This window comes from Sphaeramia orbicularis, chromosome 17 (assembly GCF_902148855.1).
Source record: "Sphaeramia orbicularis chromosome 17, fSphaOr1.1, whole genome shotgun sequence".
NCBI classification, from domain to species: domain Eukaryota; kingdom Metazoa; phylum Chordata; class Actinopteri; order Kurtiformes; family Apogonidae; genus Sphaeramia; species Sphaeramia orbicularis.
Genome location: NC_043973.1, coordinates 5,949,790 through 6,010,159, shown reverse-complemented (window position 1 = coordinate 6,010,159; position 60,370 = coordinate 5,949,790). Strand labels below are relative to the sequence as shown.

At 40.1% G+C, this 60,370-nt stretch overlaps 2 protein-coding genes across 6 annotated transcripts in view; one reads left to right on the top strand and one right to left on the bottom strand.

The window, feature by feature from the left end:
• LOC115437778 (nuclear receptor coactivator 2-like) overlaps positions 1-17,821 on the top strand; it is an 83,184-nt gene extending 65,363 nt beyond the window's left edge. For 2 of the 4 annotated variants that reach the window (XM_030161116.1, XM_030161115.1), the window contains exons 16-22: positions 1,970-2,293; positions 3,195-3,269; positions 5,227-5,650; positions 6,850-7,087; positions 7,309-7,474; positions 10,324-10,398; positions 10,831-17,821. In XM_030161116.1, coding sequence (XP_030016976.1) covers positions 1,970-2,293; positions 3,195-3,269; positions 5,227-5,650; positions 6,850-7,087; positions 7,309-7,474; positions 10,324-10,398; positions 10,831-10,842 — 1,314 coding nt within the window. In that variant the 3' untranslated portion in view covers positions 10,843-17,821. Of the gene's footprint in view, positions 1-1,969; positions 2,294-3,194; positions 3,270-5,226; positions 5,651-6,819; positions 7,088-7,308; positions 7,475-10,323; positions 10,399-10,830 lie in introns of all 4 variants that reach the window. The other 2 variants (XM_030161119.1, XM_030161117.1) reach the window with 2 other exon arrangements.
• Positions 17,822-41,464: 23,643 nt separating this feature from the next.
• Positions 41,465-60,093, bottom strand: LOC115437896 (tissue factor-like). Of its 2 annotated transcripts, none has more exons than XM_030161282.1 (7): positions 59,866-60,093; positions 59,271-59,385; positions 56,917-57,006; positions 55,763-55,884; positions 55,257-55,435; positions 52,009-52,174; positions 41,465-43,453 (listed from the first exon to the last, which is right to left on the bottom strand). In XM_030161282.1, exons 1-7 carry the CDS (start codon positions 59,930-59,932, stop codon positions 43,311-43,313), a joined length of 882 nt encoding a protein of 293 aa, XP_030017142.1. In that variant the 5' UTR covers positions 59,933-60,093; the 3' UTR covers positions 41,465-43,310. The 2 variants fall into 2 exon arrangements, with proteins under 2 accessions (XP_030017142.1, XP_030017143.1); XM_030161283.1 differs by having other exon boundaries at positions 55,763-55,869; positions 59,866-60,091.
• Between the last annotated feature and the right edge of the window lie 277 nt (positions 60,094-60,370).

The window sequence follows — 60,370 nt, the reverse complement described above, 5'->3', positions numbered from 1 at the left end:
GAGGGGACTGAGCGTTTTCTGTGGCAGCTCCAAAACTATGGAATGAACTGCCACTGCACATTAGACAGGCCTCCTCACTGTCTAATTTTAAAACTCTTCTTAAAACCCTCCTCTGTTCTTTGGCTTTTCACACCACATAGGCTGTTGATTTTATGTGCTCGGATATTGTATCTGGGGTGGTCAGTCAATTTACTTATTATGTTTTATTGTGTTTTTATCTTAGAATTTTATCTAATTATGTTTTTATTGTGTTTATTTTACTGTAAAGCACTTTTGAAACCTATGGGTTTATTTAAATTTGTGTTTTACAAATAAAAATGAATTGTGTTACATTGGATTGGATCGCATATCTGCCTGCCTATAGTCTAGACCAGGGGTGTTAAACACATGGTCTGTGGGGCAAACTGGCCCACCAAAGGGTCCAATCCAGCCTGTGGGATGAATTTGTGAAATGTAAAAATTACACTAAAGATATTCATAGTTAAAGGTGTCAAAATCATTTCTGTTCGGATCTCAACTGGGTTGGACCGGTAAAATATCATAAAGACCTAAAGTGACAACTTCAAATTTTTCCTCTTTGTTTTAGTGCAAAGGAGTAAAATTACATGAAAATATTTATATTTACAAACTATCCTTTCACAAAAAAATGTGAATAACCTGAACATACTAAAATGTCTTAAAAGTATAATTTAACAATATTATGACTGTTACTGTTACCTGTCAGCCCTGCAATGAACTGGCGACATGTCCAGGGTGTACCCCGCCTTCGCCCATAGGTAGCTGGGATAGGCTCCAAGCGACCCCCATGACCCTAGTGAGGACAAAGCAGGTTCAGAAAATGAATTAATGAATGACTTACTATATTTTGTGCATTTGTATATCTCCTGGGGTGTCCGTAGCTCAGGAGGTAGAGCAGGTCATCCAATAACCGAAGGGTTGGCAGTTTGAATCCCACTCTGTCCTAGTCATGTGCTGTTGTGCCCTTGGGCAAGATAGCGCTCCAGTGCTGCTACACACACTGGTGTATAAATGCGTGCAAATGTTTGGTGGTGGTCAGAAGCAGTTTGGCAGACATGCTTCCGTCAGTTTGCCCCAGGGCAGCTGTGGCTACAAACATACTTTACCACCATCAGAGTGTGAGAGTGAATGAATAATGGATCCATTGTAAGCACTTTGAGTATGCATTGATAGAAAAGTGCTATATAACTCTAATCCATTATTATACTGTGATCATAAGTTTTAATGCACATGTGTATTATGAGACATTTCTTAAGAAATTTCAGGTTGTTCATGGTTGGTCATGTTATTCACATTTTTTAAAGGATGGATTACAGATGTGACCACCTTTCATTGGTCACATCTGAAACAACAAACATCCTATTGTTAAAAATTGATATTCAGTGCTGAAGGATAACCTAGCAAACAATAACAAAATTCAAGGCAGAGCTACTGAATCAAACAAGACAATGCTGAAGTGAAAACCAATATTAGCACAAACATTGTATAACTGTTGAAGATGCTTAAAAACAGCATTGTGTGTGCAAGTGTCTTTGTAATCAGCTGTTTTTGTATGTATTTTCAATTGGTTTCTTCAACCAAGAGCTCAGGTAGTTTGTGATTGCATGAAACACCACGAAAAACTGGCACAAATATATTTTCCATCCCCTTAAGGTAATGATGAATTAAATTACAGGAGCTTGATAACTATTAATTGTAGTTTCAGTCTTAATCCTCACCTTTTCAGTCAAATGAGCTGTTAAATTGTCTTCAGCTCATTTGTGCTAGGTAGTGCAAACCTGCTGTTGGCAAACTAACTCCTAATATTTACATCACAGTAGGTGACTGAAGTGCACATAAATCCACATTTTCCTTTGTAAATTTTCAGAAAATTCTGCTAAAAATTACAATACATTTGGATGGAAATCCAAAACATTTCACTCATATGCCCCCTCATTCACCCACCTTGCAGGGTCAAATGTCTGAGCGGGACCAGTACCTTGGCTCCTCAGACCTATCACCAGGAATGAAGCCTCCTCTGTACAGCCAACACTACAGCAGCCAGCCAGGTTATGGCAGTCTACCTCCAGATGCAGCTTTCCACGGTCCATCTATGGCTGGCCATATGGGGCCACAGAGGATGCCACCCTCCTCTGGATACCCCTCAATGATGAGGATGCCTGGTGCAGGAGGGCCCAGACCAGCAGGGATGAGACCAGGTGGACCTAATCCAGTAGTGCCCCCACAGCCCAATAACCTGAGGCTCCAGCTGCAGCACAGACTTCAGGCCCAGCTAGTAGGTGGCATTAGATACTTCAACTAGCACACATTAAATTTTTCTCCTTCATATTTAAGTTGCCCAGTGTCAAAATGCTCTTCATCTTAAGGCTTTTATACTTGACTTTTGGAATGAAATAGTCAAAATGGCCCCTTCGAACTGTAAAAACCTTGTAATTTAAATGTACTTGGTCTGCCACCTGGTGGACATTTGAGAGAAGACAACTTTCACTGTACATCAACTAAAACTTCACTGATGATATTGTGTAGTGTTGAGAAAGGACTGACATGGCTCTAACATATTTTTGTACAAATAATTTACAGTAAAACATCTGGAAAAAAAACTAGATTCTGCCATGTGTAAATATATGATATTTAGAGAAGTTGTCCAATGTTGTGACATTTTTCAACTGAATAAATGGACCAATGCAGTGGGATTAAAAAAAGAAAAAAATTAAATTTTTAGAGAATACAAGAAAATAAATATATAATCGTGTTTAGAAAACATTTTGATGTAACAGGTGTATGTTTTGCGTAAACACTTTGTTACAGTTTTTAAATTATGTTTATCATAATCTGGTTTGGATGTTCCAAAAGATCAAGTATTTTGTTCATATAAAGTACAACTTCACAACACATTATGACATAATCATCAAAATATTGCATTTGCAAAGGTGTCAGTGTGCTTTTTTTTAAGTGAAATAAAGTTCCACTGGAAGGCAGTGAATATAAAAACATGTTCACAACTAATATATTACAACAAACAAAAACTTGATTAATCAAATTAAATTGTGTAATTGTTTTTTTACCCAGCCTTGCTTTTTTTCTAACTATAGGCATTTTGTTAGTAAGTACAGGCCTAGTGAAGATATTTAGTCAATATTCTTTGGAAGTGTAATGCAGTCCTCTGTTCATTGTAGAACCGTCAGCCAGTGAACCAGATGAGCGGAGTGTCCAGTATGAATCTACCTCTAAGGTCTAATCTACCAAACCAGGTCAGTCCTCAGTATCATGTCTCCTTTTCGTTGCATATATGCATGTCTCACACAGACTTGATAAGGGATGAATTACTGTCTGATCACACCTCTGTGTGGCAGCCATTCTTCTTTCATGCCAGCAGTCTGTCCATCCATGTTTGTTTCATTGTCACTTTGCCATCTCTTGGTCGCTACCAGGCAGTCTCTTTTACTCTCTGTGATCATTTTTTGTCTTCTCTTATTTGTCTCCCTTTCTGTATGTAATTCTGTAGCTGTACCCCCGCCCGTCCCAGAGGGTGTATAGAGGGTATATAGATATACCAGGAATTCTGTCTGAGATTTTTGTCCATTCCATCTCTTGGATACTATTCAACTGATTCTTTTAAATTTTCACACACATGCTCTTGACCCCTAGGAGAGGTCCAGTGCACAGTTTGATAGCTGAATTCCAATTTTGGCATTTTTTAATGCATTTTTAAAAATTTCAACTTATATAATTGTCCATCTGATTTCTCAGCCAGTTATTCTCCCCATTCTTTTCAAATTTTACACACATGCTCTTTGCATGTGCCTTTCTTAATTTTTGCAATTTTTAGATCGAGATTTTTTAGATTGAAAGTTAAGACTCAAAATTATTCCCCAGGTAAACAGGGTAACAGTGAGCAGGAGGGCCAAAGTGTTGTGCGAGCAGGCGGGGGTATTAGTAAGCTCTGCTTACTTTTTATCCTCAACCACACTGGCCACAGGGTATTGTCAACACTTGGTCATCCGTCCGTCTGTCTGTCTGTCCAGTATGTGCAAAAACTTTGGCATGCACCAGTGGTTCTCAACCGGGGCAGCAGATAGTCAACAACAATATAAAGTGAGGGGAGTTCACTTTCACTGTCTCACAGCTTTATGTGAGACAGGGTAAAAAAAAAATCAATCTTAGATCGATTTTATTTAAATTTTGTGTAATCGAGTAATAGTGGATGAGATTGATTTTTCAGAGCAGGACCACGAGTACCTGACACGGAGTCGTGGCCGGCTCCGTCTCACAAACCCCTGGGGGAGATGGGGGGTGTCAGTCTCGCTCGCCATGGTTCAGATGCGGGAGGGGCGCAGAAGGAAGCATGGGGAAAACCCCTCTGTGGGAGGTCCTCCTGGTCTCAAAGTCGAACCCACAGTGCGGAGGAACTGGAAGCCCAGAGGCTCTCCAAGGCAGGTCGCGGAAACTGGTCGTTCTGGGAATACATGGTATACATGTGGTATACATGATATCTACACTCAGCCATAGGTGATGCTATCAGTTACTGTGGAGTTAGAGGAGCAGTAAAGTGAAATTCCTGGATAGCTATGGCCCTGCTCCGATCGACAGTCACGCTTGCCCGCCTGATTTTGGTATGCATCAATAAAATTACATTTTTTGGTTGAAATTAATGTATAATTTACAATAATTCAATTATTTTTCCATCTTCTGCTAAAAAATCTATCTATACAAGCTATCTTTTACAAAACATCTTCATACCACAAACATCACAAAGGATCACAACAACACAAAAATGCAAGAAACACAGTAAAAACAAAAAGCATTGTTGCTGGCAGACTAAAGTGTGCACGCTGTGGGTCAGGTCATACTGGGCAGAGAAGACACAGAAATGTTTCCCTGGTGATGAAGCTGAGCACACAAGACACAAAGGGAACAGGTCATTTGTGAATCTACCACTTACATTGTTGTTTCAGCTGTGAAGGTGATGTTATCATTTGTTAAAGTCTATATTAATGCCCGCATACATATATACAAACGAGAGGTCTTTATAATCATCATTCTCGAAGGCATCAGTATTAAGTGACCAATATAATTTTTTAGACCAAAATGTAAAGGAAAATATTTGTGTTGTGCAATACACATGTTACTGTGTAGATAGTGTTTGCTGTTCTATGATTACTGTAGTATATGCAGCCTGGTTTCCTCACTGTTTGTTTGGTCTTTCAGGGACCTGTCAACACCCAGATGCTGGCCCAGCGTCAGCGGGAGTACCTCAGCAACCACCTCCGCCAACGCCAGCAACAGCAACAACACGTGCACCAGCAACGTACCATGATGTTACGGACTCAGGGGCTTAGCATGCCATCTAACATGCCTAGTGGGGGTGCTGCACCTATGCCGATGCCCATGGGCAGTACCAACCCTCGCCTCCCACAAGGCAACCCACAGCAGTTCCCCTACCCAGCCTCTAGCTACGGTACAAGCCTACTCTCTCCTTCTCCTCATCCTGGTTCCTCCAGTCCCTTCTTCTCCCCACTCTCTCCAACTCATCATATGGCTCGCCAGGGCATGATGGGAAATATAGGCAAGCAGTACAACAGGGTTTTTAGTCCGCCATCACAGCACACTGTCTTTCAGTTCAAAAGTTCAGGTATATGATCAGTGCACAGCATTGGTTCATGGGAGATCAGTCATTTTTTGTTTTGTATTTTGAGGTGTTTGAACATAATCATCTAAATTTAAATATCTGTTTTGTCTATAATCACTTGTTAGTCCTTCTTGTTTCTTGCACTTAAATATCTTATTTTTACACCATCTATATTATAAACTAGTCAGGCTACAGACAGACTGCTGCAGGAATGACTATTAAAACCCGGAAATGAGTTGGCATTTTATACTTTCTGTGCCATCATCTTGAGTCATTAGCCTTTTTCTAGTGTGAATAGCCACTTAATTCACGCCCTATCCTTTCTAAAACAGGGCTCATCTTCAGTCGAGAACTGACTGTATTAAAGCTTCATTTATCCAACATAAAGCTAAAAATTAAAGATAGAGAACAGTCTTTATTTTTTCTTTATCAAACTTAATAACACAATGTAATTACAGTCTATACAAAAAGATGTGCCTGGATGAAAGTAGACAGGTTTATGGGGTGATAATGATTTTTAGTGGGATTTTGATTTGGTTCCTGAAATTAGTTCTGTGGTTAAGCTTTTACCTTTGTGGTTAACAAATGCAACAGGTTTTTATGGTTTGTTCTATGACCTCATATATACCACATGTGAATTTTGACACATTTCCATATCTTACAGACATACAATCAGTTCATTATAGTCAGGTTAACATTGTAGTTTTGGGGGATGGCATTTCCTCTTCAAATTCATCCTAAGAGTGGTTTGCTTTTATGAGGATGATCTCGCCAAACACAATGTGCAAGCATCACAAACTTTTGTACTTTTGAACATATAGCCGTCAAAACTCTGTCGTCTCTGCGGCACTGTGTAAAACACAGTCATTTTCATTGAAATCCCTATATCACTGATGAATCTTCTCTTTCCCTTGATTCTATATATTATTCTCAGTTTGACATTTGGCATGCTTCTTCTAGAACTTTGTTGACAATTCTGAAAGTTTCTCAAGTGAAGGACAGAATATGATTCACTTTTTTATTGGAAAGACTAGTTTTGAGAGAAGGACACAATGGCTGCAGTGGGGGGTGATCATGCTGTTTTTGCAATTGGTTGGTGTTGGGATTCAATTCCTGCTCACCTGTTGAGCATTTGGAGTGGGAGTAGATACATGTACCAATGTGCACTTCAGGTGGTCATTCGAATCAATTACATCCTCTAGGAATGGGCCAGCAGCAACACCAGGATCCAATGTCAGGCTTCCCATGTGGAACAGTGACTCCGCAGAGTCCCCTGCTGTCTCCCAGGATGGGGCAAGGTCAGAGCCCTATACTTCAACAGAACCAAGGCCAAGCCCTTACACAAGGCCAGGGCCCAAATCAGGGAGGAGGCCCAGGCTATGAACCTAGCACAGACCTCAGTGGATGGCCCCAACCTGCCAACATCTCCACCAGCAGCAAGTACGAGTACACAAGTAGTCGCAGTTTTATTTTTTTATTTTAGGAAATGAGTTTTAATTGTTGTGGTTATAGATGCTTTTTGGAGTTTCAGCAAGGAATGTAAAAATACTGTTCATTATGGCATAATAGCGCAATGTTCAAAACAGCAAACGTTAAAAATGGAGCTGGACTTGGACCCTGCTCATGATGCACCCAGGCTGACTGAAGTTCCCTCTGTTCAGTGTTTATCCACAGCAGTCCCAATCCCAGTATTCCACACAACCCACTGCAGGAATGTACAATGGTAACAGCAACATGAACGTGGGCATACCAATGGCCAGTAACAGTGGTAACATGAACCACATGTCAGGACGGATGAGCTCCATGACATCCATGGGTCCAGATCAGGTGAGAGACGCAGTCTGCATGGATGCTGGCTCTAATTTTATTCTGTGCTTTGAAAGTATATACTGCATGCTAAAGGCAAGGGGTATTGTTTTTGGTTTGGTTTGTTTGTTTGATGGTTAACACTCTAGCAGCAAAACTATTGGTTGAATTCATACTAAATTTGGTTCATTGCTTGCCAGTGACACATAATATATCTGATTACATTTTGGGAAAAGTAGGTCAAACTTTCAATTTTTTATGAATTTTTTAAATTTTTTTTTTTTTCCATTTACTTATAATGGGCAAAATGTCACATGTCTGTAGCAGCAAAACTCTTGGTTGAATTCATACCAAATTGAATTAATAGATTACCAGTGACCCAGAGTAGACGTGATTACATTTTGGGAAAAGTAGGTCAAAGTTCAAATTTTTGGGGGAATTTTTAAAATCTGTTTTCTTCTCTCATTTAGTTATAATGGGTGAAATTTCAAATGTCTATAAAACATCAATTTTGTTTCAATTTACTTCAAACTTGGCACATATACAGAGGCAATTGATATGCTGACATCAGCACACACATAGACATGATAACAGCAGGTGGATCCATGCCAAAATAAGCTACAATATGTGCGAGGGGCGGGGTTTGTTGTGCCTGGCACCACTTGTTTATTATTACCTTTATTTTTAATAGGTTTAATGAGTCTATTATTGTAAATGAGCTTTTAGATGCACCATTTATTGATTCTAAATATGAGGCAGCTGAAATGCTGAAATGAAAACACACTACATTGTGCATGTTATATATAACTCGTCTGGCTTGCACATTTGCCTTTTGATTTCACTTCAGAGATGAGATAGACCCCATTATAAAATATCTATGCTACTTTCAATATATGAATCTTTACACCTGCAACCTTTCCTTTGAAATTACACTGATGAAATTAATCCCAGTTCATGCTGGTAGTAAATGTATTTCCCAATTAAAACTTACCAGTTGCTTTTTAGATTCCATTGCTACATTATTTGTTTTGATAGTTTATAGATTTTTTGATGAAGAATTAGATGGGTGCTTTCCCTACCACTCTAAAGATAGCTGTATTTACAGTGACCAGTTGTCCCGCCTTGTGTGGGACTGCACAGCATTATGACCATTTTTCCACGTCCCGCAAATTGAGACGATGTCCAGCATTTGATTGGCTCTGGCTCTCCAAAGCGCAGGGCAGTTGCCTTTCTCCAAACATGACTTTTGTTTTGTTGCGGAGACAGCACTATCACTACTGGCTGTGTCCGCTGTCAATCAACAAACATGCACATGGGGGTCAGGAGTCCATCAACCTGTCAGCAGTGTCCTCCTGACCTCTGCTCACTGGCACACAAAAAACAAAGGCAAAAGCCTCAGACACCGGCATGCAAACATTGGTGGAAATCATGGAAATTCCGTGCAAAAAACAAAAGATGCAACTACAGAAAAGAATAGGAAAATGTTTATACATGAGTTAAAGAAATGGGGGGTGATTTTACACAGGATATTCTGTGAACTATGTCAACTATGTTATTTCTCCATCGCGCCTAGAGGCGCGTATGACTTGAAGCGACACACTGTATGCATGTGATGTTTGGTTAGATTTGATCCCTATTCCCTTTTGCCTGTTTTTAAGTTTGGAGTTTGAACTGAGAGACTTGAGGTGACAAAATATGCTTTTGTCAAGTATGTGGATATTTATTTTTTGACAAAATTCCACAGGATATTTATTTTATCTTATTCTATTTTTATTACTCTGTTAAAATGCAAAATATTTGACTGTTCTGTGTATGGATGCACAAAGGTTTTTGGTCCAAGTAATTTTAGGTTGTCTGGAAGTGGAAACAGCTGTTATAATGTTGTCAGTTATGCTTTTTTGTTATATTGCACATAGATTAGTTTACCTTGGGTTGTGAACACGCACTCAAAAAAAAAAAAAAAAAACCGCTGATTCTCTAAAAGTATTCAATTACAATATTTGAAACTTGAGGTTTCTTTTTTGAGTTTACTAGTAGATTTTTTTGTTTGTTTGTTTTTACAAGCAAAAAAAAGTTGTTGAAACCTGTGCAAAAAAAAAGCAAAAAAAATAAATGCCAAGTGCAAAAATATGCTTACGGTGTGCAACCAAATCAAATTGTTGTTATTTAAGGTGGACAAAAAGATAGACATTGTTTAAAAATCTAGACTTTGTTCCAGCATTACGGTTACATGTCCCACATTGTCCCACACAAACACACTCCTTGTCCCACATGTGACTCATAAGCACCTGGTCACCGTAGCTGTAGTTGAACCTCTTAAATACCTGACTCTTTTATAACTACAGACCAGTATCCAACAAGTTATATTTCCAAAAAACTCCAGGTCTAATGTGAGTCTAAAAAGAAAGCTTTGTATGTTATTGTTATTATTATTTGATTTATCAATTTATTAATTGAAAGGTCAGTCATGTCTTTCAGGTAGGCTTCACAGTCTGACTGGCCTCTCTGTCACAGGTTTTCATTGGGTCAAGTATTATATTGATTTTTTTTTTTGTAAACATGGATGAATGCTCATGTAAAAGCTGAAGTGTAAAATTTATTATGACGTTCTTCAATATTCAGTTTTAGATCCTACACTCTTTAGATGTATCTATGGATTTCTATAGGAAGGTTGGTCCATTTTTCAGGATAATATTTTCATATATGGGAATTATTTTTCATAATGGAAAGGTTTCAAGAAATGGTATTACATGTTGCACAGCATTCTACAGTTGTTACTTAACCAGTATTTCTGTAAAAGGTCTCAATAATTTTATATTGATAGAAATCAAGTTCATTGTTCATTAATTCTGCCATCCTTCCTGGTACAGGTGAGTGACAGCAGCCTGATCCTGGAACAGCTGGCAGGAATGGAGATGCTGACACCAGACACTGATACCAGTTCTGTAAGTAAAGTGTAGTTGCCTTTATGTATGTGAGTAACACATAATGATGAAATAGTGCATACGAAATGTTCAGACCAGGCCAGAATGTTTTATACTAATACTGATACTATTGAATGCATTTACAAGAAGATCCTTGAATGAGTTTTTATGTGCAAAAGAAAACATACTTGAAGAATAGTTGTGGGAAAAAAAAACAATCGTTATTCAGCAAAAAAAAGGGTTAGAAAGTTTTTCATGACTAAATTTGTTAAGTCTACAATAAAAGTCAGTCAACTGAAAGATTAAACCAAAAAAGTCTTAATATGAGACTCTTTTGCTTATTACAAGCAAAGAAAATGAAGTAAAATATTATTTTTTATTTTCTTCATTTTCCTTTTTAGACACATGATGCCATGTGTTTATAATGGGGTGTAATGTTTCCTTCTTTTCTAGAATTTCTGCTGACCTTGACTGCAGTTGTGATGATGAAACATGCAAAAAACATTGATGTCAGCTCTGGAAACGTGGCTCCCTCTTTCATACCACCCTACTGAGAGAAAAGTGGAGAGAGTACATCAAAGACGTGTAAAACCTTCTGAACCGCATTCACCTCAATCCGGTTCATCATTTTTATGCAAAAGTCCTGACAGGGAAACTTTCCATCCGTACCAGTCCTACACTGTTACTCCTACATCCACTGGTCAGATGAATGTATTTGGGAGTTTTCCTGCTGAAAACACACAACTGTAATCCTCTCAAGTCTCTGAGACCGTGTGTGTGTGTGTGTGTGTGTGTGTGTGTGTGTTAAACTAAAAGTATTGATGTCAGAGTTAGAGATATGAATGGTTGATAGACCTGTATGATACATGGACTGTATCACTTATGGTTCGATTTTATAGCCTGTTTGAAGGTTTATGAAAAAAAATATTTTACTGGTATTTATAGTTTTGAAGACATTTTAGAGACTATTTGTATGAAATGAAGAATGGTACATATTGTTGTTGATTTTGAAATTAATATATTTTAACTGCTGTAGTTACGGGGGAACTGTATACAGGTATCCCTATTTAATGACTTTTTGAAGGTGAATGTGTATATATTTGTACATATTTGGATTTATTCTAGTGCTTTTCCCTTAAGTGGTATTGCAAAGCAGCAGTTTAGAATGTTTCTCAGAGAGCAGAAATAATGACAGTGATGATTATATTAAACCTCACTCTGCAAGTCGGTCACTTGATTTAAGCAACTCTGTAGACAAATAGACAAAATAGTTAAATACTTAATTTTCATTCCGGTATGACAATCAGAGGTCTTTAACTAATGATCACACTCAGCTAAATAGCCAATCTTGTGAGAATTTAGCTAGTTAGCAAGTGAAGGGTTGCACCAGCTGAAACAGGTTAAACATAAGCAGTCACTGATCAGCTACAACATGTTGTCAAGTGAAATGGTAAAATGTGGATTTTTTCATTAACATGGCACTTTTCAGTGGGTAGAATATATTAGGCAGCAAATTAACATTTAGTCCTCAAAGTTGATATGATGGCATCAGCAAAATGGGTAGCCTAAGCATCTAGCAATTATACTGGCCAATTACTCGGTCTGAACATCTCCAAAACTGCAAATCCTGTTAGATGTTCCCAATTGGTTGGTAATCTAACAAAAATCAGACCGCCAGTCTAAGGAGGGAAAACCAGATGATCTCAGTTCAACCCGGCATCTACAGGATGTTCTGGACAAACAAATCCAATCCACGGAGGACCCATGTCCGAACTTACAGAATTTAAAGGATCTGTTGTTGATGTCTTAGTGCCAGACACCACAGCACACCTTCAGAGGTCTTTTGGAGTCCAGGTCTCAGGTCAGAGATGTTACGATATAAGTAATAATGTTATGTTCCCACAGATGCCCAGTTGGATTGAGAATCAGTTCTTGCTTAGACCACTTTTGGCAGGCTACTAATCACCGCAGATCAGGAATGCTCAAAAGGATCTGCAGTTTTACTGATTCTCTTAGCAAGTCATTTTGCCATCACAATTTGTCCCTTGTCAAAGTCCTTCAGATGTCCTCTTCATGTATCAGTGGTCATAATACTAAGGCTGACTGGTGTATGTTACAGCTTACACCTAACGCTGTGAAGATCTTAGTTATCCAAGTCATGGTATATGTGGTGCCATTGGCTGTATGAGCTCAACTTGCCTCAACTCAGCACTATGTGATTAACACGTTTTGTCAGGTATCATTTATAATACCACCTTTACATTAGTTCCGAGCATGCTGATGTAACAAAAACATAACATAAAACACTTCAGATCACAGATTGGTCAATGTAGAGTTGTCACAACACGAACACTTTTTTGTATCACCATGTTGTGGCACTGGACAGTAGCCAGCTACCTGGGATCAAATGTTCAAGTCAGCTCTATCTTAATAAGTTGACCTCAGAACTGAATTTACATAAATATACTCCAGCTTGAAAAAGTATTAAAGCGTACATTTTACTTCAAAATTGACAATTTATATTTGCAAGTTTCATCCCCCACTATTGCTGTTAGCCTGTAGATGCCTTCAGTTTCAAGATGACATTACAACCACCAATGGAAATGGAATGTGCTGGTACCAAAACAAGAGTGAAGTCAAGTCAGAAAAAGGGTAGCTGAGTTGGTACTGTCAGTGGAAAAGCAGCTTAAGTGCTGAATCAACTGGACTTGATAAACTTTCTTGAAGATGTTTAATCTCTTATCCAAAAGACTTCTTTATTTCTAGTAGACTTTTTGACAGTCCCAGGCATTTAAGCTGGAGGGGGTTGGTTTACTTCTTCACAGTCACTGGGGTCACATGAGCCTGGAGAATCTCATAAGAAACAGACAGGTCAGCAGCTCACATGTTATTCAAGCGAGAAAGAAAAGAATTGGTGCCATCTTGTAGACTGGAATCATTTTCAAGAAAATATATCCATTTTGAAGACATTTATGATAATCAGTTAATGAGTGGCATAACTGTTGAGGCTATGATAATCCATAGGTTTCTTATCTAGTGCCAGAACTGTAAGTTATGATATGTGCAAAAGTGACATCCCCCCACAGCTGCAGCTTTGCGTTTAGTGCTGTCAACTTTGTGTTGGCATGCTAACACTTATAAGTAACACTTTTGTTAACAGTAAGCAAGGGTATGTAACATTGACCTCATTCGTCCACAGGCTGACAGGAACTCAGGTACCTCAACAGCCAAAAATGTTCCTTAGAGGAAAAAAAAAAAAGTTTGGTCAAACAATTTTCTGTCAGATCTTTATACAATATTGTACATTAAGATTACATTAATTTTTAATGCTCTATCTCATGTTTTAATACTACTTTCAATTTCTCCTCCACATTAAAAGATCCACACTGCAAAACTGATGAATGAGTAACTAGTAAATTGTCTTAAACTGTAGACCATTTCAGACTTTTTGTAGTTTTTTGTTTTTTTTCCACGAAAACTGGACATGGATTTATAAAATATAATTATAGACATCTTTCATTTTAACTTTCTCCGTTGAGACTGATGACTTCCTGTCCAGCAATGGAGGTCTCCTATTGTGGATTTCTCCCATTAAGTTCTAAACATCACCATGTAAGCACGCTAGTATTAACTCAGTCTTTGTTTACTGTTTTGATCATTTTCCCCACTCCTCTGAGGTTTGACTATTGAGATTTTTTCTGCCTAAAAGGCAACTTTGCCTTCTAAACATGTATATAAAAACCCATACTACTGCATTTCATTTGAAACGCATTCATTCATTTGAAGGCTGCTGGTTCTGGACAGTGATTGAATGTCATGTATCCAGACTGTTTATGATCACTGAACCTGTGATCATAAATAGGCAAGGACAACATGTTTATTATTAGTGCAAACTTTCTATTTATGAAGATCCTTCACATCTCACAGTTATGTTGAATTTTACTACCTGGAAATGTCTGGAGAATCATTTCATCAAAAATTTTCAAAGGTGCTCTCTGATCTTTTAGGTGCTTTCACATACATGTCTGTTAGCTTGAAATTGTGAACAAAACCATCTGTAATTTTTGTTGTGTATTTTTTTAACCTTTGGGTGGTCCAGAAAAACTGCAAAGCGCGTACTGTATCAAGGATGAAGAATGTGAACATGCAAACTGACTGCAAAATGAAACACTGAATTGAAGTTTTAACTTTTCTTTTTTTAAATTAGTTATTATTGATCCTCCATCACAGATAAGATATATTCTTTTGTCCACAGGTTGTACAAAAATACATCTGAAATGACATTAAAGTCCAGTAAAACATGCTGGTATTTGTAAAATCCCAAACAGCTGTATAATGATGTACTGTATCAGGGCCACACTGAGCAGAAATGAAATATAATTGTAATAAAGTCTTATTATCATAGGATTAAAGTCATTTTACTTTTGTGGAATTTAATTTAAATGAAGAAATCATGTACAGTAGCATCTAATAGAAATATCAGCCTTGTTTTTCATTCAGTAAAACTGCATTTATAAAACACACACCACTACATTTGAGTCCACTGGAAATTGAAGTGTTTTCTACATAACATTATGTTATGCTATGCTATGTCATTACTATGTTTCTGTACTTTTTTTTTTTTTTTTGGGGGGGGGTGGTATAACAAAATTTATCCTTGTAATGGTATGACTTTCTCAACCATTACAACTTTATTCCTTCAAAACTTGGACCTATTCTTTAAACAATTACAACTGTAGACTCATAAAATTTGGAACATTGTTTCTGGAAATAGTTTTTGTCAAACAATTATGACTTTATTCTTCTGAAAGTTTGACTTTTTTCTGAAGTACTGATGTAAATTATGGCTTTTCTTTGTAACGTTATTTATGCTTTGTATTTAAAAATGGTTTAATATATTGACTTCTCTTGTTTGACTTTTGTTTTTATGACTTGTAGTATTGTAGTCTTGTAGTATTTTTCTTTTTTTTTTTTTTTCTCAAAATTCAGACTTTTTCCTCTTCTTTAGATCCTCTGTGTGGCCCTGATATTTGTTAATACAAATGTGAAAAACCCCTCCCTCCCCCATGTTTGTGGAGAATGATGGCAACCTAGACAGTCCTGTTTGTTAACCCCTATGTCTTTTAGATGGGAATGAGTGATCTTTTTCCAAATGTTCTCTTTTTTGATACTACTGTATTTCTTGTGAATATTTTCAAATCTTAAGACTGATAGGGTTATGCCTTAGCTGTGTGCATTTTACAGATGGGTGATGAGATGTCACATTCTGCTCAGTAACAGTAGTCTTCACATTCAGTCTATTTCCATAACCTCAGCTTCAACTCACTGATAATGTAAGTTGATGATGATACTGTGTCAGCATTCAGCAAAATGTACAACGTGTTGAGTGTAGCTGCATATTGCTCCAGGGAGATTCTCTGTAAAACACTGTTTTTCAGGGTCTAATGTCAGTTTTCTTTAAACACACCTTTGTTTGATGGACCAGTAACTGTATCACAAGGACTAAATAGAAATTTGAGACCATTTTTCTTTAAAATGGAGGATGAATGCACAAACAAGGCTGAAAATCAGAGCCAGGCACATCATGCTAACTTTTCACTATTATTTTATCATTACCATTTTTGTTTGATGTGTATGTATAATGTATTTGTTGGACAGATATTGAAGTTAACCCTTAGATGCATGAGTGACTGGACCTTACACTCTTCCATAACTGGGTCAAAAATGACTTGTGTTAAAATCAATGCATTTTAATGACATTTTTGTCATTTTGTCACATTAAAAATAATAATTTGTATATTTTGGTTCACACAAGAATGATTTAATGTTTGATTTTTTGTTTTTTTTCATGTTTTAACATTTTTAACCATTTAATTTTTTTTTTATATTTTCAAAATTTGAAAAGCAAACTATACATAGTACATAATATATAGTATATAACAACAATACAACGATATCCACATCCGTCTTGTGCTTTCTGTCTCATCACTGTAATCAGTTGTGATAAACTACCTGTGTCTGGCAGTGATCTTTTCACACAGGTACTTTTTTTTTTTTACAAAGACATTGCAAGAAAACAACCTTTTGACTCAGTTATGCATCTGAGGGTTAAGCAGGGCACACTGCTATAGAAACATGCTATAACACATTTGACATCTGGACTGACCATGTGAGCTGTTGATGATGAAGCAAACTAGCTGCACTGACCTACAGTACACTGTAAAATGAATATTTAACCAGCTCTAAATTGTCAGTTTTCATCTCTGTAAAGCCAGTGCATGTGTGTAGATAAGTACAAACAAAACCAAGCAAGCATACTTGGAAAAAGTACCCATGCTGCTTTTTATTCTAGTCTATTTAGGCTTCTGTGAGAGAAAAAAAAAGAAATGTAAATAATGACTACATTACTAAGTAAGTTCATTATTTTTTAGGTATTGAATTGAATTTTGAGGTACGATGGCAGAATTTTCAAGTGGTGAAAACAGGCTTCAACGGGTTTCAAGCCAAGGGCAGGTCAGAAAATAGCTTATAAAATATAAAGTCATCTACAGTACTGTGTAGAAGTCTTAGACGACCTTTAACTTTGTTGTTTTTGCAGGGTTGAAATTAATGTTCATCTATAATTCTCAGCAAGCAAGCAAGAAACTACAAAAAAATATGTGCACAGTATTAAAAATACAAAAACATGAGAGCTAAATGGCTCCTACAGGTTACTCTCAGCACTTTGCAGAACCTTTGTTCCTATTGTGGAAAAGTATTGATGTGTTGAATGAAACCTGGTATAAAACACAAAATGAATGCAGTATATGTCACATTGTCTCACAAGAGTTATTAAAGACATGTTGAGTACAGGTAGCATTAAACACTAGACACTTGTTTACAGAATCAGGTTTTTTGTTTTTTAGTTGTTTTTTTAATTTTATTTTACATGGGCTATTTCCCATTTATCCTGGTTATAACTTAATACACAGACAGAATTTTGTTAAGACTATGGCACAGTACAGTAATAATGTTATAACTTCAGCCACTGGTAAAATCATCTTTAAATGAAGATACTGTGGCCCGACAGATAATTCACATTTTGTCCTAGTCCATAGAGCACATTCCCTCTGTCAGTGAGTAGACGATATCACTGTAAAACGTTCCTCCATTGTCTTGGTGATCAGCTGTAAAATGAGTGTTTGCTGATAGAGTGGTAAATCAGGATGGAGCTGTTTGTGATTTTTTTATTTTTAAACATTTTCCTCCTGATATTCATGTGGAATATCTAAGTGTTGACACATTCCAGTCCAGACTAACATTTTATTCACAGTGAGTGTTTTCCAAGGCAGATGTCTGGATGATCACACTCTATGCAGGCTGTCTACTGTCAAGTTACTTTTGCCAATACCGCTTGTTCATTTCTAATTCATGCAACTGTAAATAAATTATTTTTATGGAGCAGGACTGGTTTTGTCCTTTAATGTCATCCAGCAGGCAATGGTGGATTTACCTACTAGCGCCACGCTCCCCGTTTGAAAATGTGCGGGAAAAAAAGAATCGCCACAGCCAGGATTCAAAACCCTGTCCTCCACATCATAGTCTGTAGAGTTACCTGCTAAGCTATACACCAGCAGTGCCAATGGCCGACCTATTTGCTATCTGTGTGTCTTCATTCTTTTCAGGATGTAATGTTTATTCCTGTGGGTGGTACTTGCGCCCAAATTTTTGTGCCCCAAGACTCTTGTAATGGAGGAGGGGAGGGGGGTCTACTGTGCACATGCCATTTATAACTTGTATTTGCATGGTGAAGAGAGTTAAATCTGAACTAGACTTAAGTCTAATAATCCTGAAGAGACAACTGTTTATTCATGCAGCATTTGGGTCTGCATGTCAGAAAAACAAATGGGAAGCCACAAAAGGTATGTAATGTATTATTATACAGTGGGAACAATATTGCTGCATTGCATTTGCCACAGAACACAGCCCGTGATTGAGTGAATCACACAAAGTTGTCAAACATAGGCCTATATCTAACTGGTGTGTGTAGATACATTTTACTGCATTTACTGGCTGTCAGACATGTCAGCATCTTGTGAATCATTAGTGTTTTGCTTGACAGATTGTCAAGTATTCTACATGCACACACACATTTTCCTGTATGAACTACTAGTAGGCTTACTGCAAAGTAGAAAAAACTTATGCTACTACTGCATCTAAGCCTCAGGGTTAGTAAATAATACAAAATAAATAAATTAAGAAAAAAAAAAAAAATATATATATATATACATACACACACACACACACACACACACACACACACACACTATATTGCCAAAAGTATTTGCTCACCTGCCTTGACTCGCATATGAATTTCAGTGCCATCCCATTCCTAGTCTATGGGGTTCAATATGACGTGGGTCCACCCTTTGCAGCTATAACAGCTTCAACTCTTCTGGGAAGGCTGTCCACAAGGTTTAGGAGTGTGTTCATGGGAATTTTTGACCATTCTTCCAGAAGCGCTTTGTGAGGTCACACAATGATGTTGGACGAGAAGGCCTGGCTCTCAGTCTCCGCTCTAATTCATCCCAAAGGTGTTCTATGTGGTTGAGGTCAGGACTCTGTGCAGGCCAGTCCAGTTCATCCACACCAGACTCTGTCATCCACGTCTTTATGGACCTTGCTTTGTGCACTGGTGCACAGTCATGTTGGAAGAGGAAGGGGCCAGCTCCAAACTGTTCCCACAAAGTTGGGAGCATGGAATTGTCCAAAATGTCTCGGTATGCTGAAGCATTCACAGTTCCTTTCACTGAAACTAAGGGGCCAAGCCCAGCTCTTGAAAAACAACCCCACACCATAACCCCCCCTCCACCAAACTTTACACTTAGCACAATACAGTCCGACAAATATCGTTCTCCTGGCAACCGCCAAACCCAGACCCGTCCATCAGATTGCCAGATGGAGAAGCGCGATTGGTCACTCCAGAGAACGCACCTCCACTGCTTTAGAGTCCAGTGGCGGCGTGCTTTACACCACTGCATCCGGCACTTTGCATTGCACTTGGTGATGTATGGCTTGGATGCAGCTGCTCGGCCATGGAAACCCATTCCATGAAGCTCTCTGCGCACTGTTCTTGAACTAATCTGAAGGCCACATGAAGTTTGGAGGTCTGTAGTGATCGACTCTGCAGAAAGTTGGCGACCTCTTCACACTATGCGCCTCAGCATCTGCTGACCCCGCTCCGTCCGTTTACGTGGCCTACCACTTCGTGGCTGAGTTGCTGTCGTTCCCAAACACTTCCACTTTCTTATAATACAGCTGACAGTGGACTGTGGAATATTTAGGAGCGAGGAAATTTCACGACTGGATTTGTTGCACAGGTGGCATACTATCAATGTTCCATGCTGGAATTCACTGAGCTCTTGAGAGCGACCCATTCTTTCACAAATGTTTGTACAAGCAGTCTGCATGCCTAGGTGCTAGATTTTCCACACCTGTGGCCATGGAAGTGATTGGAACACCTGATTCTGATTATTTGGATGGATGAGCGAATACTTTTGGCAATATAGTGTATATATATACATACATACACACACACACACACACACATATATATATATATATATATATATATATATATATATATATATATATATATATATATATATATATATATACATATATATACGAGGGCCGTTCAATAAGTTCATGGCCTCACCCAGAACAGAACAACACAGACTGATATTTTATACTTTATTTTTTAACATAATCTCCATTTACAGCAGTGCACTTGGTCCATCGATGTTCAAGCATCCCTATCCCATCACGAAAGAATGTAACATCCTGTATTATAACAACCAGTATTTCTGGGTGAGGCCATGAACTTATTGAACGGCCCTCGTGTATATATAGATATAGATAGATAGATAGATAGATAGATAGATAGATAGATAGATAGATAGATAGATAGATAGATAGATAGATAGATAGATAGATAGATAGATAGATAGATAGATAGATAGATAGATAGATAGATAGATAGAAAATACAGGGGCAGGCTGGCCATCAGGAGTACCGGGAGTTTTGCCGGTGGGCGGGTGTGCCAGTGAGGGGGGGGGGGGGGCGGGGGGGGGAGTGCTGTTTTCAGTGCCTAGACAGGCAACAAGGTTGTGGCCAGTGGTACACAACAGGGTGAGTATTGGCGCAGTTGGGCTGGCAGCCGGCCTTTAATATGGTTTCCAGTGTTTGACTAGTTTCATGAGTGGCAGGTCAGATAACTTTGGTCCATGTGGATGTGTCACACCCTTTTCCCTCTTTCACTTGGCATTTGGGCTGTGTCAGCCAATCGCAACCGAGAGCCATGGTCTCACTGTCTCAGTCCATCAGTTGGGCATGTGATAGACTGACAAAAAAAAAATGGAGAAGAAATGAAAAGGAGATGCAGAAAAAATCTGAGAGAAAAAGAGGCAAAAAATGGTGGCAGATGCTGCCATATGACAAAAAAAACCCTGAAATGTTCACTTCCGCTGCATCAGCTGTGTAGCATTAAAAATATTAAACATTTGTTATAATCAAGACCTTGGCTGCAAGGATGTGGCATTATCCCTTCAATAATGTGTACACGTATATATGCAAGGGGTTTCTTGAGACATAATTATGTGTTTGGTAAAATATTATATAATTTTTGCTTTTGGGGGGACTTAGTGTTCTGTTAACATGTTAGAATTACACATACGTATAGCCTAGGGTTTGTGTGTCAAAAATACACTGTAATTATTTTGTTGTGGGCTGACTTGAACTTAAATAATATCAGTGTTTTATGGGACATGACATTCTTTTCAGCTGACCACTACCACCCCATCCACACCCCCTGGAGAGTGGTGCGGTCAGGTACAAATTGGGATTGCTACATCTATCACTACCACTGTCTTCTGATGTTTATCAACCACCACTATGTCAGGCTGATTGGCCATCACCATCTTGTCGGCCTGGATCTGGAAGTCCCACAGGCTCTCAGCCTCTTTGTTCTCTATCACCTTTGGGGGTGTCTAACATCTTGACCCTGGGACCTCCAGTCCATACTTGGTACAGATGTTCCTGTACACTATGCCCGCTACCTGGTTATGCTGCTCCATGTATGTCTTGCCTGCTGTGATGTGCTGGACTGTCTTAGGGGCTTCTCTATACAGCCTACATCTGGGGTCTTGTCTGGCATGGTAGACCTCTATTACTCCTCTATTACTCTGGTGTTCAGGGCCTGTTCTTGTGCAGCCATGAGTAGTGCCTCTGTGCCGTCTTTGAGTCCACCCTTTTCCAGCCACTGGTATGTTTTGTCAATATTAGCCACTTCCTCAATTTGTCAGTGGTACATGCCAGGGCTTTTGTTGCATTCACTCAGCAGTTGGTCATTGGGGGCCATCTTCTTGACATATTCCTGGAGGCTTGTTGTTTCCTCTTGGACTGTAGCTCTGACACTTACTCATCCTCAGCCCCCCTCCTTTCGTTTTGTGTACAGCCTCAGGATGCTGGACTTAGGGTGAATCCCTCCTAAGGAGCTTTCTTGTCTTGATATCAGTGGCTTGTATCTCTTCCAGTGGCCAGGATATTAGCATCTGATGCTCACCTGTGCAACTGACTTTGTGTTGGCCTCCAGAGTCATGTTTCATAGCCTCATCAAGTTCTAGATGAAATCTCGTAGTGTCCTATTGGTGTTATATAGCTTTGGGCACTCTAGTATCTGTGTGTGGCATTGAGTCATAGGCTTTCTTGTAGTCAGTCCAGGCAGTGCACAGGTTGGTGTTCCTCGTTGGTGCTTGGTTCCTCTAGTGTTGCTGCCAATTCCTTTCTGTGCTCTGCTCATGTATTTCTCCATGTACCTACTCATCTTAGCCACTATGATGCCTGATAGGAGCTTCCATGTCATGCTGAGGCAGGTTACAGGCCGATAGTTGGATGGTATTGTTTCCTTCTGGAGGTCCTTCATCATGAGGGCTGTCTGGCCTTGGGTTAGCCACTCTGGGTGGTAATTCCGACATTAGCAGCTTGTTAATCTGTGTTGCTAGGGTTCATGGAGTGCAGTCAGCTTCTCAAGCCAGTAGGTGTGAATCATGTTGGGCCCTGTGCTGTCCAACTCTTCATTTTGGACACTTTGTTTGGATGTCTGCTAGGGTGATGATTAATGGGTCTTGTTCTGGAAGTTGGCATTGCTCTGCCTGTAAGTCTATCAGCCATTGGGCATTAGCATTTTATGTTGCCTCTTTCTCCCAGATACTCTTCTACTATTGCTCAGTCTCAGCCCTAGGTGGAGCTCTACACATCTGACTTTCAGTACGAGTCTGAGCTCTGCCACATGCAGAAGTACTCAGATGACGCTATGATTGTTGGATGCATCGAGAGTGGATGAGAGGGGGAGTACAGGGGCCTGGTGGAGAACTTCGTAGGATGGTTGCAGCACAAACCACCTGCAGCTGAACACCTCCAAGACCAAGGAGATGGTGGATTTCATGTTAAATCACAGTGCCCTGAAATGTGTAAATATTGTACATTGATAATACATTTAGTTTTCTACAGTTTTTTAAATTAGAAGTCTTTAAATTAAATTAAAATTAGAAGTTTGCTTAGAGTAAGTTCTTTAGCAATACTTTTTAGAGTAAGTTATATAGCATGTTTTTTTTAGAGTATATACTAACCTTAATGTCAACCTGCTTACTAACCTGCCTGTTTTGTTCTGTCTGTTTTTGGTTTTCTTGTGCTATCTATCTGTCTGTCTGTCTGTCTGTCCGTCCGTTTGTCCGTCCGTCCGCTGTCACCTTGTTACCCTGCCACTGAGAGTAGACCTTAGCTGGGTTAGTGGAGAACATCTTGTTTATTACAGACCGAGCCAAAAGGTAAGGCCCCCTCACACAGTGAGAGGTGTTGCCTTGAAAGCAAGGCCCTATTTTTCATTCATTTTTATCTTATTCAGACACCACTTTCAACTGGATTTTGACCCCCGTAAACATGCTCAAAAACTCACCAAATTTGGCATGTATGACAGGCCAGGCAAAAAATTTGATAAAATGTAAAAATTAACCCCATAGGTGCTCTCTAGCGCCACGTATTTGGAAAAAAAAACATTAACGGCCCTAGTGGCCAGTAGGAATGTCGTAGAGACATGAAACCAACGCCAAAATGTTTGTTGGATGATGCACTACAAGTGATACACTGACACCCATGACCTAACTCCAACAGGAAGTTCGCAATAAGCCTTTCAAAATAAAATTTCTAAAACTAACTCGTCTGACACCGTTTGTCGTTTTGACTTCTAAATAGCACCAAAAGATAGAGTAAAACCTTCTCAAAAAAGTGATCTTGCACTTTTTCCACAACTGTCTTAGTTTTTTTTTTTTTTAGAAGCCTGGAAAGTTGCGATGTCTGGAGCTCATTTTTCACTTCAGACATTTTCCCCACATGTTACATATCTATTCGTTCACTGGACTCACCACAACTCCCACATGCAAAAATTTTTGAGATAGGATGTACGGTTATTGATTTATTACAATTTGTTTGTTTTCATACTTTTTCCACTTCAGACTGCCATTTGACCCCCTTAACATGCTCCAAAAGTCACCAAATTTGCCATGTATGTCATTGCTGGTGAGCACTTTCCTAAAATATCAAAATTAACCCCTTGGGTGCCAAAATGGACTCTGTAGCGCCACCTATGTACTAAAAAAAACACAAAAACTGCCCTAGCGGCCAGTAGGAATGTCACAGACACATGAAACAAACACCAAAATGTTGGTCTGATTGAGCCCAACAAATCATACATTGACACCCATGAGCTAACTCCAACAGGAAGTTGGCAATCTGCCTTTCAAAGTTACTCCATGTTCCTGCGATTACTGCTTATTCATTTCAGAATTTTTCATAAAAGTTATACATCATCAAATTCCCACAAGTCTGAAGAATCAATAAGTGAAAGAATTTTTGATATAGGACGTATGGTTATGGAATAATCACAATTTTTTGAAAAGTACCTTTAGTTTCACTTTTCACATTGAAAAAAATCCCTATGTATAGGTTAGTGGTACAGACTTTAAGTGTCTGTGAATGGAGTAGTGGTGAGAGCTGCTACCTATTGTACAGGAGGTTGCAGGTTTGAATCCCATGCAAGGTAAAAACTTTATATGTTTTTTTTTTTCTCCCTCACATTTTAAAACAGGTTTTGCTGCATTGTATTGTGGATATTGGACATTTTGCACACATGACAAAGTACACAGAGTACATTTTTTCAAAATAAAAGCCTTATTAAAAATAATAAATAATGGCTATTAAATGCTAGGTGGAGTCTGGGGAGGCCATGGAGGAGGGCTATCGGTCGGCCTCGAGGAAATTCTGGCAAACCATCCGGCGCCTCAGGAGGGGAAAGCAGTGCACCACCAACACTGTTTACAGCGGAAGTGGGAAGCTACTGACCTCGACTGGGGATGTTGTTGAACAGTGGAAGGAATACTTCGAGGATCTCCTCAATCCCACTGTCACGTCTTCCATGGAGGAAGCAGAGGCTGAGGTCTCAGATGTGGACTTGTTCATCACCCAAGCTGAAGTCACCGAGGTGGTTGGCAAGCTCCTCAGTGGCAGAGCACCAGGGGTGGATGAGATTCGCCCTGAGTACTTTAAGTCTCTGAATGTGCAGGGACTGTCTTGGCTGACACGTCTCTGTAACATCGCGTGGCAGTCAGGGACAGTACCTCTGGACTGGCAAACCGGGGTGATGGTCCCCCTTCTTAAGAAGGTGGATGTGCTCCAACCACAGGGGGATCACACTCCTCAGCCTCCCAGGGAAAGTCTATTCCAGAGTGCTGGAGAGGAGGATCTGACCGATAGTTGAACCTCGGATCCAGGAGGGACAATGCAGTTTTCGTCCCAGTCGCGGAACGCTGGACCATCTCTATACTCTCCATCGGGTGCTCAAGGGTTCATGGGAGTTCGCCCAACCAGTCCACATGTGTATTGTGGATTTGGAGAGGGTGTTCGACCGTGTCCCCCATGGTATCCTGTGGGGGGTGCTTCGGGAGTATGGGGTCCTTTGTTAAGGGCAGTCCGGTCCTTGTATGACCAAAGCAGGAGCCTGGTTCGCATTGCCGGTAGTAAGTCAGACCTGTTCCAGGTGCATGTGGAACTCCGGCAGGGCTGCCCTTTGTCACCGGTTCTGTTCATAATTTTTATGGATAGAATTTCTAGGCGCAGCCAGGGACCGGAGGGGGTCCGGTTTGGGGACCACAGGATTTAGTCTCTGCTTTTTGCAGATGAAGTTGTCCTGTTGGTCTCATCAAACCTGGACCTTCAGCGTGCCCTGGGGCGGTTTGCAGCCGAGTGTGAAGCGAGTGGGATGAGGACAAATCTGAGGCCATGGTTCTTGACAGGAAAAAGGTGGTTTGCCCTCTCCGGGTCGGCGGAGAGTCTTTGCCCCAAGTGGAGGAGTTCAAGTATCTTGGGGTCTTGTTCACGAGTGAGGGAAGGATGGAGCGTGAGATTGACAGACGGATCGGTGCAGCGGCTGCAGTGATGCAGTCACTGTATCCAGTGGCATGCATAGACATTTAGAGGGGCAGGTCCTCAGCCAACGAAAAAGGGCACCCCTCTCCCAAGTCCGACAATCCTGATCTGCAGAGTTTTCATAAATATTGGTCCACAATAACTTGCCATCACTGTTTATTCGGTATTACACATATGTTAGCATTCTACAAAAGAATGTACTGCTACTGCAATGGCCTTACACTTTTCACACCAAATAACTAGAAAAAAACAAACAAAAAAACATTCTACTTGTAAAGTACAATGAGCATAGGCCTTAAGAGTCCAGGAGCAAAAAAAATGACAAGAGGAGGATTATGAACCACCCAACCGTGTAAAAATCTACAAAGCCAAAACTGAGTCGCATAACCATGACAATCACTAATTTACTGAACAACCTCTATCAACCTGAAAAAAACAGTATCATAGAACCAATCTAGGACTGCACACTTGACACAACTGTGCATAAGAACTGACATTTGACTTGATCCATGACAGAAGAGAGCTGGTACTCTGGGCTGCCTGCTGCAAGTCTCTTTCCTTCTGTTTCTTTACTCTTTCCTTTTTTGGCATTTGCTGCAATTGATGAATAAGAAACATCAAATTGTGCACTACAGTGAACATTGTAGACCAGGGGTGTCAAACTCATTTTAGTTCAGGGGCTACATATGCTTAATATGATCTAAAGTGGGCCGGACCAGTAAAATAATATGCATAATAGGATAAGAACTTTTGAGTGAAAAAAGTAAATTCTGTAATGAAAATGTTTACATCTACGAATTGTACTTGTTCATGAACAAATATGAACAACCTGAAAAATTGTTAGTAAAATAAGTGCAATGTTAACAATATTACACCTCAGTTTATCATTTATACAAGTGAATCACAACTTAGAGATCACAGTGGATCTACAAATACACAAAACATTAATTAACAGGGAGAATATTACTAAAATGCCACATACTTCTCTTAAGACATCTCAGATATTCACACTTTTTGTAAAAAGCTTGTCTGTAAATGTAAACATTTTTGTGTAATTTGACTTTTTTTACGCTAAAACAAAGAGACAAATTTACAGTTTTCATTATTTATAGGTTATTATGATAGTATTTTACTGGTCTGATCCACTTTAGACTGAAATGACCTAAAATGATTTTAACATCCTTGATTATTAATATCTTCAGTGTAATTTTTGCATTTCACAAATTCATCCCAGGGGCCGGATTGAACCCTTTGGCGGGCCAGATTTGGCCCCCGGGCCACATGTTGGACACCTGTGTTGTAGACATACAGATTTTTTTTTTCATGCTTGTGTAACTTTTCATAATGACAAACAACAACTTTGACAATAATTTAATAATCATGAACTTCACATCCCAATCATTTCCAAAAAAGGGGATTTGATTTAACTTTCATATTATGTGTAAAACTCCAATTAATGCAAATGTAACATGAAGCCTAGTGTCTGGGTGCTCACCTCTGATCTGCTCCTCTTGTCCACTCCCCAGAAACTACAAACTCCATTGCCTCTGTTCAGCCTGACACCACAACAACATGCACTTTTAGACACAGTTTGGATTAATAGGCTATTATAGATTTGTGACTCTGTAAATATACCAGGTACTCACAACTTTTCACGCAAATAAGTAGCAGAGGATTTTCGTCGATTTGCTGGTTCGCCCCTCCATCTCTCCTCACATTATCAAATGCACTGAATTAGCATCAGCAGGCCGTGGGCCGTGACCTCTGTGACCTCTCTGTGACTTCTCTGTGACCTCTCCGCTAGCAACAGCTAATCACCGACACATGCTAGTATTGGGCTACTGGCTACACTAACCAGACAAACTTATGGGGAACGGGACAAAGATTTGCTTAAACAGTTGTAAGTCAAAGGCACCGCTATTCCTACCAGTTTGTCTCTTGCAAAAAGTCTAGGGCCACGCGATGTGTGATCAGCAACAGCAGAGCTCCGACCGCATTAGTCGAACACAAGCAGAGCAGGAGAGAGAGGCAGTGAGAGGAGTCGGACTCAGGGAAGGACAGGAAGCACTGAGAATTATTTGGATTTAACTTAATATTAAAATATGGTTATAATGTCATGTTGATGCAGACTCTATTGTCTTCTTTGAATGAGGAAAAATAAATAAATAATTACATTTAAAAAAAAAAAAAAAAAAAAGAAAAAATTGCCAGAAGGGCCAGAGGGGCAGGTCTTGAGGGTAACCTCAGGTCTACCTGTGCACGTCCCTGACTGTATCGCTCGGCTGTGGTAAAGAAGGAGCTGAGCCGAGAGGTGAAGCTCTAGCTTTACCGGTCAATCTACGTTCCGACCCTCACCTATGGTCATGAGCTTTGAGTCATGACTGAAAGGACAAGATCCCAGATACAAGCGGTCGAAATGAGTTTCCTCCGTCGGGTGGCTGGGCGCACCCTTAGAGATAGGGTGAGGAGCTCACTCACCAGGGAGGAGCTCGGAGTAGAGCCACTGCTCCTCCACATCGAGAGGTTTTTGCTCCACATCTGCTTCGGATGCCTCCTGGACACCTCCTTGGGGAGGTGTTCAGGGCATGTCCCACCGGGAGGAGGCCTCGGGGAAGACCTAGGTCACGTTGGAGAGACTATGTCTCTTGGCTGGCCTGGGAACGCCTCAGGGTCCCCCCAGAAGAGCTGGAGGAGGTGGCTTGGGAGAGGGAAGTCTGGGCATCCCTGTTAAGACTGTTGCCCCCGCGACCCAGCCCCGGATAAGCGGTGGATAATGGATGGATGGATGGATGGATGGCTATTAAATAACTTCTTTTCATTTTTATGACCAAACGCTCAACTGGTTGTACAATGTTTCTTCATTAAAAAGTACTCTTTCTCACAGACACACATGCTCACACAAAAGCGTTTTTCCAAAATAATAGCCTTAAATGTGATAAATCATCACTTTTATGCTCAATTATTCATACAATTTCAGTTCATTTTTCAAACTGATTCTGTCTCTCACATACACTCACAAACGCACATACACACAGTAGGGTTTCCAAAATCCAAGTCTCATTTAAAGGTGACGGTGGTTTCAGCAGAGGGTCGCTGGTGTTCTGTAGGGATGTAAGGAGGATGGATACAAAAGGCTGGGAGCTGATATCGGGATGGAGAAGTGTGAGTAGAGCTGAGGTGTCGACGGTCACGGGAGGCGGATCGCGCGGGAGGCGGAATGCCCAGTGCTAGGTCCTGCCCAATGCTGCTTGCAGCTTTAATTCTACTTGCCTCTACTTCTCTTGTATACCTCTTTAGTCAGGCTGTGAGCCATTGCTTAGCAGTCTCCAGTACCTCAATTGTGGACAGTTATTTATATTTCCTGGGCAGCTCTTTCCTTAGATTCACACCTCTGCTTAGTTCTGTAATTTTTTCTTTTCTTTTTCTTTTTTAACTTGTCTTGTCCAGCATCCTAACAGCACAATGGTAGTCTGGCTGCATTTTGGTGCTGGACAAATTTCCTTTGCCAAGTGTAACTTCATAAAGTATATGAAGCTCCCCATGATATTCTACTGTGTTTATTATGAGTTTTGTTGAACCACATTTCGATGCTGAACCTGACATGGGGGGGGCAAGAAAGAAGAAGGTGGCAAAGACCCTCACAAGAAAGTATCAACAATACAAACAGAAACAACCATGGTGATAATTATAATGGTAACAATAACTACAACCAGAACTGAGTAAATTGGGCAAAAAAGAAAGAAAAGGAAAAAAAAAAACAAAACACAAAACTACAAAAAAAAAATACAATAAACTACATAAGACCTATTAAATGATGAATATAAGAAAAGAAAGCATGAACAGGATATCATACACCACGTTCACCCAAATAATACCAGTAACAAATAATACCAGTAATAAATCCACACAACATCACTTGTTCACATTAATCTGCTGTGACAGAGTGAACAAAGCAAAGAGACGTGGTGAAGAACACAGACATGCAACCGCACCCCCTCCAAGGATCAGGGGCCGACAAAAAGGGCCCCAAGGCCCGGCCAACCAGCAGACACCAGAGAGAGCGGGGATCCAGCCTGCCCCCCAAGAGGCGACAGTGCGCCCGCCCCAAAGATGGTCAAGGGAGGCCCCAGCCAGAGGCCCCACAGCAGCCAAGCACAGGCCCCAGGGGGCCAGGGACGCCACTGCCCCGCCAGGGGGCAGGCCACTCAGGGGCAAGCGATGGGGGGACGGGTGGCTCCTGGGCTCGTGGGGCTTGGGGACCAGTGCCTCGCTTGCTTAGTTCTGTTAGAAGGCTGACTTCCCTCTTTGCTGCCATGATATTTGCCTTTAGCCTTCTCCCCCACTGGGCAATTCACTCCTTCTGGCTACTCTTGCTGTTCATCTTGGAGCCAAGCATCTCAACAGTGACTGTTGCCGCTGCATACATCAGCTGATTGGTCTCAGTGATGGTAGCAGTGTTAGCTGTGTGTCAGAAGGGAACAACCAGGAATATAGGAGGGTCAGCACAGACTTTGTGGACTGGTGTGAGTGGAACCCCCTGCTCTTGAAAGGTGGGGTGTGAGCTGTTTTCCTGGAGCATTTTTTATTATATTGCTTAAAATCCCCTTCACACCCCAATTACAACCAATTAATTAAATGCTCTAACACAAAAATTAAAAAAATTTAGTCACCTGTGGAACGGACAGGTCTGAAAAACACCATCCAAGCATTTTAAGCATCCAATTGAAATTACTGAACGGTAATATGTCAATCAAACTCAACTGCCATTTGTACCTCCCCCCTCTGTGTGTACCCCTCTTCGTGCATGAATTGTGCGTTCTCAGTGGCTTGGAGCACTTGTTCAGGAAACAAAGCCAGAGCTTGGCTAGCTATATTAGCTATATTAAAATGTAAATGTGGCATGTCGGTGCGCACCTGATAGGTGATTAGTGGGTGGCACCGACAGAGCCTATAAGGCACAGTGGGTAGTCCACGCAGGATCACTAAGCCTCAGGTGGGTTCCGTAGAAGCAGCGTGTACGTCTTCTGCGTACCTGATTTCCCAGCCAGGCCGTTCGTGGGTCTACTGGGTGGCCGGCACGCACCCCCTCCTCCTCGCTCTTCGGCCAGTTTGCATGTGGCCGGCTTCATGTCGCCGCGACTCCTTCTCTGGTAGGTCTCCTCATTGTCGAGTTGATTCGGGCTGCATGCCAGCGCTGACCCCCAAATTATGTGCTGGGTCCAAGGCTGTTGCTGGGACTAAGCCGTGGTTCCGTGCAGCACTCCCCCTCTTTCTGTTGCCCACGTGTGCACATGCTTTCGCCAACAGGTAAGGCGCACACACCTGAACCAGTATGATTTTCTGGTGTGGCTGATTACTAAAACCCCTGTCTTCATCCAGGACCTGTAGGGCTTGGCCTGGTTTATACCCGCTGCCTCTGCCTTCCTCGAGAGGTGCTGTTGTTTTGCCCATCTGCGCGTCAACGGGGTCCCTACGTCGAGCGCCATCTTTTGGACCGCCGTCTTTGCAACTGTGCATCTGGAGCGTGCACACACTGCTGCACTATAGCCAGCGTGCGTGTGCGTTAAAGCGGACATCAGAGGATAATTAATTCCTTTTGGGTTTTTTCTCTAGTTGGATTATTCTACGTTTGGGGTGAGTGAAGTTGCATGAGTGTGCTATTTTGTTGCTTAATTTGCTTTGTGTGATTTTGCTGTTGTTGCTTTGCATGTTTCTTTATTTGCTTTGTTTATTGTATTTTGCTGTGTTTAATTTTACTTTGCATGTTTGCTGTGATTTTATTTGCTTGCATTGTTGTTTGTTGTTGTTGCTTTGCTTACTGTTATGTTGTTTGTTGTTTTGTCTTATGGAATATTATTCTCTGAATATCTTGTTTTAATAATTGAATTTTAATTTTGATAAAATTAATAGGTCTATTTTTAAAGTGTTATTATAAAATAAAGTTAATTGTGTGTAATTAATCACAACCTCTGTCTTATCTGTCTAAACCTATGCGGACCTTTTTTGTGTATGTGTGGTAAACTGATACAGGTCCTGGGGCCTTCTCCCCAGGTGGCATTGTCAATTCTTTGTTTATGAGTAAGAAGTACTGCCGTACACCACCTACAGCCCCCCCACGCTACAATTGGCGTTGTCGGCAGGACCGACTTTTAAGCAGAGGTGTGATTTATTGCATTCTGCTGTATTGCTGTATTGTATTGTTAATTAACAGTTTCCGCATTGTTGCTTCTGGTATTACTTTTTTTTAAAAATTATTTCATAGTATAAACATGTAAACTAGGCAAAACAAAAGTATTTCTTTTAGGACCCCAAAAGTGAGACTAAGGTTAGTACATTGTTTTTGACCCTGCTTCCTGGCAAGTTGAAACTGTGGTGCCTGCAGTTTGGATTGCTACCCCACCTGATGCGGCTTTTAACAATCTGAGATCCCCAAGACCAAAGTTGAGAAGCTGGAGAGAACAGTCAGCTCTTACATCAAGAAGTGGCTTGGTCTTCCCTGTTGCCTCAGCAATATCGGCTTGTATGAGCATGGGGCCCTGAAACTGCCTGTCTCTAGCCTCACGGAGGAATATAAATGTGCCAAAGTGAGGTTGAACATGACCCTGAACGAGTCTCAGGATGACACGATCCGAGCAGCTGCCCCCGTATTGGCAACTGGTAGGAAATGGATCCCATCAGAGGCCATACAGCAAGCAAAATCAGCGCTCAGACATGAAGACATTGTAGGGCAGGTGCAGCATGGAAGAAGTGGGTTTGGACTTGGAACAAGCCGACCCACATGGCACAAGGCCACAGCTACCCAGAGGAGAAAGCTGGTCGTGGCTGAGGTTCGACAGCAGGAGGAGGCAGCAAGATGCGCAAAGGCAGTCTCACAGTCCAAACAGGGCCAGTGGACTAGCTGGGAAAACCTGGAGCATCGTAAGCTCACGTGGAGGGACCTGTGGGAGATGGAAGGAAGCCGGATCAGCTTCATTATCAGAGCCACCCACGATGTGCTTCCTTCACCCAAGAACCTACACCAGTGGCTAGGAGAGGATCCATCATGTGCTCTCTGCAAAACCCCTGCAACACTCAGGCACATTATCACTGGATGCAAAACCAGTTTGTCCCAAGGCCGGTACACCTGGAGACACAACCAGGTCCTACAACAACTGGCGATCATCCTGGAAGGAAGAAGAACAACTAACAAGGCCCTTCCTCCCCCAGTGCCTGGACAGCCGAACACCATCCTGTTCATAAGGGTAGGGCAACTCTCAGCAACAACAGCTGCTAGAGTGGAAACAACCTTCCTGGCCAATGCCCGGGATTGGAAAATGCAGGTTGATCTAGACCAGAAGTTCATCTTTCCACCTGAGATAATTACAACTAATGTCAGACCAGACCTGGTCTTATGGTCAACATCGCAGAAGTCACTGCTCATCGTAGAACTGACTGTACCATGGGAGGCTGCAGTCAGTGAGGCATATGAACGCAAACGCCTGAAATACTCCGACATAACAGCAGAGGCAGAACAACGTGGCTGGCGTGCCCATGTGCTTCCCGTGGAGGTCAGATGCAGAGGCTTTGTCGCTGGATCCACAACCAAGCTTCTGAAGGGGATGGGAGTGCAAGGACAGGCCCTTCAGCAAGCCATCAGATCACTGTCGGAAGCCGTTGAGCGCAGCAGCAGCAGCTGGCTATGGATAAAGAAGAAGGACCCCATCTGGGCTGCAAAGTGACCACCAGGGGGTAAAAGCCGAGGGGGGCACACCAGGGACGCTTGGTGTCGCCGTTGAGCCCTGTGGAGATGTAGTGGGCCTATCAGCGAAACATCAGTGAAGCAGGGTGCCCACCTGAAGACCCCAGTGAAGCTTTTACCCCTACCCCACTCATCACCAAGTGCCATTCAATCAGAGATTGTAATACCAAGTCCTATGTGCTCAACAGATCTACAGATCTACATCTGTCAAACCGCCGGCGTACCTTTTTTTTTTTTTCTTTACAGCGCCATCGACCCAAACCGCCATCAAGGCAGGTAAGTATTCTCCATCAACCCAATCAACCCAAAGTGCCATCAAGCCAGGTAAGTAGTCGCCATCAATCCAAACCGCCATTGTGGGCCTATCAATGAAACATCAATGAAGCAGGGTGCCCACCTGAAGACCCCAGTGAAGCTTTTACCCCTACCCCACTCATCACCAAGTGCTGATCAATTAGGGATTGTAATACCAAGTCCTATTAGCTCAACTTCTTCTTCATTCCTTGTCTGAAGGTGGTGGTGCGTTCACATGTGGCCAGTGTGGAGGAGGAGCTGCAACAGCTTGGAGAGCTTGTCTTGCAGCTTAAAGCCGACAATGAGCGGCTTCACCGAGAAGGGGACCTGGCCCAGGCTGGCCCTAGTGGAGCTACCCAGGCTCCAAGTACTTCCACTGGCAATGCACATCCACAAGGCCCTCACACTCCTTCCACTGAACGTGTGCTTGTTATGTCCAGGGACTGCAAGTGTCCCTCATTTAATGGCAGGTCTGGTCCATCGCTAGACGAATGGACTGAAGAGGTGCAAGCCAGTATACATGCCTGATATCTCTCTATGGTAGATCAGGCATATTTTATGTTCAATCACTTGGAAGGAGAGGCTAGGAGTGAGATTAAGTTTCATCCAATTAGGGACAGGGAAGACCCTGCTCAGATCTCAAACATCCTACAGGAGATTTATGGTTGTCCTCAGCCATATGTGACATTGCAACAGGCCTTCTTTTCACGAAGGCAACAAGAGGGAGAAACCCTTCAGGAGTTCTCCTTGGCCTTGATGTCTTTGATGGAGCAGGTTAAGCAGAGTGCACCTGATGGGGTGCCCAATGCTGAAGTTCTCCTGCGGGACCAGTTTTTAGAGCATGTGGCTGACAATGCCCTTCGTAGGCACTTAAAGCTGTTTGTTTGTGATGGTCCAACGCTACTTTGCTACAAGTACGGGCTGAGGCCCTCAGATGGGAGTGGGAGGGACTCCCCAGTGGTCATAGGGAGAGGAGCCTTTTACTTCCCTTTGTCTATGGGCTCCAGTATGAGGTCTGTGGTAGTGTTCGCTCTCCCCCTTTGCCAACAGTGGTGCCAGGATTGGGCAAGCTAATGGAGCTGCTGAAACAACAGCAGGAGCAGTTAAATCAACTCACCCAGACCGTGGCCTTCCTCAAGGCTCCACAGCCGAATGGTAGGCCCCCGCGCAATAACATTACCTGTTGGAGATGTAACCAGCCTAGCCACTATGCTAGTGATTGCAACGGGGAGCGCACTCTGGCTTGTGCCCGTGCTAATCCAATTTCTGGAGCCTCCCATGCTGCTACCCAGCAGGGAAACTGAAGCCCTCTGAACTGAGGAGTCAAAGTTCAGAAGGGGAGTCCACTGGCTCACAGGTAGGTGAAATTTCTGGATTAATAGCATCATGTCCAACCATTGAGGTTGACACGGGTGGGGTTATGGTCTCTTGCTTAGTGGACACTGGATCACTGGTGTCCACTATTACAGAGAGTTTCTTTAATGAATATTTTGAACCTTGGGGCCCTGACCGCCTCCGCTTCTGCCATTGGCTGCAGTTACGGGCACCAATGGGCTCGATATCCCCTACATAGGCTACCTGGAGCTAGATGTGGCACTATGCAATAAGGTAATCTCTGGTTGGGGTATTTTGGTGGTGAGGGATCCCCCTGACACTGGTCAATCAATTCCCGGTATTTTGGGAGTGAACATAATTCACTGCTGTTACCGCAAACTTTTTGGTACAACTTTTTGGTCTCTCTTCGATTTGCCTGTCGTTGCACAGGCTCTGGGCCCCGTCATTAAGGCCCTCCAAAAGTGCCATCAGGCAGCTGCCCAGAAGCCTACAGTTGTAACCAGTACTGTAAAAGTACATGGTTCACGACCGGTGTGGATGGCTGGGCGTACAATGAGATTTGTGGCCAGTACCTGTCCGGAACAGTTTGCGGGTTAGACTGTCTTGTTTGAACCCTCTGAGTCTGGCCTGCCTGCTGGGTTGCTTGCCTCTGCTTGCATTTTGCAGGTTGATAAAGCCACCGTCTACATCCCAGTGGTTAATGTGGGGAAACTGAAGCACTTCTGTATCCTCGCACCAGCCTTGGAGCCTTAAGTCAGGCAGAGGTGGTGAGTTTGCCAACAGGGATCACAGAAGTTAGCACAAGGACAGCCACAACTTTTTCAGCCATTATCACAAGACACCCTCAACATTGGCCCTACCGGGGTTGATCATGTCCTGGGGTGTTACCCATAGCCAACTGGAGTTTGAAACTTTTGTACTGGGAGCTTTTTGTGGATTACTGATGCTGTTTAAGTTACATTTTATCCTAATAGGTCAATGTTTATGGTTTTTATGGATTTTCTTTACTTTATATTTGAATTTAATCAGTTTATACCATATCATGTATTTTACTTATATCGTACACTTCCTAATATTGTACAGTACATTGGGCAGCCTGCTTTGTTTTGAGTGTCTTACATAAATAAACTTCACCCTTGACCAATCAATTATTGCTGGAGATGAGTTGTTGAAGGTAAGGACCCTGTATGGATGTATTATTCTTTCTTCTGTTTTCCTTGAAGATGAAAATTTATGTAACTTAAACACTTATGTCCCGACGCATCCATGGCATGGTCACCTAAACCGGATCAAGAGATGTGAGATTTGAAGGGTTTGAACAATTTGAAGGAGTCCAATTGAGGTTTGGGGTTTGTCCAGATTTTGTCATGTGTGATCCAAAATGTGCTGTTGCATGAGTGGGGCTAACCCCCATAGAAGACTGGGCCACGATTAAGGTCCTGATGCCCTGGACCACCACACCTGTAGTGCTGTCCTATAGTCAGGTAGCTCTAGCTAAGCCAATCAGGGCTGAAGATGTCCTATCTGTTTTTAATTGTCTTCAAAAATGACAGTGAATGCGAGTGAGAGGGACCAAAGCTGGCCGTGACCAAGCACTGCCTCTTCAGTCACACCGGACTCCCATGTCACCAAAAGTTCGCTCTGAGACACCCTCTCAAAATGACCCAGACTAGCCACGATCAAGTGTTGCTTTCCCAGTCAATCTGAGACAAAGTAGGAATAAGGCCACCTGTGATAGAACACTGACTCTTTTGTCCAACAATGCTCCCATACCACCTCAAAAAATTTAATTCCTGTCTTCTATACACTGCACAAGACCAAGAAGCTTTTTTCATTTAAAAAAGAAAAAAAAAAAAAAAACGGAGATTTTCCCACGTCCAAAAACACATTAAAATCTCTATCACTCACCTCTAAATACCATTGGAAACTGAGTTGGTTGTGCTCACAAGTGGATAATATGATGAATATGAGTAGAACATGGTATTAGGAATCAAAATTAACTGCACTACTCAGACAATACAGAGAAAATTAAAAAGAAGGAACACACAGATTGTTTTTGACATATACTGACAAACTCAGTTCATGTTCATTCTATTCAGTTAATGAAGTTCCTCATGAAAAACACATGACCCAGTCACAATGCAAAAAAAAACAATTTGTTGGAAAATAACATGCCTCATCATGAATTTGTAAACTCCACTTGCAGGTGCTCAAAAGAGGACATTATGAGGAATATGAGAGGGCCATGTTATTAGATAATGAACTACTTATCCAATACACATATATGGTAAAACTGATTTAAAATAGCAGAAACTGAAGTAGCTTATAGTGCCAAACTCTCTTCAGTCAGTTATCACGAGAGACACACATCCCACATGACAAAAATCCCTTCTTTGTTCACAAAATACATGAAAATGCCCTTTTTGGCTGTATATATTAAATTGCATTGATAACTGAGTTGAATTTGCCCAAAAGAAGATATGATAAATATGAGTAGAACGTCTTATTAGGTCATGAATTTAACAGCTCTACTCAAACATCATAAGCAAATGAATTGACTGAAACCATTCAGAAAAGAAAGAAAATTAACAATGTAATCATGTAAAACAACAAAATGCACCATGAAATCACAACATTTACTGTATGACATCAAAATAATACATCTGTGTGTGAGTAAGCACATGTGCGTAGTTTCCATTCATGTCCTTTAGATGGCAGCAATGTATCATCTAGTAGCATTTCATAAAAGTAGAAGCTCTACCTCAGCTGAACTGAAAAAGAAACAATTATTGAAATGATATTTATCAATATGCAATTATTCCATGACATTTGTGATCACTGTGTTGTAATCCAGCCGGCTTTCTGTCCCTCTCTGTGGTTCTCCCTGAGGTATTTTTCGAAGTTTTTCTTCAATCAAACCAAGGGCAAAATGACGAAGGTGCTGTGATAATGAGAGGGTGCTGTAATTGTACAGCACTTTGAGGTGAATCTCTGATAAGTGACTTCATATATAAAACTGAAATTTTTTGGCAATGAAATGTCACACAGAAAACAGAGCAGGAAAGATTCAGATTATGAACTGCTCATTGCTGCCATCTAGCCCTGAACAAGATGACACTCAGCAGTGGGCTGAGCACAGTGACATGGGTCACAGAACGGATAATGGAGTTAACCTTTTGGATGGATGAGTAATAAGATTGTATTTACTGTAAATGGTAATGATTTTCATTCCGTATATGATTTGTTTTCCTTTGATAACTCAGAGGTGGGCTGTGCTTATATTTAATACCTGGTTCACTTAACTGATGTTTTAAGTTTTAACTAACTCTTTTAAGTTAATGTAAAGGCCATGATTACAGTCAGTGCAGCATAAATGCAATGGGAGTCCTGTATTGTGTAAATACATACACATACTAATGCCTATACACATACCAGTTTCTTGCTCACATCTTCAGGTTCAGGTTTCTTCATTAATATCTGTAGGTGAATTGATTTTGCTGTACAGAAAAAAGGCATCCACTCATACACAACAAACAAATACATTACATTAAATGTGTATTATAGTGCTTGGTTAATTACTCACAGTAGTACTTAGTTCTTTTATTTATAAGACTGATGGCTGCTGGAATAAAACTGTTCTTGTACCTTTTTGTTTTACATTTTGGAACAGTCAATCTCTGAAAAAGACTGTTTATAAAACTGGCATTTATAAAACTGTCAGCTATAGCCGCTGCAGCTGTTTGGTGTATAGCAACTCCAAGTTAAAGGAGTTGGATGTAAGAATGCATTCCAAGTAATCATAAAATGGCCCTGATATGTCACCAGACATTAAAGCAGCATATGACATTCATCAAAAATTTTTCATCAAATCGGTAAAACCCGAGTGTGTAAGTATCACAAATCTGTTAGTCTTTCCATGATTATGCACCTGGATCTCTTCCCTTACTCTAAACAACTTTAAAGTGTACTCCATCATAAGCTGTGTGTTTGTTTACATACCAAACCGATATTTCACTCTGGCCTTGTCGGAAATTTTGTTGCAAAGTGCATTGTGAGAATGGGAATTCCACACAGCTGCAGTATGGCTGCAGCAACAACAAACACGGAAATGGCTTCATTTCTTCTTGCTGCTGTGGCTGCATGGAATTCCAAAAAAGGCCCGAGTAATGGTCTGGTTTCGGTTTGGTATGTGAACAAATGGACTGCTTGTAATGGAGTACACTTCGAAGTTGTTGAGGGAAGTGATTCAGGTGTGTAATCATGGAAAGACTAACAAATTCATGATACTTAGCCTATCAACAATCTGGTTCACAGAGTTCTTATTCTTTAAAGAAATACTTTAAAGAATAAATTATAAATGAATAATGATCAACATTAAAATCAGCCAGTTTCCAAGGGCAATATAAATGCTGATGTCCTTTCCTACAGACAGCTTCACAGTTAGCTTCAAGCTTTTCTAAAATCAATAATCATGTCTGTTCAGGAGTTGGCAAATGACTGTACAACAGCCGTATGCCCAGTGTTTGTTTTTTGTGTATCCTCTTCATTAGCCAGTAGGGACCGCTCTTGACTAACTAATGTCATCACCTTTCCTCTGAATTATCCCACCTGTATCAGCCAGTCGATCATCAACCTGTACCTATCTGTCATTCGAGCTAGCGTTTGCTCACACTATCGGACCCGCCCACCAGTCAGTCGGAGCTCATTCCAGAAGCTGGGCAGAACAAACACTCAATGTGCCTCACGGACACTTTCTCTGTTTCATGTGTTTGCCATCATGCGTCCAATGAATGTAAGTTTGCTACTGGTTCTCACTGTTGGTATATTTCTTGTTCATTTGAGGTGATGTGTGTGTGTGGTTTCTCTCTGTTGTGTGATGTTCGTAGTTAGCATCAGTATTATCGTGTTTAGCAGGTTAGCATTTGCTACGTTCTATTCATGTTCATGTTGCTAAGCTAGTGAAGCTGTATAATAGCACTGATACCATATTTGGCAAATAAATATTCAAGAGGACACTGATCCTTAAAATAACATCCTGGAGTGACCTTTGTGTGTGGATCAAAACAACTAACCAGTCATCAATATCAATCCAGTTCTTACATGACTACCTGCAGTGATAGCTGTCATCCGAACCAATCAATCAATACAGTCCTTCCAACCATCACCAATCTAATAATGTCTTTTGTTTTTGAGGCATTTAGCTGCAGGTACGAGTTTTCACACCATTTAACAAAGTCTTTTAATGTGGACCCACAGTTGATTTCCCCATCCTGTTGTACACTTACAATCACAGAGTCTTCTGCATATTTCAAAATAAATCTGTTCTCTGTTGTTCTGTTCTGTTGGCTCTGACACATGTTGGTGCACAAGATAAAAACCAAAGGTGAAAGGGCACACCCTTGAGATGAGCCAACATATAAGTAGAAGGGGTCAGACCAACTTCACTCACCCTCACTCTCTGTGGGCTGTCATTTAAAAAGTTAAGAACCCATCCCACATGATTCTTACCCAAATTAAAATGGTCTAAAAGTTAATTCATTAAAATATGCTAAATACCTGTACATGTTTTAAATACCCTTTTAGAATATGCACTGGGAAATGCACTCATGAAAAATTAATTTTTTTAGAGATACTTGGCTCTTGAATGGCAATTGATGCAGCTATCAAATTATCCTAGGATCCAACCATCAACATATTTGGCTATGAAGTTTTGTTTGAGAAAGGAAATTTAATGATACCATGATGCAAAATTGTTTAAACACTGAACTTCATACTTTATTCAGGGAATACGGACATATTTAGACTACAAATAACCCCTTTAAATGTAGCTCTGGTTCAGGAGATAGAATGGATTATAGATGAGGTTAGATCCCTGGCCCATATTAATCAGTTCTTGAGCAAGCCATTAAACCCCAAAATCTGTGTTTCCACATTGCAAAGTCCTTTGAGTATCAACTGGGTAGAAATCACAAGTCTTGTTTCCTCAGAATTAATACAGACTTGACCAGTCACCAGTTACCACCAGTGAAATGTAGATGATAGTTACTTTGATTAAAGTGCTAGTGTTTGTTGAGTGCATTCAGTTATTTTCTACCATTCATCATTCTGATCACTCAAAACAATTTATTCCTTATCTTTTTATCTTTCCCACCCCCAAAAAACCCAACTCTGGTTAGCATTTATTTTCACACATGAATCAAGTCTATTGTCCAACACATTTGTTGTTTTTATTTTGCATGTTCAGTTTAGAAATTTTAACAATACCATCACCATTAGACCTTGTTCAAATAAAACTTTCAGTGATAACAATGATTTCTTCTACAGTCAAAGCCAGAGAGCAGAGCTAAAAGAAAAACACAATTTTTTAACAGCGTGAAAAGGGATGGAATAGGTGGTGGTTCAAATCCTGCTCTCTCCCAGTCATGTGTCAGTGTGTCCTTGAGCAAAACGCTTCACCCACCTTGCCTCCAGTGTCACTCACACCAGTGTATGACTGTTAATGAATGTTTGGTGGTGGCTGGAGAGGCAACTGGCGTAGATTGGCAGCCATGTCTCTGTCAGTCTGGCCCAGGGCAGCTGTAGCTACGGAAGTAGTTTACCACCACCAGTGTGTGAATGTGAGAGTGAATGAATAGTGGATTCAGTGTAAAGCATGTTGAGTTCCTAGAAAAGCACTATATTAATCAAATCCATTAATATTAAATGTCACACTTAATGTAAAACTCACTTTAACACAATAACTCTGGTACAAGTGAAGCTAAAATTCTGACAAGTGAAACACTGTGTCGTAGTATTTCATACCATGTCATGTCATTTGACTACATGTTGTTGTAAGATGCACTGAGTAGTTATCAATAATGAAAGAAATTTTAAAAAGGGGTAACTAAACAATACATCCAAAGGTCAAACGCCAATCACTCTGAAAAACAATACACATGCACACAATTTGCAGACATACACAAGATAGATAGATAGATAGATAGATAGATAGATAGATAGATAGATAGATAGATAGATAGATAGATAGATAGATAGATAGATAGATAGATAGATAGATAGATAGGTTAAGGCACAAAACAGCTGGGATAGGGTTATGAAAAAATAATCAGGGAATGTCAGATAAGTGATGATGGGAAATAAACACAGGTCTGCTGTAAATGTCTCTGTGTATGTCCACAGATTTTTGTTGTTACACCATAATTGTCTACCTCCACTCAGGTTTGTCAGTATTTACTGATGCCATGACCAATGTGACGTTATTTTTAATTTGTACTCACACATCCACACCCTTTTTTTTCCTCTTTATATATTAATTTTCACTCATTTGTGGTTTTTCTACCTGTCTTTTTCTCTGCAATTGCTTGTTGTATGTTGCTGCTGATAAGTTAATAGGTCAATCTAAAATTGCCCATATGTGTGAATGTGAGAGTGATTGGTTGTTTGTCTCTACATGTCAGCCCTGTGATGAACTAGCAACTTGTCCAAAGTGTACCTCACCCCTTGCCCATAGGTAGCTGGGATAGGCTCCAGCACCCCCCGCTACCCTAGTGAGGATAAGGCGGTTCACAAGATGAATGAATTAATGCATGAATGAATATTGCTGTTGTTAACTGTGAAATTTCTCCACAGTAGGATAAATAAAGTCTTATCTTATCTTATCTTATCTTATCTTATCCACAAGAGGTAATCAAATGGGTTTGTAAACACAAGTCATTTTGGTCCCTTTCACAAATTGGTGTGGCTGAAGTAAAGTAGAACAGTTAGTCAGGGTCACAGCCCTGGTCACTACACACAGAAACCCATACAAACATGTTCAGTCATCAATCAAAGCCCTCTATGGTGATGCTCTGAATTCTTTCTGCCCTTGGTGGTAGGACCCATTGATACCTGCCTGCAAGCCTAGTTTAACCTAAGTGGTCCTTAGAGAATACAATGAAAAGGCTGATTTAAAAGAAGAACAAATCTAAACTAAAAAAAATAGAAAAATAATGGAAGACCAGCTTCCTACACACACACGCACTCTCACAAACATGAATGCAAATACAGACTAAACAACAGTAGAGTGAGATGATTGTTGGATAGTTTTTTTTTGTCTGCAGCATTTGCAGCAGAGGACGGCCACTGTAACAATGATGATGAGGACCACAATCAGGATGAAGATTCCACCAACCAATGCACCAAGACTCAACTCTAGAAGGACAAAGATGACCAAAGTTAAATCCATGAATTTTACACTTAAAAGATATTACCACTACAGAGATTTGTTTTGATGAGCACTGTAAAAAAAAAAAAAAAAAAAGAAAGAAAGAAATATTTGCACATTCAGAGTCTGGAAGCTAATATCTGTGGACCATTTTTAGTTTAAAGGGTTTATTTGGTCAACCATTCATAATAATAATTCTGATTATAATGACTTTGTGGAGGTTTGAGTTATTGGAGCTGAACCGAGCCTGAGGATAAAAAATGGTTATAAATCTGAATGTAACTGGAGTGTTAAAAATGTTGACATCAGACAAAAAAAACTGGTCAAAATGGGATATTCAATTGGATTATACTTGAATATACATAAGCTGTGTGTGTGTGTCTGTGTCTGACTTGGAAAGCTGGGAAATAAAATTAGCATTTTTTGCAGGTCTTACAAATAAACACTGATATGATGTAGATGTGTTTCCTAAGCCTTGTGCAGGTTATGCTGAGCTGCCAACATGGGGCATGGATGGGGTATGGGGGTAAGGAGTGGTGGCATAGACAACATAGAAACATGGTTATGTCATATTCAGTGGCACATGTATAGTGGTTGCAGAAAAACAGGAAAAACGAGATAAAAATGGAAGAGATTCCAGAAATAAAGAAAAAAAATCTCTCATTCCATTTTATGTCAAAATAAGAACATAAAAAATCAATACTGTCTTGGAAGACACCATTTAAAGCTCAACTTATAACTACTATCACTCAGTAAAGACTTTAAAACAGTTGTTATTTTTTACAATGCATAATTCCTTGATCACATGTCCTGGGGGGGGGGTCACAACAGGATGGTACAACTGTAATATTTTGTCAGTGTTAGTTGTCAGTACTTAAATAATTGGCCTGTTAACACAACCACTACATTACCTAATATTATCATTAATTTGTTTCAGCATTATATGGTCTGTCAGGAGCCAACTAATTATTCCTATCAATAAATTTTACATTGTACAAATATTTTGTAAAATGTACAAATTTACAAATATTTTGTAAAATGTAGGGCTTCCAGACAGAATTTTTAAAATGAAGGGGAAAATACCCCTTTACAAAATATCCATATCAGTAGGGCAGGGCATAAGAATATTGTTATTATTACTATCAGAGACAACCACATATGCTAACATTTATCAAGTAGCTGGAAGTTTATGGAAGCAAATCCGTGTCATCAGATTTTGAATTATAAAAGAAAATTTGTAGCTGAAGAAAAGTTTTGAACACACGTAAAAAAAAATTAAAAAAAAGAGGTTGTAAAAATAATTTGTGCAAGCGTAGACCATATTTGTATCATTGGGAATGTTTTGTTCACATATGTATAACTACATCTGATAGAGGCACAACTCTGCCACCCTCAGGTACAACGCTGAAGTTATGAGTTACGAAACTGAAGTTACGGATCACCAAATAGAAGTTACGAATTACGAATTTTGGCCTTGTTCTGATGTCCGAGCAAATAACCAATCAGAGCGTTATTCACTGACCTGCCAATCAACATTACCCCACCTATATGCAAATTTCCACCCAATCAAATAGTAGCGCCAAATTTCCCGCACACATTTGAATATCAAATATAAACTCAGCGGCACTAAGGTACCGAGAAAAAGGGGGCGTTCCCGAGTATCGCATATTTTAAAAAAAGAGCTCGAACTCGTCCATTCGATCCCCTCAGTTCAACAAGCACGACACCAACACTATAACCATTAGCCTAGGACAACATTTATAGCCTAATAATAAGATCATCTAGGCCTATTATTGATCAATCACAGCCTCGTTGGTTATATTATTTCCTTTATAGTTCTCATCACGGTCTTACGGAGTCCGGGGAAGGACATGCAAAAAATAGAAATTATTGCATTATAACGCAATAGTTTTTGCATTGGGATCTGCATTCTGGATCGAACAGGTCGGTCAGGTCAGACACACCACGTTGCAGTCCTGTGCCCTATGCATGTGTAGTTCAGATGACCGTAACTCTTTCATTATTTGTCTGATCGGAAAAATTTCTGAAAAACAGTTTCTGAAATGTGACACACTGTGCTTTATGGACATTCTCGGGTCAATGAAACAATTTCACAAGCGCCCGTCCTAGAAGCCGCAAAATAAGCCACTCTGACTGGGGACGCACACAGCAGACCAGATTCACAGAGCAGAGACCCAGTGTCGAGTTGAGCTGCTAGGTCAAAGTAAGCTACCAGTAGCTTACTTCGACAGCGATGTCTATCGATTGACGCTACCCCGTCAAAACATGCTACCTTACGTTTTGACACGCCTATTTGAAAATGAAGAATTGTTTCTACTGTAGAAAAACACCATTATTTACTTATTTGTATGAATATGGGTAAAGGATGCTCAGTTTGACAGGCTTTTATGACATCTATTAAATACAGCTCCTACTATAGAAACACCATTATTTATTTATTTATATGAATATAGGTAAAGGAAACTCATTTCGACAGGCTTATAACTTCTGTCAAATAAAGCTCCCACTACAGGTAACTTATTTATACAGGCTTATAACATCTATTAAATAAAGCTCCCACTATAAAAACACCATTATTTACTTATTTATATGAATATAGGTAAAGGAAGCTCATTTCGACAGGCTTATGACTTCTATCAAATAAAGCTCCCACTACAGAAACACCATAATTTACGTATTCATATGAATATGGGTAAAGAAAGCTCATTTCGACAGGCTCATAACATCTATTAAATAAAGCTCCCACTGGTTTAAACCAAACTCTCAAGCCAATTTACAGAAACAGAGAGGAGGACATAAAGACAGCTTTATTTGATAAATAAAATTTTTTTAGAGAGACAGAGAGAGAGAGGATGGCTTCATGATGGTTGATTTCTTTGTTATAGACCTCCAACCTCTAGGAGGGCACATGCTACATCCCACTGAGCCTTTGAAACGTCAGCAGGATGGGTCTGGGTGGTCTCGATGTCTCCACGGCTAAGAAAGTCCTCTGCAAACTGCAAAATGGCATTTTAGGCATTCAGTTACACATGACTGGCTAACAAAGAGCAAAAACTTAACTACAAACACTCTTAATTAAAATATTTACCTTTAACACCAAAATCCCACAGCTACTGCTGTCTTGCCGGTGGTTGTGGTTAACAGTTTTTACACTCCATTTATGTCCATGGACCTCACAGCCTGCCATCCTCAAGAAGTTCCTAATTATTGTTTAAATAGCATAACAAACATATGCAATACATGAGACACATTCTCATCACATATGAAAGACCAAAAGCTCTAATGTGACACTTTCAGTTTGTTGTCTTTTGTGTATGTACAGTGTAAGTCTTATTATTATATGCTGAATGTCTGTCTCCAATACATAATGATTTTTTTTTTTTTAAATCAAAACAAGAGCTTCAAACTTTGTACTTTCATCTAAACACTTGACCTATGTTATTAAAGGTCAAACTTTCAAAAGCTGTTACCTCCAGTTTCGTAGGATTTTGTGTTCATACTTGTCTTCGTTACCCAGTGGATCGACAAGTAGTAGTGTCCTCTCCGACATGTTGACAATCTATAAATGTTTAGTGGATTCATGTTATTCCATCACACTATGACATATGTATGTAGCAAACCCTTTTATGAAAATAGACTTCTGTTGCATCAGGTCAACTGAAATGCATATATACACAATACATGCCAGAAATAGGTTTGAAGAAAATATAAGAAAGCCACTAACCACTAAAATCCAGTGAGCGCCTACACTGACAGGACAAATCCACCTATCTTCCACTGGAAATTTCATTTGAAAAATGGGTTTCATACCAAATTATTGTTAATTCAGGTTACTGGTGTGAAGTAATAAAGCTGGATAATAACAAACAAATAGATTACGTTTCTAAGCGGCTGAACTCTTCCAGAAAACAAACTTCCAGCAATCACAGCAGACAGCTGATGAATGGGTTCCTATTAAAAAAGAAAGTGTGTAACACTAAATTGTACTTCAGAGAACATTACAAAAATGCATTGAAAACACTATAATTTTACGTCCAGAACTTGCCTGCTGTTTTTCAGTAAGGATGTGAATGTATGCATCAATAACCTGTGGAGCAAAAACAAACAAACCAAAAAAATCAGTAATAGGGGAAAAAAATACCAGCATGTCAACAGGAACTTCAGAGGGGAAAACTGCCTCCCTCCCGTACATCAGTAAAAAAGGGGAGTGTTTTGTACTTGTGTGGACTTTGGACCTTAATGAAAATAATGTTGCCTCCAAGAACACATCCCAATTGTTCAGCTGATCATTTACCAGTTTTGTAAGAGCTCTAAGAAGTACAAGGGTACAAATACAAATATTAATTCAAGAACGCCAACTTAAGTCTGTTCCAAATGTGCAGGAGCTTAAGTGCATACATGTGTTAAGTGAATTGTGGACACACAACTGTATGTGTTAGAAGGGAGTGCTGATAAATCAATGTGTGGAGTGTTTGTGTGAATATAATATGTTGGGGGTGAGGGTATAGAGAGAGATACACATATGTAGGTGCAAGGTTGGAAACAAACAACTTGCCGTTTTATGTTGTCATTGGTTTTCTCATCCAGGCCATTTGTCTGAGGATGATATGCAGCTGTAACGCTCCTCTCAATCCCCAGGATGGCACAGAGGCTGTTGTTGAGCTGAAACATCATGACAGATTAAAGACTATTAAATAAGAACAATTCCTGAATCCCATTTTCAACTGACTGTCCTCCGCCCCTCACTCCAGTAAGTACTGGCTAGTTAACAAATTAATTGTTACTGCACACATCTGTGCCTTTGTTTATGTGTTGTTATGTATTTACATTTCTGAAAACTGCAAAATAAAATATTATTATTATTATTCGCGTACCTTATTCACAAATTCTCTTCCCTGATTGGAAAGAATTCTTTTGGGGCACCCATGCCTATAAATAATAGAGCAGATGTGTTGTGCCACTTCAAGGGCAGTTTTGGTTCTTAATGGAAATGCCTCAACCCACTTTGAGAAGTAGTCGGTGGCTGTGAGGATGTACTGATAGCCATCCTCAGTTTTAGGGAGAGGTCCCGTCAGGTCTATTCCAACCAACTCCCAGACAGCAGGCACCTACAAAAGCAAATCAAATCATGGAGTTAGACGAAGATACGTACTTTTATTCACCTGTGCGAAGATTGATTAATGCATGTAATAAACACCAGAATTATCTTTACCTGTTTTTTTGTTTACACCACAATAGCACTGTAAAAATATACCTTTATGCTTTGTAATGGCTGTGTAGCAGCCAAAGATTTGCCAGTCCTCTGGCATCTGTCGCATTCCAAGACCTTAAAGAAAACAACTGTTATTTGTCATGATAAACAAGTCAAATTAATAATGTCCTAACCTAACTGGTTGAACAAAATGAGTTCATAACAAGATACAGAAATAAAACACATACCCATTTGTCAATATCAACAGATAGCTAGCTTACTCGTCGCGTGTATGGTATCATAACTTAATTCACACAAGTGTGGGTAGTCACAGGAATCGTTAACATAGATTTAGTCACTCAAATGGTAGGCTACCATTTAATAATCTAAACGCCATTAATACCCAGGTGACGCTAATGTCAACTTCCTTACGCTATTATCATGTAACGTCAATATTGTATGTCAATCTTTCGTGCACATGTAATTAATTGCATACATGGTTACTTGTGAAATGGCACTATAAAAGAAATATACTTTCAAAATACTACTTACTAATAGCACCAGCATCGAAGTCAACTCCACTTCTGGATGGGGTAGCTTATATCGATGGGCAGTTAAACGGTGAAAACGCTTGGGAGTCATGCGCATGCGTGCACATGCTCAGTAGCGCTAGGTAGCTCAACTCGACAGGTAGGGTGGCTCAACGGGACACCTGAGCGCATAACGGAGTGGGTAACGGATTAGATCTAGTGTTGGAAAATGTAGGCAAGACGGACATCCACAGTTCCATGACCCCCCTGGAGGTTTATGAATGGATTTGTTACCGAAGGAGCGACTGATGGAGCAACATCTGAAGAAGAAAGGTAAAGTTCACCCAGTTCCATTTAGTGGACTTTCTACATGACTGAAGCACTCTCTATTTTTTTCTATGTAGTTTTTACTCGTTTTACTTTATTGTATGTGTAAATTGACGCTTATACTGCATGGTGGTTTTATAGAATAAAGTACAAACCATGTAGAATATGTGTTAGTTTGTAGTATGTTGTACTTTCTATGCGTAAAAGTGTGCATGACGCTCTACAAAATAAGAGCGCATACGCTGATGTTCGGTGACTTTTTTTCTTCAATAGTGCAATTTTACCTTGTTTTGTTTGTGTAATACATTGTTCTATGTGTGTTATTTTTCCATGTGTTCACCGGAAGTCACATTCAAGGATGAAGAGGGAGAAGCTACGGTGATGCGCAAAGGCTCTGGTGATGAGAGCAGATACTGCAGATGCTCCACATCACAGATGAAGGACGGAGGCAGAGCCTGATGATGATCAGTCCAAATACCACAGACATTCATCACATCCACAGGAGGACTGACTTTTGGTGTGAACAGACTATTTTCTATGTACAAACTGTGCCATAGGACCACTGCCTGGATCAGACCTGTGAACTGACAGAACTGTTTCTGACAGAACCATGAACATGAAGGCACTCTGCAGCCACAGAATGGACAAATGCCCTGTTTGTGTGTGTGGGGGTAAAACACCTGTAGAGTTTGGATTTTTACCCTGTTTTTGCACAATGAAAGGCAAATACTCACATGGTTTGTTGTAAATACTTTTTGTACTTTCAAAGTTCATATTTAACTTTCAAATCTTGTGTCCATGTGTCATTTCAGTGTTTTTCTTTGCTAAAACTAAAAAAAAAACTAATTCCGCTTTTGTGTTTTTCGTCATTTTAAGCTGTTATTACAGTATTAAAACAAATAGTGACTGCTATATTGAACGTTTGAAGTGGTCTGCAAAAATTAACAAAAGGACTCAAAGCATATTTTCTGACCTTTTTATGGTCAAAATAAGAAAACAAGTCCAGGTGGACCATCTTAGACTCGGGAGTATAAAGGATTTTAATACAATGCGCACATCCTCCTTTCTCATGCACAGACCATTCACACTCTGCGCACATCCACCTGTATCCATGAAGCTGTACACAGACGTGAAGCTGGGCAAATATGAATTTCATTCAGAAACAGTTGGAATTTTAACGATCGGACAAATAATGAAAGAGTTACGGTCATACTACACAGGACAGGGGGGCGTGTCAGACCTGGCACGGTCAGAGCCGAACTGGACCACAACGTATTATGCACGGACCTCAAGCAAGAGAGAGCAGATATGATTGTGTTGTAACGCAAAAGTATTGTGTTATAACGCAATAATTTTTATTTTTTGCATGTCCCTTCTCGGGCTCCGTAAGACTGTGATGAGAAATATAAAGGAAATAATGTAACCAACGAGGCTGTGATTGATCAATAATAGGCTTAGATGATCTTATTATTAGGCTATAAATGTTGTCCTAGGCTAATGGTTATAGTGTTGGTGTCGTGCTTGTTGAACTGAGAGGATCGAATGGACGAGTTCGAGCCCTTTTTTTAAAATATGCGATACACAGGAACGCCCCCTTTTTCTCGGTACCTTAGTGCCACCGAGTTTATATTTGATATTCAAGTGTGTGCGGGAAATTTGGTGCTACTATTTGACTGGGTGGAAATTTGCATATAAGGTGGGGTAATGTTGATTGGCAGCTCAGTGAATGACGCTCTGATTGGTTATTTGCTCAGACATCAGAACAAGGCCAAAATTCGTAATTCGTGACTTGTATTTGGTGATCCGTAACTTCAGTTTCGTAACTCGTAACTTCAGGTTTGTAACCCGTAACTTCAGCGTTGTACCTGAGGGTGGCAGAGTTGTGCCGCTATCAGATTTAGTTATACATGTGAACAAAACATTCCCAATGATACAAATATGGTCTACACTTGCACAAATTATTTTTATAACCTCTTTTTTTTGTTTTTACGTGTGTTCAAAACTTTTCTTCAGCAACAAATCTTCTTTTATAATTCAAAATTTGATGATACGGATTTGCTTCCATATACCCTCGACCTGTGCACCTTAAGAGTCGTTGGTTTTATTTTAGTTGATCTCTTCTATATTTCATCTTTATTTCTCTTTATTGCATTCCACTGCATGAGTCCTTATTATGTAGCTATGTAAAAGTCTATCTATGGCATATTTTTCTTTACTGTTTCCATTTCTATACTGCTGTGGGAGCATCCAACATTTCATTGTGCCATACAATGACAATAAATTCTATTCTATTCTATTCTATTCTATTCTATTCTATTCCTTAAAGCAAGACTGTATTAACTTTACCCTTCACTTTTACCCACTCAACCATGTGGAAAAAGTGAAGGGTAAAGCTAATCCAAATGTTGACACTTATAAAGAAAAAGACACACCGTATGCCTCCTTGCAGTCTACCCCAGTGAGTGGTGTTTACCTCCAAGTGGAGACTTGTGTCCAGGTGTGCATATCTGGCTGCTCCACTCCCCCTGCTTGTGGGCTTTGGCTCTGGAAGGGATAAAGGCTGCTACCATGAAGCAGTAACTCTGTCCTGCATCCAGATTTGATATCTTAGCCGTACTGGAGTTTGATGTGACATCCCTCTATTAGGAAATAAAACATAAAAATCACAAACATTCAGATTATTATTAAAATTATGGAAGTTACACATCAGAAATTTCTAGCAGAAAAAACTTGCATCTAGAACTATAATCTTAAGCATGTATCCATCACAGGTTTGTCAAATTGTTGTGAATAGCTTTATAAACAAACTGGAATGGGAAATTACACTTTTACTAAGTAATTGATGAGGCAATAGGAAGTAAATGTACTAAACATGGACTGATGACAACTGTAATGACTGTAATGACTATTGTGTTGTCAGCCATGAAGAGGACCATGTGCACCAAATTCACCCTGTCACAATTTGCTGAGAAATGCTCCCTGCTCACCCTGGTTAATTCATTGTTCTCTTTTCTGACTGTAGGGTGTGAAATTAATTGTGAATTATTCAGCCTCTTAACACCATCATAGCTGTGTAGTAATGAAGTAATTAATAATATTGTAAGATATTGCAGTTATGTTTTTTATCTGTTTAATATTAAATAATGTGCAAACTGTAAGGTATATAAAACTTTCAAAAGTTAAATGTTAAATACACACCAAATATTTGACAATAAAAACAGATACTGCCAAAAACTACATCACCCTGGGCTGGGGATGCAGTTTTTGGCAGGGAGCAGAATTCGGCACAATGACCCTCAAGGGTTTCGTTTAAGTTACAGTATATTAGCTAAACATACACATATACACTCACTCCCAAATCATCAAGTTTTGATACTAGGCAGGGTATCATATATTGATGCAATGACTACCCCTAGAGTGGTATTTTTTGATGCATTGGTTGGCACTCATTTTTCTAGGTTAAAAGACATATAGACATTGTTCTGGTCTCCAGTGTTCAAGTCCACAAACTGTGGTGTTCCACTGTAACCCAATAAGAATTTTGCAAAAATTTTTCTTCTTCCTATATTGTCCATTTCCAACATCTTTGACTTCTTTCTGGTGTCTTGGGTTTCATATAAGTGAAAAAAAGAAATAAAAACAAGAAAAGAAAAAAAGAAAAGAAGAAAAGGAAAGAAAAGAAAAGAAAAGAAAAAAGACAAACACCATATGGAATAGGTAAGTCATGATTATTGCACTAATTAATATGTTTGAACTTGATACAAGTTAAATTCGACAACAACCATCACTTTGCTGGAAAGGTCATGTAAAAAGAGGTCAGCTGGCTGTACTAAATACACTGGATGACCAGGGGCCTCATGTATAAAGAGTGCGTACGCACAAAAACCTAGCGTACACCCTTTCCACGCTCACGTTCAGATGTATAAAGAGTGAAGTGACCGTGGAAATGTGCGCTCCTTCACGCCAAGTCCATAGCTGGCGTACGCACGTTTCTAGTGCTTTGGAACCATTGGCGACACTTAGAGGTGACACTGGGAAACTGTTAATAATGTGAAAAAGGTCTTTCCTCTGATTGATGTGCACATCGGAGATACACAGAAGAACAATGAACACACCGGCACGTCATCCTACTGTCAGAGCAGCACATCCACCAACAGAACCAGAACCAATTAGACCCTGTATCCATCATTGCCAATCCTGCCCGGATGGACATTCAGCAACAGCAAAGAGACAAGGACATAAAATTCATTGGTTGATAAATATAGTGTTCATGTCTGTGAGAACATTTATTAGTCGGTCCAGTCGCTCATTGACTCCGCCGATTGTCCTCACGATGTCCTCTGGTGACTCGGGTCAGTACAGACCTATGCCGGTCTGATGGGCATCAGCAGTGGGCTGTGGCGGACCGGAGGACCGGCTAACACTGGGGAGGCAACAGGAAGCCTCTGTGACAGGAGGATGATACTGGGTCTGACCGTCTTCTGTCTCATTGTTGGAAAATAATAATTTGAGTGATTAAACATGAGTCAGAGTCTTCGATTTCCTCTTTGATATCCTGACATGATTACGCATGAACCTTTATCCTGTTTGGCTGTGATCAGACTGTTGTATGACCCGTAGAATGAACTAATGTGTGAGATACACAAATACTAAATATATATTTATCTTGGGGGTGATCCGCATCAGCCCTGTAAGGAAAGTGTCACAATATCGGTGACTCTTTCCTCAAACAGTCTGAGTTCGTCTCTTTTCTCCTTCCGCCTGTTTTGGCCTCCGCTTCGCGTCCACCTTGACGTCATCGTCTGATCCTGCAGACAGGGGAATCCCAGAGGGAATCCCACCTGCAGACCCCGTTTATACTGATTAGCATATTTAAATGTGGCCGTGGAGAGGGAGGAGTCAAGTACTCCAACATATGTGGTCAATTCCACGCTGATTGGGATGTATAAAGGAAGTGTACTTGGATTCGGGCATACGCTCAGTTTTATACATCTGGATTTTTTTGTGCGTTCGGACTTTTCTGGATTTGGGTGTACGGCAGGTTTCAGTATGAAATCCACGCAAGTCTTTGTACATGAGGCCCCAGGTTTTTTCACTGATAGACAAATTACTGTGTTTGTGTGTGTGTGTGTGTGTGTGTGTGTGTGTGTGTGTGTGTGTGTGTGTGTGTGTGTTCTTATTACAGATTATTCTGTCATAATTAGGCTAATCTGCAATGGTCTTTGTTTGACCTTCCTTGTAGTGTGATTGTTGGCTGTATCAAGATGATGATATTCTCATATTAAGATGTCATCATTATCAAAATGTCACCCTATATGCTAAATGCCATCCTGTCTGTAAACTGTTATCATTATCATATGTCTAATGCATGCAGTAAATGCCTGACATAGCAACTTTTTGGTATAAAAGTGTTTTTCTTTTGGATGACCACCAAAGGTCACTCCTCACACCCCAACTGTTCTTTGGTTATCTGTGCACAAACAAGGCCTTGAAATAAACAAAGCATTTCTTCTTTGAACACCTCATCTCAGAGTTGTGATTTTTTTGTTTGTTTGTTTGTTTTAAAATCCAACATCCATCAGTGTTTTGTTGTTGATGACACAGGCATATACCAAGATGACAATGCCACCATGCATCATTTACTACACTGTCACTGCTGTTTGAAATGATTCCAGTGAATTTGGATGAGTGAGTCTTGTGTCAGAGTGAACAGCTGAATACCTTGCCTGTGCTGCCAGACTTGTAGTACATAATTTTATACTTGAGGTCCTTTTTGAGAATGTCTCGGATGCTGAGCTGCTTTGTATGTTCATGAATACTGGTCAGAGGATCGATGATGTTGATACTGACAGCAGTTTCCTCCACGGACTCCACAGTAAAATTCACAGCACTGATCTCGCCTACACAAGGAAAGATATAGAAACAGTGATTAACTACCTAACATTAGAGGAATGTACTCAGTTTTAATAGAAGCACCAAACTTTTTTTTTTTTTCGGGCAAGGGCAGTATTTCAATTAAATGAATTTAGGATTCATTTTTATTACTTTTCAGTCTATTGATGAATATGAGCATTATAATGTGGTTGTTACCATTCTGACTTTGGGCATTAGTTACAACACAGTTATGTTACCGTATTATGTACAAGCAGTAATATTAAGTGTTACCCATAATACTTTTCAATAAACTTGCACCAATGTGATCTTGTGTATGTGTGTGAGAGACCCACTCTGTCTGTATGGGTTGAAGGGTGGTGAATAGGTGTGAGGGAACTCATCGTGGTCAGAGTCGTAGTTGATCCCAGCAGGTTCTGTTTGGATGTCAGCAGTGTAGGTCCTATCAAATATGAGTCCATTTATCTACAAGTTACAACACACTAATGGTTCCATTCAAAACTTTTTTACGTAAGTGCACCTTGCAGGGTGAGGCATTCTACAGTATGTAAATACACTGAACAAAAATATAAATGCGACACTTTTGTTTTTGCTCCCATTTTTCATGAGCTGAACTCAAAGATCTAAAACTTTTTCTGTGTACACACAAGGTTTATTTCTCTCAAATATTGTTCAAAAATCTGTCTAAATTTGTGTTAGTGAACACTTCTCCTTTGCTGAGATAATCCATCCACCTCACAGGTGCGGCATATCAAGATGCTGATTAGACAGCATGATTATTGCACATGTGTGACTTAGGCTGGTCACAATGAAAGGCCACTCTAAAATGTGCAGTTTTATCACACAGCACAATGCCACAGATGTCACAAGTTTTGAGGGAATATGCAATTGGCATGCTGACTTCAGGAATGTCCAGCAGAGCTTTTGCCTGTGAATTGAATGTTCATTTCTCTACCATAAGCCATCTCCAAAGGTGTTTCAGAAAATTCGAAGACTGCGTTAGGAAAATGGTGGTCACACCAAATACTGACTGGTTTTCTGACCCTCCTGGACCACCCAATACAGTAAAAGTGTGCATTTTAAAGTGGCCTTTTTTTGTGGCCGGCCTAAGGCACACCTGTGCAATAATCTTGCTGTCTAATCAGCATCTTGATATGCCACACCTGTGAGGTGGATGGATTATCTCAGCAAAGAACAAAGAAGTGCTCACTAACACAGATTTAGACAAATTTATTAACAATATCTGAGAGAAATAGGCCTTCTGTGTACATAGAAAAAGTTTTAGATTATTGAGTTCAGCTCATGAAAAATGGGAGCAAAAACAAAAGCGTTGCATTTATATTTTTGTTCAGTGTATTATAAGCAACTGTTATAAATGACACTTACTCCAAGGCTGTACATCATAAAGCCATTTTATAGAACTAATACACAGTGCTTAAAATTACAAACTAACTGAAATGAAATAAAATAGAATTCAATTTGGACCCACCTGTCGAAGGGCTTTAAGGAGTTAGTCATATCACATTCTGAATCAGATATTTGAATGCAGTCAGGATTTGTATCCCAATTACCTCCATCCCTGCAGCAAAATACACAATGCAGAAAAATAATGTTTTAAATAAATAGCACAAAACTGTCTTGTGATGCAAGAATTAGGTATGTTTCTCCTTCTGACTAATAATGTGAAATTTTTGTCTCTATCCCAGCTAACTATAAATAGAGGACTATGTGTCACAGACTATGCTAAAAAGTCCAACACAGATACAAAGTGAATGTAATGTGTAACTTCAAAAAACAGATTAGTATTAGCATATTCCATAGACTCAAGGTAGGTAAAAAAAAGTAAATAAATAAATAAATGCTCATACATATATATCTCTGTTTATGAACACATAGACGCATATAAGTACAAAATAATATACGTACATGCTCACCAAATCAATCCTCCCTATACATCTAGCCACCCTTTCCATATACCCATCCATAGTTCTACCCTTCCACCTACCATATCAGGTCCACCCATCAATTATTTTTATATTATGTGCAATGCAAAAGAAAGGAAATAAAATAATACCACTACCAGTAGTAATTTTTACGCATACCCATATATTCCCACAAATACATGTACATACATCCATACATACAAACAGACATATATAGTAAATAGGTAATGTTTTTCCCACAATCCCACAGGTCATGAAAAAAATAAACAGGGATATCTAATAATATTGGTGGTAATCTTAGCCTGGCGTATATCTGACAGACATATCTGATACATGCTCCTAGAATGCCAAAAATCCATCCCAAATCTTCTTAAAGTGCCCAGACTTTCCTTTCACATTATACATTATTTTCTCATTGGATATACATGTGGCTAAATCCTGAGTCCCCCTTACAAATGTTGGTGGTTGTTCCTCCTCCCAGTTCCTCGCTATACAAGTTATTCTGGATTCTACAGGAATAACATATAGTTGAGTATCTTGGGTATAGCTCTCCAAAATGCATTTAAAGATGGGCAAGACCAGAACATATGAGTTCCCATCCCAGTTATTCCAGCAGACCTCACATTCAGCAGAGTCCAGTTCACTTAAGGAGCAGTGGTGGAAAATTTCTCACCATTGTACATTGAGGCAATGCCTTTACTCTTTGTATTTTTTTTCTGCTGAAAATGGGCTTGCATAGTTGACAGACTTTTGTAACCAGTTACAAGATATTTGCTATGTTGAGAATTTTGCAAGGACCCCTTTTAAATGACTGCAGAGGCTTTTGAACGTGTGCTAACATTAGTCTGAGCACTGCTGCACTGGGAGCACACACCCACAGCGGGAGGACATGATTAGACTGACAATAGAGCTGTGTTTTTTACAAAAAAAAAGTCTTTTCACTGTCACTGTGGTGGAACAGTGGTTGTCCAGCAAATGATTTGCTCCTTCATACTTCCCAGGATTATACTGCACTGTCCAATCAAATCTGCATTCCTGAAAACACAAGCAATAGCCTTATTCTTTGTCTAAACTGAACGAGCAGAAAATGGTGGAACTATAAGCAAATGTGCAGTCCTTGAGTCAGCCTGGTCTGTCAGTCCCTGCTGCATTTAGACTGGACTGTTTGTATTCAGAGTTGTTTAGAAAACCTATAAAAACACACAATTTACTTTTTACTTCTTATAAACTAAAACTAGAAATACAACGCTGGATTTCTTTAAAGGTGTCAATGCGTTATCAGTAGTATCAAGGTATCAGGTATCAAGAAATTATTGTTATAAATCATTATATATCACGAAGGACTATAATACTGCTAAACGGTTCTTCCACCTTCCAGATTATGCCACAGTGCAGTGCATTTTGGTAACCTCAGTTACAACACCCATAACACATCCATCATGATAATCATGAATTTGTCAATCACCCGTTTTAACCTCCACAACTCTTGAAACAGTTGATCGTAGTTTTATCTCTTCATGGCTCAGCTATTGTAATTCCCCTTTCCCAAGCTGCAACAACATTGTTAGCATCCGTCCAGTTAATTCAGAATGCAGAACTTGAACACATCACACTGACAAGACTAAAAACACTGGTTGCCTTCTAGTTTTAGAAAAGATTCTAAACTTTTACTTGTGTTATTTCAAAAGCTCTGACTGGTTTGGTACTAAACTGCATCACTGATATTTCAACATGTGTGTTAGTGTGGCCAGTACATAAGTCACAGGGAGTGTATGTCAGTGTAGTGTTCCCTAAGCACATACAAAACAATGTGTGTGTGTGTGTGTGTGTGTGTGTGTGTGTGTGTGTGTGTGTGTGTGTGTGTGCGTGTGTGTGTGTGTGTGTGCGCGCGCACACTCACTCTGAGTACAGGACAGTGTAAGTATAGTCAGATGGTGTGGCAGTCCAGATAAGTATGGTTTTAAAATCCACAGACTGCCAGTGTACATTCTCAGCTTTGGGTATGATATCCATTTCTACAAACAAGAATAAACATAACATAAGCGCATAGATCACATTTTCACAGACTCACACAGTGACACCATGGTACATCACTATTCCGCTAATTGTACACGTATTGTGTATGTTACTTATTCTTTGGTTTAGTTTGCAAATATTTTGTGGACTTTTTAATGCCTCATTTTACTTTGATTTGGTGAAATTATTTTGGAGAACATTCTACCCTAAAGTCCACCCCAAAGTAAGACTTCAGGGTGGAAAAGCTGAATGTGAGCCAAAAGCCAGATTCTTACATAACAGAAAGCTTATATGTCATAAACAATGGTGTTCTTGGAGAATTTTTAGGCATTTTGAAACATTGCAAACAAAACATTCCTTTTCCATTCCATTTGCTTCCTCTAACTTTTTGGATTCTGATACCAGCAAGGTTTACATACAAGCCCCACACCTTTTGTCAGTGTTTCTATCTGTTTTATCTTTTATCTATTTTTCCTTACTTGCCGTAGTGATCATCCAAGCAGTCATACAGGCTCCCACATACAGAGCAGTTTTCAGAGAGGCCATGCTTCCTTTTCCTTTAATCCTTAAAGCCCCAAAGACCAAAAGACCTGAAGGTTGTTGTTTAGGTTTTCCTTCTCACTAAGCGCTTTTCTTACAAAGACTGTCAGAGAGTTTTAGAGCTGCAGCTGAAGGTTCACCTCCTCCCTTTCTCCCTCCTCCTGATCCCTCCCATATGCCTGTGAACTGGCAAAGGTTTCTGTAGTGCTTTGCTCCTCCTTCCCCATTCATGTGTGTCAGGAACATGAATGTCTTTTGGCGATCACATCATCACCCCAGTTCTCTCCCTAACTCTCTGAATTTCAGTAAACTGGGTGAGACAGAAAATTGAGTAATCACTTCTCAGTACTCTTGCTGGTAGGAAACAGATAGATGGTCATTTGTTTCTGGGCTGGAGATTCTTGGTGTCATGCTGCTAATCTGTAATGTTGTGTTCTTACCTGA

What these genes read in the sequence shown, in the direction of transcription:
- LOC115437896 (XM_030161282.1), bottom strand. Translation starts at nt 59,932, where the DNA reads ATGGCCTCTCTGAAAACTGCTCTGTATGTGGGAGCCTGTATGACTGCT. An exon ending in CTTCAACCCATACAGACAGA is followed by an intron (nt 55,436 to 55,762) that starts GTGGGTCTCTCA and finishes TTCCTTGTGTAG; the next exon opens with GCGAGATCAGTGCTGTGAAT. An exon ending in ACACAAGTCTCCACTTGGAG is followed by an intron (nt 43,454 to 52,008) that starts GTAAACACCACT and finishes TTGTCCTTCTAG; the next exon opens with AGTTGAGTCTTGGTGCATTG.